This window comes from Adelges cooleyi, unplaced genomic scaffold (genome assembly GCF_023614345.1).
Source record: "Adelges cooleyi isolate 19-005CV unplaced genomic scaffold, UGA_ACOO_1.1 ACOO_flye_CR_arks_rails_tigmint_CR_PRNA_2, whole genome shotgun sequence".
In the NCBI taxonomy this organism is placed as follows: domain Eukaryota; kingdom Metazoa; phylum Arthropoda; class Insecta; order Hemiptera; family Adelgidae; genus Adelges; species Adelges cooleyi.
Window position 1 is genome coordinate 7,205,979 of NW_026095860.1, and position 72,089 is coordinate 7,278,067.

The window sequence follows — 72,089 nt, forward strand, 5'->3', positions numbered from 1 at the left end:
AGCTCAACCGCGTTACCATTAATTTAACAGACCAAACAAACATACATATCTACAAAATTTGGGTAAGACTTAAAGTTTTGATTCGGTGCTATTCATTAAAACCTTATTTAGCATGAATATGATAAGATACAAGGTGAGACTTAAGGACGTTAAAATGCTAAAGCCTAACCTATACAAACCGAACGTTACTTGGTTGTATCTATTCAGAAAATACGATTAATATAGTAATTAGTAAGTCAATTCGTTTTGGCCAACAGTGTGTCCACGATAGGCTATGTCATGTTATGTATGTAATTATTATAACTCGTAAGGATGGATTTCATAACAAATTAGCAAGCGACATTCACGCGCGATGGACCTGCGTCATCAACGGGAAAAAAGCAAGGAAGAACTATTAGACAAGTATACACGAGGATTGAGGTAATCAATACATCACTGGTCACGGTAAACAGAAATAATTGCCTATACAGCCGAATGTATAATGCTTCAAACGTGTTTTAAACGTACTTAATTTACTTTTATACAATAAAGACTCGACAGAAATAATGAAACCGTTACTGACTGAGGGTATATGAGCATAAATGTAGGGTACTTGAAAAATTCCAGAAAAATCACTTTTCTCAACATAAAGAAAAACATGTTTAAAAAATGTCTTAAAATGTTACAGGAAGGATCAAAAACGTGTTTTTAATTGCAGTACGTCAAAACTAATTTTACGACACAAAAATCGCCGTTTTGAGAAAAGTGACTTTTGGTTTTTTTACCTCTGGCACCGTTTAAATGATTTGGTGTATTTATATCAGTGAATTAGATTTCAAGCACAAACTTTAGGTTATCATGCCAATTCAAAAATTCGAAAATATATTTTTTGTATACCCTCCAATCTTTGAAATTAGAATACAATATTATTGAACTCTTTAAGCAAGACAGTGCAGTTGTCAAGAACATTAACTTTACTCATTCTGCATTAAATAACTCGTTCGTTATTGCATTGATATCGATTAACACTGCGTGTACACTATGCTTGCAGCGGATTAATATAAATAATAAGACCGTAATAATTAGACAAACAATATTTTCTCGTTGTTTTTTTGTAGGTTATTCTTTTTATTAAATCATGCCAGGTATCCGTTTACGATTCAACTAAAAAAGTAAAAAAATCAACAAACGTACCAAATAAACTATAAAAAAAAATAATAATATGTAAACAAATTTTTCTTTCAAGCGCGTTGATAATGTTACGGTCAAGGTGTATAATAGTATGTTATAAATGTAATAATAAACTGCGTACACGTTTTACTGCATTCATTAGTTTTTCAATAAAAATGATGAAAATTACATCACAATACTAGTGAGTACTATAATAGACATTACACAAAGAATAATAGAATGGTGTATAATATGTGTACCTTAACGAAGCTGCGTACTGGCCGAACATAAATTCTAGCGTTTTCGAGTATCCGGCCATATTTAAATTATACCCAAAAGGTCAACCATACACATAACACACACCTGTAGAACGGTATGTTTGTTAAAATTAATATAAAAAAAAAAATCAACTTGCCCGAGACCTACATGGGTGCAGAGGGATTATATATTGTTAAGACCGGCACCGGGCAGCACTTACTGTTATTACTAAAGTTGGCGCGAACGATAAATCCGAACGGAAGTTCTTTTTCATCTCTTGAACGACCGGTCTCTCTCTTTTTCTCGTTCTCTTCCAGTCTTGATAAGCCTTAAAGGCATACACACATCCACACACTGGACGACTAGTACCAATACAAGTATATGTATACACATACACAAACGCTTGGTGTGTGCATATTACATTGTTCGGACTACGATGCAATTATTAAACAATATGTATACAATGTGTGTTACAGGAAAATAAATTAAAAACCAGATGGTCGTCGCATTACGGCTTGTTATAAAGTATATTATATATTTTTTTTATCATATTTACATAAATAAAAAATGCAACATCCGCAGCTCGCACTTAATATTAAAAAAATTAACTATGCTAAGATTTTTTGTTATATAATAATAATAAGTTATAATGGAAAAATACATTAAAGCTGCCCTTGTTCATTTACATGATATAATTACTTCATCGAAATCAATAGAATTCAATATTAATAACCACTATAACTTGAAGGCTATAGAGCTAATATAATGATGGGATGCTAATTTTTATAATTCATAAAAGTCTTGTGAACTAACACTTTTTAGGGTTTTAAACATCTATTATGTAGTTTTGAAAACATGTTAAAATGTGACTTATTTCTTGTACTATAATATACTCTTCTTGGAAATTCTGAGTTTAGTCTAGGGCCATAAATCCAATATGGGCGAGAAAATTCCTGTCACGTTAACGCGTTTTGGTGTTTGTCATAAATCTGTTTTGTAATTATTACTTGGATGATCGATCTGTCTATAACATATGATTTGTACCGGCCATGCATCCGCTACTCCGATCCCGAATAGGCCGCCTCCGGGTGTTTAATAACGCCATATCAGTAAGTAATTTGAAGTGGTCTATTATATAGGTACATGCAAGTAGGGCGTTTAGTATATACTTGGATTCTACACATTTTCTTATAATTTTTAAACGCACTTATTGCTTACGCACCAACGCCGTATAATATGTACGTATAATATCATTGCACTATTCCATGCGGCTAAAACTCTACGGTCTTGCATGATAATGCATTTTGGGCATATTCTTCAGTAAACATACGGTTTGGACTTGGGTTTTGGATGTATAGATCATGGGGGGACTCTTATTGAACACGGGCTCTTTGGCCGCTGTGTATCTAATAATATACGTGTATGTCCACCTTAAGTACAGAAGAAGCTGGAAACTGTCGGACCCAAAGTTATTCGGAGAACAGCTCTAGTGTACCTGTAGAAACACCTGTACACATATATGTATATATAAACAAAAATATTATGTGTACATTATAATAACGTTGTCGTTTCCGGTGCGCAATAATGAGCAATAAGCGACTTTCTTGCGCGGGCAGCGGGCGCACGTCGTCGGTTTTCTAATGGTGTCCGGGGTCGTAGGTCACGGGCGGCGGCCTGGGCACACGTACCACTATATACACGCTATAATATAGGAGCTGCAGGTTGCAGTGCAGCCGCCGCCGTAAGAGATAGTCATGAATGAAACCGACTGGTCGCGCGCGCGCCACGTCCGGCGAGTGGGGATGGCGAGGAGGACAAGAAGAAGGAACGACCGGTGAAGGAGATATGAGTATTCATAGGCACATATTATATCTGGGTATAGACTGTAATATAGCGAGAGGCCCGACCGAGTAATATTTAACATATAAACGACGACCGAACGTAATGTAATATTATATTATTCCCGTTCACGTGAATGACTGTAGCGCGTGCGCCCGCTACAACGTCTATCTAACCCGGGTGATGTTATACCTGCCTGCGGTGTACATACCCGGTAAATACACATTTATATCATATTAATGGTAGTACGACGACGAGGACACCGTCGACGCTAATGACTATACCCCCCGTTACGGGAGAGACGCCGATTATCGTCGGTGGATGAGGCGCACACGAGTATTTGTCAAAACAATAGCAGCGCCGAGATGTATGAGAGCAGATAAAAAAGAGGTCGCTCAGGTCAATTGGGGAGGCGTGCAGGCACATCCGGAGCAATGGGACGGGACACATACCGGCGGCGGCGGCGTTTCGTGACCAGTCGATATCATATCATAGTAATAATAAATATGTGTTCTTTACTATAATTATTTAACAACTTTATGTAATACCCATCCTGTGGTGGGACAACGCGAGAAATCCCCGGAAACCACATAGCAGCGAATACCGATATTACCCCATCCACAATATTTAAAACCGAGTATCACAATACTAACAGGCAACAGTGTAAGACAGAAGACTCATAGATAATGATTAGACCTAAAAGTTATACACCAACGTTCTAGTCTAGTAACATTTTAAGGTTATAACAATTGTTGTACCTATTTACAATACTAGATAACTCATTAAATTACCTACAATTCCATGCAATCAACAAATAGTATGCACTTTGTTTGTTTTGGAAATGGAAGACAAAATTGTCCCTAATACCTCTTCCTCTGCTTATGAGACACACTGTTTTGTTAGGTATAAGCAGTTCTTAAAAAAGGTACGATACTAAGTCGAAGTCTGTACCTTAACGTGTGTACCTAAATGCTAAATCTTAGTGTGACAATCTCGCACGTGTCAATGTATTTATTTTTAGAACAATAAAATCATTAATCTTGCGGAGACTGATCTCATTGGATGATATCTGCTTTTCTGATACTCTGTTCGACTCTTACACTTTTGATATCCCGCAGTTTGATAGTACTGACCTAGCTCTCTTTGCTGATGATACCGCAATATACCGCGATGCCCGTCATACATGACAAATTAAAATTATCTTGACAGTGTGACACTGATGCAAACCTCGACAAGTAACGTTCAAGGACTACCTAATTCCACGGAGTTATAGAATATAACATTATAGAATAATTGAATTCAAAATATTGTCCTTCAAATTCCATAAATTACTTTGCAATTATAGATCATTGTAACCACAAGATCTCTTCCTAAAAAGCGTCCCTATGTTATCCCCATGTTACAGTTAAAAATATATATTTTAATACGTTTTGTTAAATTGTTTTGATGTACTTTTGGTGTATTAGAACTACACCTAATATGACAAAAACTAACCCGTTCGAAGATACAGTTTATGCGAAGGCGTGGTGACGGTATGATATAAACACTTATTTTATTATAATTAGCACCAAACGCTAAGCAAGTAAATCATTTTTATGGCTTTATTATAAACACATAAATTTGCTTTTTCCCCCTCTTACAAATTTTAAATAACATTCAGTTTGACTCCATTATCCGGTAGCATTGGTAACTGCCGTTTACATATTTTATACATAATTTTTTTTTTTTTTGTAGGTTCTAAAATCTTAACACGACATACTATAAACCATTTTATCTGTTAAACAAGATATTCAATAAATATTAACTTAAACAACAAAAAACTGTTTTTACCGCGTTTCAATATTATTAACGATGAATACAAAATTTCACATAAACATAAAAAAAATTGGAAGATTATATTGTAATATATCGTAGATTTAAATATTGATGTTTTTATTCGAGACATAAATTCTCATCATTCTTCTATTACATTAACTTACGAAAAATTATTAAATTGAATTATTTTTCATAAGTTGCCTTTCTTTCATTTTTTAATTAAGGAATAGACAATAATTTAGGTTTTGAGATTTATCGTAAGAAAACACATACTTTTAGGTACATTCCCAAAGAGTCAAATCACTGTTGACAACAAAAAATGATAAAAAAAAAATTATAACCTTATTTCTGGTGTCAAAATAATTTCTTCATCACCAAACTTTTACCAGATGTTCTACTCACTTATAAGTAAGTATTGTATGAATTTGGAAAATTTTCGTTCAGTCAAATTTTTGTTGTGGGTCATTAAAGTAGGTAGTGCAGTTCATTAACTGTGCAGGTTACATGTCTATACCACTATCGGCGGTTAAATTACAGAGTCGGGAACATAAGGTGTTTTTGGATAATTTTTTTGAAAAATTAAACTACTCAGGTCCAAAAAAATTTTTTAAATTATTATTAAATTATTGAGGACCTATAAAGAATGTATGATAAAAATTTCAAACATTTTTGAAGTATAGTCACCCACCCATTTGGTGTTTTCACGTGGAATGACCCACTCCCGAATACATGGGGTCGGTCACCCTACAAAATATTAAAATTTTTGTAGTCTTACACCTCCATAGAACTCGGTCTTCTACATCTCGTTCAATCACCCCAGCTATCCTCATATCACTCTCTATTCCGTCCATCCATCTTTTCTTCGGTCTTTCCCTTCCTTGTTTTGCTTCTACATTCATCTTCATGACACCTCTCACTGCCTCTACTTCATCTCTTCTCATAACATGATGAAACCATCTCAAAGTATTCTCTTTCATTTTCTCCACAGTTGATGCAACTCCTAGACTCCTCCTTATGTATTAATTTCTTATTATACCCTCCCATCCATCTTAATATTCTCATCACCGCTACACTCATTCTCTGTTTAGTTTTCTTATCTGCTGCCCAACATCCCAACCCATATAACATTGCTGGCTTCACTATACAATTTACATTTCAATCTTATAGGCATCATCCTGTCACACAAAACACCCGACGCTCCCCTCCACTTCAATATTATTTAATTTTTAATAATTTACACATATTTTGTTAAAATGGCACACTAATGTTAACGCTGTAGCATATTTCCATTCTCCTTAAAAAATAGTGTTAAGTGATTAAAAATAAAACGTTAAAATATATGTAGAAATTGGTGGGAATGTACATTTTGAATTTGAAAAGTTGCCAAAATCTTAAGAATTTCCACCGATTCAACAAATAATTATTTATTTTTATTTTTTGTAGTACACAAGTAATAATATAAAATTTAGAACTACTTAAAAAGTTTACGACCAAACAGTTTGTTTTTAGTGTTAAAAATAATTCGTACTTACGTATATAAAATTAGCATAGTATCCAATTATTTTATTATTAGAAAACTGGCATAGTTTTTTTTTATTATTCGAATGATAAAACTATTATTAAACGAAATGTGTCACTTATAAGAAAAACATTGACAAGTAAATTATATAGCTAAAAAAAACCTTTTTCAGTAGTCTTTTTTTCAATACATTTTTTATTAGAACGCTAGCATTTTCATTTTTCTCTTGTCGATAATAGTAAAGATGTTGGTGCGCCATATTCATCCTAAATGGCTAAATAATGCACGATTACGAAAAATCTTCCACCTCCTATGGGAAATGGGGGGAGGAGGGAAGAGAAAGTTTGGTGAAATTAAGGTTTGAGGCTATTATCGAATATCAATATGGCTTATAAAGTTCGATTCCACGTGTTAGTTTTTTCGAAGCTGTAGTTAGTCTAAGGTCGAAGTAAAAAAATGAGCAAATTGAAGTTTTAATGTAACAATGCTTTCCAAAATTCGCGTTAGAAATGTTCTTATTGAGGCAGCGGTTTGTAGAGAAAAAAAGAAAGCGCTTATGTTTTCTTTAATTCTTTGAATTATAGTTCCAAGGATTGTAGTAAAAAAACACTTTTTCAAATAAGTAAATCCCTTATTATGCATTCCATATTTCAAAATAGCCCTTAATGTAACTGTTATTGGGTTTCATACTTTTATCTTCTAATATACATAACTAGTAAATAATACCGAGTTTACATATTACAATATAGTTTACAACGTTATTGCCGCGTCGTCGGTGATTTCTTCGTGCTGGCACTTGTAACAGCTGTTGTCATCTTACTGGTTTGTTGCGGTCGACAATACATATCAGCGGGATGGGTGGGGAGGTGGGGGAGACGAGACGGGAACCGGAGGCGAAGAAGTAGTACAAATTGACCGAACGTATATCTGGATCGGGTTTGTAGTAAATTAATGCTAATGGAGTTGCATGTTTCTCCTCTATTCGCCAAGTTCTATTACTATACAATAATATAGCGCACTCGCTATTCTTGTTATCGCAGGGCGACAATAGTGTGTGTTGTGGTATATTGTGGTATCGTAATAATGTGAATGTGTACTTCAGCGATCATGGTGGTGCCATAAACACAGCTTGTTGTCCAGAAAGAGTGGACTATGCGTTATTCTTTTAATTATTATCACCACCGCGCCTCGACCGTTTGAACGAACATTACAATTCACAACATTTGTACCGGCAAAGCGACCGTTAAAATTCTCATTAATTCCTGTGTGAATTTACAACAAGACCGATACATAGCGTAGCAGACCTTAATCCGAATTCCTGAGAGCTCTATCGTCAATCGTCATAGCCCCTTGTAAACCCATAACAATTCATACCAGTTCGCAGGAGGACCGTCGAAAAACGAGCGTTTTATATCATAGACTATGGTGTCTGTAACATGTTACATACAGCTTATAGCATTATGGTTGAATGGCTTTATCCAAACAACGTGGCGAAAAAAGGTTTCCTAATTTTTGTTATAATATGAAAGTTAAATATCATAGGATTTCGTGTCCCGCTAAGGAGTATTGACCACTGGACTTCTGTCTTCTGAATTATAAATTAACCCGGATTTTGCCGGTAGCTCACGATTCAAATGTGTTATTTTTATTTTCAATGTTTTTAAAAGTATGGACTATCCATAATCGTGCAAGTAAAACGTTTGTTTTTACCTTATTCTGAGTCACTCGGTAGGGTGCCATTTAATATATTACAGCCTGATGTTGGTTATTTATAGGATTCTCATTTTCTATGTTGAACTATCCTTTCAATATTATAGGCTAGCTCATCATATACCTATAACTTCTCACAGAGATGCTATTTATAGCCGCTCTTTTATAAATTGCGGTCTTTATAGACGAAGAAGCCATTTAACAATCTGATAGAAAGCAACAACAAGTTTTATACTTTTTAATAATTAGGCAAACTAACTTAATCAAAAACAAGTACCTATTTAAAATTGCAATCTGTATTTTTTACTTCATATTTAGTGTACATACTACATACTATTATTATAGAACATTGGAAACGTTAAATAATTGTATTTTTTCTTGTATATTTAAAACTTTAAAGTATTTTGATCACTGAATTGTGTAATTTTATAATAAAATATATAAATATTTGTTCTATAATGAATCAACATTAAAAAATAGTTTTAATAAAATAAACTTCTAGTAATTTACTTTTTGTCATATTTACTTTATGATTAGTAATCATTATTTATGAATACAAATTAATATTATATGATTATACAATGTACATTTTTCTTTGCGTTTTTGATATGGGATTGAGATTTTATATACTTTGTTTATTATATTTTAGGGTAGAATAATATACATCTTAGTTGAATCTACGTATAGCTATAAGGTAAGTTTTTTTTTATAATTCTCTTAGAGAGCACTGAGCACTCATGTTATATTGTTTTACGATCAATTATTAATTACCTACCTAATTAATTTACATTCAATCCGTGTGTATGTTTTCATTTTTTTTTTCTTAGCGATTATAGGAGTAACCACAATAGTAAATCTGACTAAGATCAACAAGGAGCGGACGCCATTGACCGTTAGTGGCGGTTGACGGCCTTAATTATTAAATTATAGTGTTCTTTTTTTTATCATGTTTTAATTAACGTGATGTTATTTAGCTTATAGTTATGACAGTAAATTATCCTAGGCTTTTAATTGTAATATAATGTAAGCGTAAAGCGTAGAAATACCTGAATTAATATTTAATTTTCGAGTGCAGATAACATAAATAAATAAAATACATTTTGACAAATCGTATATTATGTATTTATAAGGTTGTATTTAATGCTTTGTGGCATCAATAACTTTTACGACTATACTTTTATTTTTTTCATGAGTTATTGCTAAAAGACCGAAGCTAATATTGTTTATGTTTTGTACACACATAGCATGTATGACTCAATATTAGAATTACAAAACTGAAAATAACGCGCAGTATACGACTGTATGAACATTTCAAGTAGTCCTTACTATTTTAAAAATTCATCTTTTAATTTGTATCCGAGTATTTAGTTTTTCAATTGTTGACAATTGCTTACATTTCAACATCTTTATAGTGTGTAACAAATAGCACTTCCAGGACAAAATATGAAAAGAGTTATGCAAAGTTTTGTTGGACAAAATTTAATACACAGTCTACGAGAAACATCAGCATTACATCTTATGCATTTGTAAAGAACTAAAAAAGGTGAAAATAATCCTTTTGACCTAAGCCACATTTATCACTTACTCATATTGTAATTTTGAAATCGGCTGTCTAGTGTCTGTTGTTTTGTACCGTTTTATCATTGTATTATTATTACCGTATAACGACAACTTGATTGATTTGAGGGAACGTCTTTCTCGATGACCGAACAGAATCGTATTTAGAATACTTATTATCTTTTATTTCTACATAATTTCTTAAATTTAACATACACAACGAATTTTATTGTTATTTCATTAGCATTCCTAATGGATACATCAAACACTTCCTAGAAATATATGTCAGTAAAATTTGTATTTAACTAGTATATGAGAGGTGAATAAAAACAATACTTTTTTTAAAATAGGGTATTATTGTATACACTTACTTTACAAAAGTTTTGAACGTAGCCCATTCGGCTCCCATTTTTTCTAAACGGCTCTCGTTTTACAAAAAGTTAAATTCCCAAACGGCTCCGGTTTTTTACAACACAATTTCCTTCTCGTCAACGAGTTTTTTATGGAAAGAAAACGAAAAATGTTCAATCATTTTTTCAAAAATTGTAATAGATTTAATAGGGGTTGCTACCACTTTTACCAAATTCGGAATTCGTATTGATAACTAATAAGGACTGCAAGTCTCCGAGTGTTTTGGCACTCGCTCGCTACAACCGCTCGGCGCCGTCGCTTCGCTCCGCTAACTAAAAATATCCTAGGTTTGTAGGCTACAGTCTAGGAGGAGGTTACAAGTTTAAATTGAAGTTTAAGTTAAAGAGACTTGATAATATATGCGTAGTACCGAATACCGGAGCCGGTTGGGAATTTACCTACTCGTGAAACCTTTTTCGACGGGAGCCGTTTGGGGAAAAACAAACAATGGATGGGAGCCGTTTGGATAGCACCGAAAGTTTTCACTGTACATGCTAATTATTTCCATGTAGATTTAAGTAAAACAAAAGGAAATAGCTAGTTATATTTTGGGAAATAAGTATTGTATAATATTTTCACCTTATTCCTGGAAACCTAATGAATGAGAAAGACAGACTTTTCGTTATCTACTATAATTATAGAGGACATTATAGTAGATATATAATACTCGTGTCCTATTTATATTTATCGAATTAATAATAAATATGTTAAATGACACAATGAGTTATTATAATATGATATAATTGAAATCTCCACCGTTAGAGCAATCCTGTATGTTTTATTTTGATAATGAAACCAGTTTTTTTCTCTACACACAGTTCATAGTTTAATAATTCTATAATATGTTAATTAATGACACACAATTGCGGTTTTTTCGTTGGCATTAATATTTTTTAATATTATTACATTATGTTTCTTCGTTGTATACTATTTCAAAGCGACAATCGTCCAGTGACCGTCGGCATTCGATGAGTAGTAATTAATTTCAAAATAACAACTATTAATTTTATTTTTCCGGAATTCGTGTCGGTCGTGATATCTCCAAACGAAATTCCGAGGTAGGTAAATGATAAAAAAAAATTATATACATGCATTAATAACAATATAACTAAACAACGCGCCAAGGATTCCGCGGTATTTCTCCAACACAATTCTTCATTAGCATATTCAGTAGCACTCGGCGGCGTGCACACGGGATGGGTGATAAACTGCTGTTTGTTCAACTATCATGTGTTGATCCAACACTTCTCCTGTTACGCCTTCTACTCATCGACGTGGCCCCCGTGCACTAGTGTATGTGTGTAGGTACCTGGAACATATTATTATTATTATACATATTGTAATCGTTGACCGGACACCTCTATTCACGGGTCGATGTCGATAATGAGCAAACATGTACTCGTACACCACTCACACTTACACACATATATATATTATGTATATAGGTATATATAATATACACACATAGACAGTCACACAAACAGAAAAGAAGTCGCAAGTTGGTATTTTTAAAAAAAATTTCTAATGGACGTTTATTTTTTTTGGAGATTATATTATTAAACACCGGAAACGAGACGTTTACACCGACCGCCGCGGTGGCCGAGAAGAGAGTATATAAAATTTACGATTATTATCTTGTGTATGACTCTTACCGATGTGCTATATATCGTTATTGTTATGCCTCTTCGGATGCAGACATAAAATCGAAACCGTGTAGTGTTCATTGTACTCACACTTATAATAATAATATCTTAGTACAGTATCAGTTCATATTATTATTAGTAACTAAACAAATGATACTTAAAATTAAGACAGACCAATATAAAGGTAAAAATTTGCATTTTTATTAACAAAAAATGTTAAAACTAATTTTTGGGTGAAAATGTAACATATATTATGTGTTTTATGAGTTATATAATAAATAATTTTTATAATATTATATGTAAACTATGTTTTTACACCTGAAGTTACTTTGCATGGTTTTACTATGGATTAAATAGGGACGAACATCTTTATTCTTGCCAATTCATTTCCTCTTTCCAATAAAACAATTTAAATTTTATTATTTTGTATCGCAAAACACACAAAAACGTGACAAGTACGGTTCGACGATTGGGAAGTAGTTCAAAAGTTACTCTAAGACCCAGGTTAAAATGGAATAAAACCCTGGTTTTAGTAAAAATATCAAGAAGCTACTAGTTTTATCTCATTGTAAATAATTCCTGCATACATAATTAAAACACATAAATACAATTAATGTGCAGATAACAAATAATTGTCCATGGACACGGGTATACACTATACATACTAAAAGTTTAAATGAAGTCGGCCCTGCATAGAGGTACCTAAGTCATACAACAGACAGTAGAATTGACAATGTTGCACATAATTGGAATATTATATTTTTTGTGCTCAATCGGGTTGTCAAAAAGGTCAGCCAATAACGACCGTGCTTAATTTAGAAGATACAATTTAGAACATAGAATTAATTATTTTGTAAGATTAATTTATATCAATCGAACAAAAGACTCGAATGAAACTACACATAAAAAATTGTATAGGTTGGATCAACACCATTTTTTCCAATTTGTTTTCGTTCTTCTTTTGGCAAAATTTGTTTTTGTCTTTCCTAATTTTTCAGCTTTTTAAAACGCTTAGTACGGCCTGCTTAGGTGAAACTGGGTGTCAGTGTTCAAATTTTAACTATTTAGAAACGGCGTCTCGGCTTGAAAAAGGTGAATGTTTTTGCGAAACGTTCAACTGGCAATACGATGAGGTAATAAAATAAACGCATGGCGATGGGGGCGCTAACCGATATTGATAGCATTTGCACCAATGACAATATATTATATGTACACACAACTGAGGGGTACCTTAAGTATTTATGAGAAAAAGTCTGCAACGATCGATCACCATCGACGATAAGGTCAGAAAAAAAACAATTGCAGTAAAAGTACGAAACTGGATTTTTGACCTGACAAAAACGAGTAGAGCGATGAACAAATAGCGACGGCAGTGCTAAAAATTGATATTTTTTTATCTTTGCCATTGAGATTTATCTGATTTGTATTGACTATTGTATTATGTCTGGGTACGCGTACAAAGGATTAATTATTTCCATTATTATTTGGATGGTACATACAAGTAACAAGTTTGAATTTTGGGGCTTTACAGAGATAGTCATCGGTTGGATGTACATTGTACCCAACAAAAGATTATTTCTATCGTTTCGTTTCAACGTCATACCGGCTAATGAAGAAATTAAATATTTTTTACCACACTTCCCTCTTAATATTGCTAAAAAGTAATGTATAGTGCACATTTTTTTTTAAATCATCATTTTTTATTATTAACTTGTGAAAACAATTTCAATGGTTGAAGAGAGGGGGAAATTTGCCTTTTATTTTAAATGTCAAGTTATTGTAAAATAAAGGAAAGTTAGTAAAACATATTGTTTAATTTGTTTTTAGTGTAATAACTATTTTTACTGTAAAGAGTAATAATAGTACATAATATATCATACTTAACTAAACAATTATCATCATTCATCATCATTATCATTTTATAAAGAATATTACTTTTATAGACTATAGCTGACCTATCCACTCTAAACATCTATTTCGACCTTTCCATTAGTACTTTTATATCTTTTATTTTATACCCAGTAATCATAATACGCAGACCCAGACTGGAAGGGTTCCAGCCCACCATTTTAGGGCAGTACATGTCCCAAAACTTGTACTTTAGCTAAAGTTTTTTTTTAGGATTTTAATGATCTAAATTCTTTAAAATAGGGTATTGATTATTTAAAACTATAGTTTAATTAAAATATTTTATTTTAAAATACTTGGGTTAAGAATTTCAGAGTTTAAAAAATCCAGATTTTGCACAACTCTGGAGAACTAAAATAGCTAAATTTGTCATTGGCGAATTTGGAAGAGGTGGCCCAAAGTCCAACTACGGCCCAATGTTACATAGGTATATATCAATATATTTATGTAAACAATTATAGAAATGTAGGTATATTACATTGTTTTAAATAGTTGCACATTAGCCCAGTTTATGTATGAAATTATATTGAGTCTGAAAATTATAGCCTATAGGCTTATTATTATTATTATTTTTTGTTTGTAAAAACTTTCTATTAATTATTGAGATGTTTTAATAATACAAAAAATATTTCGAGTTCACAACTTAAATAAAAACAAGAGGTACGCTAAAATTGTTGGAAAATATGTTGAGATTATTAGTCCCGTGTCAAGGATTAATGCGCGTCTAGCATCATATTGGCAGTTTACAATTAACAGAGAAGAAACGCAATTAAATGAATGTTCTTTAGAATCCGTGCACTAAGAAAATACACTGGTACTGCGTTATAGTTATAAGAGTTGGCTGAACGAAAAATATGTTAATTGCGCGGCTCAACCGTATTCTCTAGCTCGGTGCGCCCATTGTAATGTGTATGATAAATTTATAAGTCAGGGATCGAAGGTCTTCAACCGGGGTCTTCGCTATCGAGCAGGTCGTCCCGAGTTTTTATTATTAAACGACGTTGTTCGACTTCGACAGCGTATAAAACGACTCTACATGGTTTCAGACCTGTCGACAAACACAGACATGAACACATACCGCGAACACCTTTTTATTTTTTTGCACATTATACATCTACTGTAATTATTTTTGTATTTTTTTATGTCGCATCATCATCATCACCGAAGAAACTGAAAAGTAAAATGAATCAAAAATAAAACACCACTGATTTTTAAACGGGCTAAAATTAAGGTACCTACCCAGGAAAATGTACAAAGATTTAAAGTCGATAAAACTATATTTTTTATTGGGTTTAATCAAATGGTTATAGACTTTTACTGTATTTATTATTATTTATTGAGTGATATGTTTTCATTTTTAACAATTATTTGATTTTAATTAATCTCAAAATCATATAAACAACACACAGCTTCAAACCTGGACATCAGGCCAATATTATAGTTATTTTTTAGTGTTAAAGAGGTTGAAGATTTGGTTCTAACTTCTTGTTAAAACACATTTGTTCATGGCCAGCTGTTGTATATTGTATTAACGTACTCATGTAACGAAATAATATATGTATTTTTATTATTTAAAAATCATCCCCTTCGTTGACTGGTCTCGATGAAAACCCATGTATTATACCAATAAACGATAGTATGTTTTTGGTTTACAATGATTTTTTTTTTTTATCTATTACACTCATCGCGTAATTAAATAATAATTAACATACTTTGCAAGTATTCATACGGAGTTTTCCTCGTAGTGTATTGCTCTAAAGATGCATATAACACACAATGGCTCGAAGGTCGGTGACGTGACGTTCAATAGTGTACCTATTCATTGCTCTACTTGGCGTTACTGCGGAATAATATCGGTAATAGGTATGTATTTATATTGTAGAAATAGTGTCGCATCCGTATTATCATTTTTATTATTATTGTACACTCAAGTCCAAACGAAGACAAACTACGGCTATATAAATCATGTACGCTGCATGCTGCAGCCACACCGGCGGGACGGCGTGCAGCATATTTCAATCTTCAGTCCTCCGGTGTTTTAATTTAACTTTTTACATACAAATTAATTATGTCCTTGAGATAAATTTTTAATACTGTGATAAAAAAAACACAATTTTGTTTATTTAATTAACAACATTTTACTGGTTTTTATTTTTTTATTCCGTGTGCGTTTTTTAAACGTAAAGCAAGTATAAAAAAAAACATTAGGTATGTCAGTCAAAAAGACATGGACATATTATTGTAAACAATAATAAATATGGTAATTAGGTATACATGTATATCTTATATAGTTTAGTGTCAAATCGTAAATTATATATACATATATATATATATATATATATATATATACACACATTTATTACATTATATGTATTATATTATGTTTATTACAAGTTGGATGTATTATTTTATACAATTAAATCATACCATTATACACTAGTATTACAAACAAATATTAATTATAATATATACATAAATAATACAAACAAGATAAAAACATTTTATTATTTTTTTTATAAGTAAAATTATTACAGCGGTATTTAATAGTATTATATTGATATAAGTACACAGCAAACATACAAAATCACAATATTATCTTCACGAGGTAGTTTTTTTTTACAAGTAAAATTAATAATTATCTAAAACAAATGCTGGATTACATTGCAAAAAGTTTTTCATTTAATACGTTTATTCAATATAATAGCAATTTTTAAACTTTATAAACGTACAACAAATATAATTTATGTAAGTTTACTACTTTTCTTTTAAACAACAATTTTTTTCCTTTAACTTTAGTAACATAACCGTTAAATTATTAATTAAAACATTTAACTAGATATATCTAGTTCGACAAACACTGACATGGGCAACTATCATAAGATTACCTTCTCCTTCTCGCTCCTCTCCATTCCTCTCAGAAAATGTCCACTACACCAATAAATTAATAGGTTACTACTTTTTGCATGCAATTATCATTCAATTGCATAAATGACGTTAAAATAATCAATGGAAATACAAATTTATCGGTTGGGCGTAACATTACATGGACAAACATCGAATGAGAGCAAATAGCTGTTATTAGTAACATTCTTAATAGTGTATGCGGCCATATACGACCACTTTTAAAACATATAATATTAAGATCAAAAAAAAACCTTCAGTTCCTACAGTTTGGTTTTTTTAGCGGGTAGATTAATAAAAAGTATAAATACTTGACTAATAACCGGACATCACTTTGGACCAAATGTAAATAAATCATAATATTCGTTTTAATATTAAAATTTAAACAGAATACAATATATATATATATATACATAATGGTAACTCTGCACCCGCGGCTATCGTTTTATTAATAATGTATATAAAAATATATATAAACGTATTATAAATTTAAAAAATATTTTATTATAGGAAGTTCCCTTATCGGTTTATATATATATTTGTGTACCATTTGTCGACTTTTGAATTCATGCACTTTTAATATATAATGTTATTATGTTTTAATAACGGAAACGACCAACAACGTTTTTTTTTAATCATTAACAATAATATTTGTATAATACGTCATATACGTGTATTATATGAGCCGTCGATAAGGATAATGCATAAATCCTGTATATTATATAGTCTACCGAGTGATCCATTTAACGTAGGAGTCTTACGGTAGACACTTATTTTCCTTGAAAATAATTACAATTTTTAAGTATATTTTTGAAAAAATTTTACTTTATGTTATCATACAATATTAGACAATACTTTTTTTTGGTTTTCCATTGCTAAACAGTCGATAACCAGTTTTGAATAATTACTTTTAAAGTTATTAAACCTTAAAGTAAAGCACATTACTTAATCGCATTCCACCTCCCGTCCTACATTTTAAACTCTAATTGATTATCGGCCATTCTAAATGTTCAGCATATTATTCTAAATAAAGTTTATAGGGTTTATTACGATACCATTTAAGATTTAAAAGTTGATAGATCTCTAGAAAATACTAAAAAACATAAATATATAATAATGTTATAATATTGTAAAATAACGTGAACAAACATTTTTCTAAAAAAGAAACTACAAAATTGAAATTATTTTAAGAGATATTGAGTATCTTACATTAAATGGATCGCTCTGTAAAGAACAATACATTATACTTGAGTGAATACAGCGCACTGTCGCGTCGGTCAGTCGAAAACAGTACACATATAGTAAACAAAAAACTAATAATCCGTCATTCGAGAAATATTTCTTTTCTAATGAGAAACCATTTTGAGCAGCTCTACTTAAAAAAATAGTATAGCACCGACGACACTTGTCCAAAGATAAACACATCTGTTGCACTCAGATACATTTAGTAGACGAATAATAGAAAAACCAAAATAATAAAAATAATAAAAAACAACATTATTTTATTTTTCTAAATATATGTATATACTTACACAGTAAAACACCTTAACAGTATAGTAATTTTTGTTAAAAATTTGTTAATCATTTTCAGCAAACTTTAAAATAAAATTGTTTTAATTGCTTTAACCGAAGAAACAAAATAGATGGTTGTTAACAGAAAGACGATGATTTACAATAATATAATAAATAAATATATTTAAATAATTAATATATATTTATATTTGTAGGTACTTAGGCTAATTTCGAGTAAACTTTATACAGACAGACGAGGAAAATAATAAATAAATAAATTAACGAAATTATTTTTTTTACACAGATTTACAAATTAATGTCTTTTTGTTTTTAATACAGCGTTTTGTTAATTGTCGTTAAGTTAAAAAAAAACTCATACGGTTTGTATTAGTATTTTTTCTTTCTTTGTTTTTTTAATTTATATAATAATATAACCCTATTTTTTTTATTCTGCGCTACACACCTCACACTTAGTTTTTATCTCAAGAGGTTATGACAAAAACAATAAAAACGGAATGCAGAAATGTAGCATGTACCGCTTATTAGTTCGAAAAGGATAATAAGTAATGTAAATCAATTCAACGACTATTTTTTTCTTTTTTGGTAAAACAGCAAATAAATAATATTATTGTAAAACAAACATAGAATAATAGCGCTAAAGGAATGTGTTTGTGCGTTATTGAAATAATATTATTACTATTTTTTTTAAAATTATTATAAATATATTTTCACATTGATAGTAACGCAAAATTATATTTATTTGTAAAATATTATTTTTAATCAGGTACTCTTTTTTTTTTTTTATAAACAAACTCGATCCTTTATTATATGTCCACCAGGATATCCAGGGTAAACGCATTATAACACAGTATATTATTCTTATAATACGTTTTACATATTGTTAAATATGATTTTTAACGAACCACACGCAAAAACAACACACAACGTTGGAATAGTATTATACGCTTAGCTATACGTGTAGCTATATATCTATGTATAATAATATTACAATTATAATCTTTATTAGGTAATATATTGTGATGAAAAGTATTACGTTATTATTTATATTATTGTTATTAAATATGTACCCAGGATAGGAGGGTAATAAAAAAACACTGCAATTCCAAAAAGTGAAAATAGATTTATCATTGAGTCCAGCTCAATGATGGCAAATACCAAAATGTATATAAATATGAAAACAGATCACAGATTGGCGAAACTCGATTAGAAACGAAATCCTATTCTACACTAGTGTTTTTATACAGTTAAATAATTATTAACAACGTAGCTATATGGGCGTAAATGGGTGTAAATGGACGAGCTCATAAGTACAAAAGGCCATGTGCTTGTGTGTGTAAAAAAGTTGGAGTGGATGTGTGGTCTTTCTACTTTTAATGACGACCCTGATCTCTCTCCGCTGCGATATAGCGATCGGTGTGTAAAGAATAATATTTTACAGAAAATAGAAAAAAGCGCTTTTTAATCGTTATTAATAATTTTAAAAGTAAAAAAAATAACGTAACGTCCCTGTTTTTGTTGTTCTCGCAATGGCTCCACCGGCCGTCCCTGTAAATACTCTGTGATCCAAAATGTTCGAACAAGCGTGAGACAATACATACAAACACACATAGGTAAGTATATATTATAAAACAACAAAACTGCATACTAAATGGTAACGGTATACTTGCTCGCGTTCTCTCACTCTTTCATCATTTTTTCTCTTTCTTTCTGCATTTGCTCGAGATATTGATTGTTTTTTATGCAATATATAAAATATAAGTCCCGTGTAACAGGTATAATCGTAACAAGTCGTCGAATACGAACAATGTAAAAAATATATATAAAGTGAAAAATCAAACAAAAAGAAAGAGGAAAACTCTAACGTAAAAAAGACATAATACATGAGTATATAATAATATTAATTATACGTTTTTAAAAATTGTTTACATGTGTCCACCGTCACCAGGCTGAAATCCCATGTGATGCATGTGTTGAGCCGTGTTCTGGTGTTGTTGTTGCTGCTGCTGCTGCTGCTGTTGCTGTTGTTGTTGTTGTTGCTGCTGCTGCTGTTGTTGTTGTTGAGCGAGCAAAGCGGCCATTTTCGTTTCTTTCTTCGTCCGTTGCTTCAGGTGAACCTTGGCGTGCCGTTTTTTCTCGTCGCTACGGGCGAACTTGCGGCCGCACACGTCGCACGTGAACGGTTTTTCGCCAGTGTGCGTCCTAATGTGCGTGGTCAGGTGGTCGGACCGGGAAAATGATCGCATACATATCCGGCACTGGAACGGTTTTTGGCCGGTGTGTATGCGTATGTGCCTGGTGAGCTCGTCGGACCGAGAAAACCGGCGGTCGCAGTGCTCTACCGGGCAGGCGTACGGCCGTTCGTGCACGGGAGTCTTGCTGGGCCGGTTGGGGTACTTGCGCGGCTTGACCGGCACCAGCTTGAGCGGCAGTGACGACTGTTGGTACACTTGCGACAAGATCTCGTGGCCTTTGCTGGTCGACGGGTTGTACTCGGCTAATTGAACGCTGTAGGCGCCGCCACCTCCTTGCGACACGCTCGACGAACCCGGTGACTGCACGTCCACGTTGATGACACCGCCAAACTCTTGTTTGGGGATCATTTGTTGTTGCTGCTGTTGTTGCGGCTGTAACTGTTGTTGCGGTTGGCCGTACTCGACGGGCGAGTCTAGCCAGTGATACTTGCTCACCGGCGACGGTTGCTGCTGCTGTTGTTGTTGCTGCATTTGCATTTGTTGACCGCGGTTGTTGTGGTAAATGAGATCCTGGTCGTTTCCGCAACTCGTGTACGTGGGCGGTTGCTGTTGTTTGCCGCCGCATTCTATGCTCAGCCCGAGTAGTTCCACTTGACTTTGTTGAGATCTGTCGTCGTAATGCGGACTCGAGCCGTGGTAAGAGGTGGGCGTGCTCGACGACTGCGGCTGAAGCAGGCTGAACAGAGGTGGGAATATGTTCTTGTCCGGGCTGGGTAGGAGCCACGACGTGTTTAGGTGGTTGCTGTTGTTTGAGGAACTGTTTGAGGTCGTCGGCGGTACCACCGTCTGCATGGGACTGTTGGTCGAGAACCTGTAACTAATCCTGGACGACATACCGGCCGACGGGTTGTTGGTCGCGTACATGACGTCCTGTCCGCCGGCTGCATCGTCCTGATCTGGGTCGACGCCGATGGCTTCGGTTTTCAACTGTAGCGACACTTCGAGCTTGTGTTCAACGGCGTTCCGATTGACAACGCTGTCGTCCGTGTCCTGCAACGAACCTGCGAACACCCGAAATGGCAAACCGTTAACGAGACGTTAAAAACCTACAAAACTAAAATAATAGTAATCGCGTTGTGGCAATGGCAAATCACAAGGACAATGCTAAGTTTTTTCTTTTCTTTTATGGGTCAGCAGACCGCTTAACTTTCCGCCCGTAGGTTTAAAACCCAGTAGTGGCTGCGATTTAGCGGATATGCGGTGATTATACACGAGTTTTGTGCATGTAAGTATGCCGAATAACGAGGGGAGACGACGGTTAAAAAAAACCTATGTAAGAATATATGCAAAAAAAAAAATGAAATAAAAAATGTACAGCAAAAAGTAATATTATTTTTTGATGGTAATCGAGAGTCGACCGTGTTGTTTGTGTACACTCGGTCTTTACGAACAACGGCGGTCATGTCACATAATTTTTGGATTTTATCTAGAAGGCGGCGGCGGCCACAACTGGTTTAATTCGTATAGTTGATATGGGTTTTTTATATCTTTCTCCGTTCTGGACGACCCGCTTTAACATATGGACTGTCGTGCGTTATGAACCCCAGCACACTAACTAGACATTACAAGTGTTCTGTCAGTAATCGTCAACATAATATCATTGTCAATACAACAGCGAAACACTGCAACGGGTCACCTACTTTTGGTAAACTAGTAGAACGATCGTCAGGATTTACATGCATAGTGCGGGTTCAGCTTACGGTATACTATATTAGTCGAGGAAGGAGAGTGTTTTCTTTACTTAATAGCTATAAGAATCCCATGTCTGTTGTATTATTACACCCTATGTAGTTTGGTGGCGCGGTATATTAAAAACGAAACGAATCAGGCGGCACCTTCTCGCTTAAGACTTGATTAGTTTATCATTTTATTTTAAAAAACTCTGGTAAGTCATTAATTATTGCCAAAACGGTAATCAACTCTCACAATATAACTCATTATGACACGGTTTATGACTTTTTTTTGTCATTTTAATATTATAAAAAGTACTTGTTAATCACGCGGTTAAGTTATTCACGCTTACTTAAAAAAAAAACACAACGGACAATAACAATAAAAACGTCTGCTCCGTCTGGCTCATGCTGAGTCGAACGCACGTGGGGATTTCCGAGAATGCGCGGATTGCCGCCATTTTTCAAACTAACAAAATCAATCCACAGATTTGTAAACCGCCGGGACGACTTTTTCAGGAATAAAAATAAAAAGGACCGGTTGAAATATCAGACGGGGTCGGATTAATATCGTTACACTGGTCGCAATCAATTTTGCGTATACATGATGTTATTGTATAATTTAAGGCACGTCGAGGCAATATGGCGATATTATGGTGGCGTTTCGCCAAATTTCTCCGGTCGAGATGAATTTTTATTTGTAAAAGCAAACAGCACTCGGCCGACGAACGAACACTTATGGAAACATTTAATATCTATTAAATTTTGCTGTAAACGATCGAACGTTAAAAATAAGTCAATTTAAAAAACTATCCTATTTATTTCATAAATAGAACATGATTTTTGTATGTATATTTTTAAAGCCCATATAAAGTATCTAATATCTAATATTATCAACAAGCCGGTGATAAAACAAATTGCTAACAAGGTTATACACTTAAGAGATCCGCGGTTGAGCACCACCGGAGGCTGTTCAAACGTCCTGTATCGATCGGTCCGGTGAGCGTTTACTACCCCGCGGTTTTTTACCGGTAGGCTCCCTGGGCGGGAGAAGGAGGACACCGACAAGGCCACGACTTTCTTCCCATTCATGTTCTCGCAGACGGCGCGAGGGGGGCCCCTGGTCGCACCACCCTTTTGGACGCGGCGGTTATTGATCAGCGGCCGGGCCGCACGCACCGTCGTGGCGTCCACAATGCCACGGCCACTCCGCCTCCGCAACGGCGTCCCTCTGAGGCCGTTCAACCCCGGTCGCATGAATGAACGGCCTTCACCGGTCGCCACCCTCTCGGCCCGCAAACTGTGGATTAGATTATTGCCTCCCAGGGTTCTGTGCGCCCGTGTGTACGCGCGTACCAAACGAAATTATAACAACACGGAGACGAAAATGCCGAGCAAAGGAAAACCGAAGAAGATAAAATAGAAAATAAATTGCGGGATTTCGCTTTCAACGGTAAAAGGCAGTCGTGTGCCAACGAACTACAAAAATCGATCTTCCGAGAAAACCGCACCCCAGATGCCGAAGTACTAACCCTGTCGACCCTCTTCCATTTATTATTATCTGTGCTTAACTAGATTGAAACCTATTCCAAAAAAATTGGCCGCGGCCGGATGCTAATTTACAAAGAATATTATATATGTATAAATATAAAAACTTATAATTTGACCATATATATATAAAAATGACTATACAAAATTTAACCATCAAATATTTTCGATTTACCTCTACTATAAATTAACATTTTTTAACCAGTAACACGACAGGAGAAAAACAAATATTATCAACATTAATAATAATTAAAAAAAGTTATATAACTTAAAAGACTTGAGAAAATATTACGTTTACCAATCATCTATTTTTTTTTCAAGTTGTTTGGCGCCAAGACCGTTATTATATGATTATCAAAATTTTCATAGTATAGGTAAAAAACGAAAATATTTGTTTTAAACTAGCGTTTTAAAATGGTCGTTTTTTTTTTGGTTTAAAAGCGGTAAAGCTAAAAGAATATGCACCTGTGATTAGTGGTGGTTCGACGACCGTGGACGGTCCGAAGAACGAGGGTACTTCGGCGCTGGTCGTCACCGGCGTGTTGAGATCCGTGCCCGCGTTTCCCTGTGCCGGACTATGGCACGCAGAATTGCCGGCACCGCTGCCGCCTCCGGTGGCGGCGCCGCCTTTGTACGGTTCGAAGCTGAGCACGTTAAAGTGTCCGGCAGCCGCGGCCGCGGCAGCCACTGTGGTCACTGCCGCCGCGGACTCGGCTAGCAGATATGGATGGTGGTGGTGATGATGATGATGGTGGTTACCGTGATGGTGAGACCCGACTACGCCGGGCTCCAGGGCGGTGCACTCCATGATCATGGTGGCGTCCTGCTGTTGCTGGTGGTGCTGATGGGCTACTGCTGCTGCTGCACCTGCGGCACACGCGTCACGCCGGTCACTACTGTTATTATTGTTATTAGCTGCGACGGTGGTGCAGTCGTTGCGGTGGTCTGCGGCGTAATCGGCGGGCGGCGCGCGGTCTTTCGGATCAATTATTGGGCCCCGGGGCGGCGATTCCGGCGATTCGACCAGCTCGATGTCGTGGAACGGATACCAGTCGTCCGGGGGAGGCGACCACGAGCTGGGGGCCAGGGGCACGCGGATCACGCACCTGGACAGTGCCAGGCCTACGTTTGGGGTCGCGGCGTTCGAGCGGAAAATACGGTGCGGCGCAACACTAATAGCGGGCGGCGACGTTCAAGCGGACTCGCGAACCGATGTAATGAATGTTTTTTTTCGCCAAATTTATTATTCGTCTTCGCGGATTCGCATTTTTTTTTTTTTTTGATAAAAAAAAAATATATTCAAATATGCGTTGAATTTAATATTATATAATAAAAATAACAACAATCGAGGACGCGTTTGATACAGTTTAACAATAATATAATTTATCGCGCACCGTTCGTATGCACAGTATAAATCGACGAGATGAACACACAACCACACGCTTACGCTCACGCTCACGCACACGCACGTGATACTGGCGCCGGTGGACTTGTTGAACTGAAGGCGCGCGCGGCGCGTGTAGTGGCGGATACGACGGCGGCGTATACTGAAAAATAAGCGCACTGCCCACACGGCGCGCGGGTCGACGTATAGCGTCGTTTTATGAATGAAGCCCGTCTCTGTCCCATATATGGATGGACGCAGGACGCCGCCGGGCGGTGGTGGCTGCGGAGGCGGCGGCGGGCAGGAGCCCTGGCCAATGGCAGCCCGCCCGTACCCGTGACGTCAGCGTGACATCACTCGCCGCCGCCGTCGCCAAAGCGCGGACGACCTGCCGCACACGGGCCGCCACACCGCCGGCCGCCCCACCCGGTGGCTCCCACTCCCACCTCCTGTCAACCGGCCAACACGGCGCTACTACCTAAGTGTACTGCGGTTACGGTAGGGATTATGGCTTATTTCCCCATAGCCCCCCTTCTCCCCATTGCGTTGCGGTCGTACACGCCTAAAGGAATAATTGTTTTTCGCCAATCCCCCCTCAGCACCCAATCAAACATTATCGCCGCATCCCCAACCACGCTAATGGTTTTTGACATGATTTCTTTTTTATTCATAATAAACATTTCCAAACGTCGTTAAGTATACCTATAGCAAATAATATACTAACATACTACACCAATGAATACATTATATATTATATTCGACACCATAATACTTTGATCTGACTGAACAGTCGCAATAGAAAATGTGTTTTTACATTAGTTTTTGTTGCAGCTTCTATGGTCGCTGTTAATATTTTCATTTGATTCGATAATTATAATATTATAGTTGGGAACCTAGGTATTATGCTTATATAAAAAATATGTCATCAAATGAGGTCGTAAGGGAAACTCGTCTGATTATATTATATTAATTCGAAAGTATTCAAACCTACGTACGACATCGTTTTTATTCAAACAACTACTTTTGTGTATGATCTTTAGGTAACGTATATTGCCTAACACTTTTTTTCTGTCGTACTCTTACTGTTTGTTGTATGTTTTTTTTAATTTGTATTAAAGGAGATTTATAAAATAGTCCCAAGATAGATATTTTTAAGTGGCGCAATTGGAGATTATGCGTACTCTGCGAAAGCGACTTCAAACGGCGAATTTTTAAATGTATTATATTTTTTGCAGACCTTGTGTTGTTTATATAGCAATGTCGGTTAAATTTTGAACAGACTCGGTCAATGGAGAGTTACAAAAAACACTGCAACAGTCGTTTTGTGACATAAACACATCGATCGTTTCGCATTTTTGAATTAAAGGGACTTACGAATTGGGATGATTTACTTTTTCCCTTTTCGTTTGCAAAACATTATGCGGGTTAACAACCCCCGTGGGTCGTTTTGACCACCCTCGCTACCATACTTGCTTTACGGCCCTGGTAAATCGATCGGGGGCCGAATTGTTTTGAAGGTCAAAAGACAAAACGTGTACCGCTGCTACTCGAGCCCCGAGATGGTGTTTAAATTCCTGGCGGTCTAAGAAATACGCCTAATGAGTGTCAATATCTTTGCGGTTTTTGGTCGAACAAAAATAAGGTTTAACGCATGCATAGGTATGAAGCCAACGGTTATATAATTAGGTATCATGTCGCCACCTGGTGTCGTGACAACAATTTTTTTTATTTCTGCGAAATAATTTCTTATTATACCTATAGTGAATAATTCATCGTGCCGGGCGGCTGGTAGGCGGGCCCGAAGGGGTTGTTGACTATGTGGCATTTACATTTTTTAACAGGGACGTTTTTGGCGAATAATTTAAGAGTGTAGCCGCTATATGACCGCCGTCGTCGTCAAAACATTATATCCCGCCGAAGTATTATTTTCCAAATTTAGACAATAGTATTAAAAAAAAAAAATAATATCCAATATTCGGTAACTGAGCCGGAAACATGTTACAAAATAAATCTAAATATCTTATACCTGTGTACACAAGTATGTCAACCTAAATATGCTGAAGAGATTTATTGGTGATTGAGTTTTTTAATCGCCAAATACGGGCCAAAATCGCAATTACCCACGACTTCCTCCTCAAATCAATTGGTGTGCAATAACGGTATTGCTTAATAGGGTGTTGTGTTGTTTTTCAAATATTTTACTAAGTAAATTTTTTTATGTCCGCATTTAAAATAAGACCCGTCACCGACGCATTCGAGTTTAACTGTTTGGCTTAATTATGTTAAATATATTTTTAGCAGTTAGGCATGAACGCGTTTTAATTTCGGCGGCGAATCAAAAACAAACGTGATTTGTCTGCGGTTTTTTTTTAGCCTAGAAAAGGCTTGTCATTGTACGAATTGTGTGCGGTGTGTACCACATAGTAGCAGTAACGCCACACCAAGGGTCAAGCTTTTAATATGTATATGCTTAAGTATGAGTATATTTAAAAATAGACCTGACATCCGCATTAAGTTATTTCCAGTGCTGTTATTCACGTCAGGAAATAACAATTACAAAATTGTATAAAACTCCAAACTTTAATTCATAAAAACAAAATATACACAACAGCCAAAAGCAAAGGAATTATTAAAAGTTGTAACAAGTTCATAACAACGATTACAAAAGTTTTATCACATTCATAGTACGAAATATTATATATTTTCAATACAACTTTGTGACGTATGGCCGGTTTGTTTTTTTGAGTGGAGAAAAAAAACCACATTAATTTCAAAAGGTAACAAGTTCGATCGGTAACCGTATGCAGCTGTTAAAATAAAATTAATACCTACATTATAGTTTTTTATTGTTTGGAAAAAATATTATCCGTTACGTATGAAATTATTTTGAACACTGAATGACGTTTGGGTCGATTTAAGCTGTCGCTGTTGATGATGTGTTTTTTGTTTAACTCCTAGTGGCATGTAATTGTTTATTGATAAGTTATATTTTTGTTGGTCGTCTTCAGATCCGAGTAAAACACTGAACAACCGCTTTTACGTATACAACAAATACAATTGAAAAATTATGAAAATACAATTATCCGCGATAACCTTCACTGATCGCTTCATTCAATATTGATCATTGAACACTGAACAAATACGGTATTGAAACAGAGTTAAGTTTAACTACATCACAATCAATAATAATTGCCATTTGCTAACGAAAACGCACATGGTGTAATCGAAAGTAGACAATTATTATTTCCACCAAGTTCAATGTATATGTTGATTTTGTTTTAAATATTAGTTTTTCATACATGTAGTTATTAAATAAATAAGTTCTTAAATCACATGTTACCTTCAAATATAAAATGTAGTGAATTTGAAAACATTGGCTTGAGTGTTCTGCTTGGACGTATTTCACAAAACTGTTTAAACTCGTGCACGGTTGTAGCTTAAGATGGACATTTAAATATAGTTATATCTTAAACAACGTCCAACAGAATAGTTACTAGAAATGGTTACTTGTTTGTAGAATAACCCATCATGATTGGTCATTACATTTTTTTGTTTACCAATTGTTCGTTTTTTATGGTACAAAATAAATTCAACTTTTATTTGATCAAAATTAAATTTTGCAAATAATATTAGTATCAAAAAAGTTGTTATTGCCATTTTTCATGTACATTTAATTTTTTTTTTAATTTTGAAATAAGAATAAGTATATAGGAAGATTTAAATGCGCCGGTCCTTTGGTCCTTCATGTTTGGCCTGTTCCTCAATAATTTGTCCTAACGTTTTCCAGTGACTTTTTATAAATAAATATATAATTAAGAGCGAAATTTTGAGAATTCTCGTATAAGATAATACCTAAATATATTTAGGTGTTATATAACCTATATATTCTACGGACTTGAAGTTTTACACATAAATTTAACGCTGTGACCCAATTGGCTTCTAATTTCAGTCCGATTGAAAATAATAACTTACTAAAAATCGGCGAATCCATTTTCATATGAACACTGAAAAACGGTATAGTTAATTTTTTAACGTACCTACTTAACGTTCAACCTTGACTTTATTTTGTTGCTAATTTTTGTTCTCGATTACATGATGTAGCCTCAGTTAGATATTTTATACTGTGTATACACACGGTTCATAATATAATGTGTACATTATTCATTATTTATAGATTATTATTGAACACGTTTATATAAAAAAGATAAATTTTTATTGTATGTATAAAAATACAATATCTTGTGTTTTTTACAGAGCCACGTGTAACCAAAACGATGGTTTTCAACAATACAATGCGCATTTTACTTTCGTGTTGTACATGCAGCTTTGGTGACAGATTATTATGCATAAATAAATGTAAAGCTGTAGTGTTTATGTTGAACGAAAAATATGTTTGTTGTTTTTATTTTCTACAGTCTTATCAGTTACACGAGGTATCGATTTTTTTAGCCGGTACGTGCTGACGCTCTCTCTGGATGCAAGTATAAAAAATATATGTGTGTTCTACACGAGTTAGGCTCCTCGCAAAAAGGACAACGGCACTTTTCCTCTTTCGGAAACGTGAGACCGGAATGATCTCGATCGGGCCTGCACGTGTTGCGAAAAATTTGATTATAGCTGACTTACGGGATATACGGTCCAATGTATGCCCTTTATATTACAAGTAAATATATATTTACCACCATAGTATGTTGCATGACGCACATGAACACAGTGTAGTTCCACTGCGCTGGATGTTGAACTGTTTTATCTTTGATATTTTTTACACAATTGTCAACCCGTTTGTGGTGGATTTGAGTTTTAAAATAATCACACAACTAAATTCAGCAACAGCATCGGTGTGGTGACAAAAGTAAAAAATAAAAATCCAACGGGTATGCAATATGCTTATCTCACTATCTTTATCTATCCAGATGTCCCACATATAGATAATATGTTTTCCCCGTTCCGAGATTATTGTGTGACTAACTGTTGGGAACATCTAAGATACAAAAGCTACATGATAACCATAAAGCTACAAAAGTGATCTCGTATAGTTAATACGGCTTTATTCAATATTGAAATAAGCTTTAAAAATAACCATTTTCAACACTTAAACCTGGTATTTGGGTATTATTCTTATAATTGTTAATGAGATAAAAACTTTAGAAACTTTGTTCATATCGATGGATTTTGGTAAGATAGACTTGATAAATAAACGGACTTTAAAGTCATTGTGTTATTATAATGTTTTAGTATATCTGTTTAATTAATTATAATTATTATTATGTTTTGTATATGTTACAGTCATAATAGACCATGTATTATTTTGCTAGTGTACCTATCGCATATTATTTTGTTATGACTGCGGTGAATTGTTCGTTTGTTTCATGTTCGCCCTCTGATTCTTTTTTTGTGTCTGTATATTATATTGTATATAATATAATATTATGTGGAATTTGGACGGCCCACGAAATCACGGTTCTAATTTTAAACTGGCCGGTAGCCCGGATTCAACTATTTCTGGTACATGACGACTAAAAATCTTTTTCGGTTGGAAAAAACAAATTTTATATTCGGTTAGTCTTCTATATTTTTTTCTTCTTCGCTTTATGCTAGCGCCACACCGCCGTTGCCAACTTTTCTACTGTTGTTTTAGTATTAATATATATTAAGTACTCTTTTGTTTGTGTGTCGCTCTTAAACAAATTAAATACATCTATCTATAGCTACCCTATAGCATACATTCCGTTTTGACGCTTCAGACATAATATTTTACCGTGTGTCGCATACGGTCAAGTCCAGTCGAATAGTTTATTTCTTTTAAGAAGTTAATTATAGTGTTGTGTATAAAAGAAAAGTTAAATCAGTTAGTACATCGCCAATCGACGTGAATAAATAGGATAGCAAACAACAAAAATTCCCATCGTATAACATACATATTGTATAGTGTATATATAATATTATGACTATCAATTTAAATAAATCTATTATACTATCAATTCAAAAACTTCATGGCAAATAATTACTATTAAGCAATTATTTTTTTCAATCATCGACGCCTACGCTTCCGCAGCTATTGGCCGATAGTTACAATAAATATTATTTTATTTATTATTAAAAAAAAAAATACTTTATCAATATTAATATTATGTAGCCGTTTTTCTGTAGCCTCTAATTATGTTGATGGTTTTTTTTTTAATTATTAAATTATTATATCAACTACACATGAGAAGATTACAAACATAACTTGTTAAGCAGATAACGCCTAGAAGAAGAAGAAGAAGAGTCTCATCTAATTATTCTCAAGGAAAAAATAAGAAAAAAGGCGTAATAACATTAAATATCCTAGTTATTAATAAAATTCCTAGAATAATAAATATTATTATTATATTATAACATACTTGTAAATTAAACTAGAAGTTCGCAAATCAGTATACATTTTTTCCATTTTAATTTAGAAGACTTTTTCGAGCATTTGTCAATTCTCGTGTATTAGATTAAGAAAATCCTTCTTATGCTAACGCCGACATGTATATATTATTACATTAATAACGCCACAATGAGCGCATATACATGACGTGGGACTTCTAAAAATATACATTATACTTATATACACTGGATTTCGACTATTAACGCTGACGTCTTAGTATTTGAATTTTGGCAGCACTTTTGTGTTAGGATTTTTCCTTTATGTGAATTCTACAGTTGTTGTCACAGCGTAAATTTTACAAAAATCAAATACATGTATAGTTTATCTATGACGAACTTGTTAAAAACAAGATTGTTGTCTGGAAAAACTGCTAGGGCGAGTAAAAAGCGAGAAAGCCATTTGCCACAGCCTAGGGCTGCAAAACCAACTATACCCCTCATATTATGCGTCACTTGACTATATAGCACAGTATTCTATAAACAACACTGTGTGTAGATTTTACAATGTCAGTCATAATAATTTGTTAAAATACAACTCTTTTCTGTTTCACATATTATGGTTTGAATAAAAGCCAGAATGCATTTATGTACTAGTTTATTTTCAAATTGTAAAAAAAATCGTGTGTCATGCAACTAATTTCGAGCCAAAACGGTGCCGGGACAATTTTTTTTTTTAAATGAAATTAACCTTTTTGCTTTGATGTCAGCACAGTGCACAGACACGATACGCGGCGGTTTGTTTGTTTTTCACAGCGTTCTGGCGTAGGTACTTTGCCAACCAGTACACTAATATTTTCATGGTTATTTTATGTTCTCTATGTACTCTATACGGTCCAGAGAGCACTCAGCGTTTACAGGGTGATTCATTAAGGCTAAGACACTGTTTTTTTTTTTAATTATTAATAATTTTGTAGTTTTCCTTTTTGAAGACACTTAAGTATATGTTATTTAACAAATATATAAAAAAAATTTGTTTTTTAACAAATATATTAGACAATAATCAAGTTTTTATTTTTTCCAGAGCTTTATAAACTTAGTTCATCGTAATCATCCAAAAGTGGTTATCGACCAGTCAAAATGTTCAGCAAATTATTCTTAATTTGAAAGGTTATTAATTACCTATGTAAGTCACCATTAAAGTTTCAAAAGTTGATAAAGCTCTGGAATATACTAAAAAGTTAAATATTTATCTAGTAATTTTCAAGTATTGTAAAGTAACATAAACAAATTTTTTTCCAAAAAGTAAAGCAATTATTTAAAAAAAAAAACGAATGTAAAAAGTAAACATTTTTGTTTTTCTGAATCACGTGTTTGATTGGTTTACTACAGTTGTCCACGATTACCAATTTGGGTGACTTTGTCCTTACACGGAAAACATATATTGTTAGATCTACTATAATTATGGTAAATATAGACATATAATACATTTATAGATTATTATAGTCAGAAATAGCTAAACAAATAGTCAGGCCAACTAAATTTTTAGTTGTTTAAACTAAACATTTAGTAATTTGTTGGCCCAACTATTTATTTAGTTATTTCAACTATAAATGTATTGCGACCCCTATATTAACCATAATTATAGTTGATCGAACTATGCTTGTTTCAGTAAATTTTAACTATTTAAATATCTTTAAAGTTTTATTTTTGAACTTTTATTATAAATAGTTTATTGAATTTCTTAATATTTTTTCCCTCGACTACAAAATATAATGATGTTACTAATATCTATTAATTTGAAAAACGTTTTTGAACAAATACAGATTTATAACAATTGAGCTGGTTATTTTTTTAATGATTTAGGAATTTAATAGTATTGCATTTGTCATCAAGCATATATCATTCGGCTCTTAAATTCCAAAGGTAAATCCTATGAAAGGTATGGTTTACACTCCTCGAAATCCTGACATCGTTATCCTATTATCATAACGTCAACGTCTTGTGTCGAGCATATCTTAGCCTTCGACACATCTTTTTTTTTTAATTTTTAGGTTTTTTTATAGTATCTACTGGCCCTTGTTGTCCAAGTTTTACAATCCATTTCCATAAAATCCACATTATTATCATTAAGTTTTACCATTGTGTTTTTGATTGGCACTTAAAAAAAACACACACAGTAATAGGTGTAAACCCGCACACGTTAACCGCTGCGACTTGTCGCACTTTGCGTGCAACCATTTGTTCGCGGGGCCTTCGTGCATTTGCATTATACTTCTGAGAAGCAGTTTCTCGTGTAATTACAAACAATAAAAGATGTATCCAGCCATAGCAACCCATCGCCCCGGACGCGAATTACACCTTGTCTTCTCTCGCACACACATACAGATACAAACTGCACGCGCTTACAATAATATAACATATAAAAATAATATAAACGACATTGGTTTCGTACGGCGGCAAGCCACCTCGATGTGACTTTTTATACTTTTTTTTTTTTAAGTTGTTGTTTTCTTCTCCCGCACACGTTGCACGTGCTCGTATATAAGTATCGAGAGGCAATAAAATATCGGATTTTATCGGACCCGCAAAATGTGTGTGTATAAAATATAGAATTTCTCTCTAGCCGGGTATGTAGATATATGTTTTTTTTTTTTTTTTTATCATTCTCCACCTCACATAGTCATATACTACTGCAACAGTACACAGATACACAGTATCTTCACGAGTATACATATATGTATAATAATAAAATATATATAATATAGGCACGCATACGTGTGATAATAACTCTTATGCGGAGCCGCTGCCGTACACGCCGGCGACTTATCGGTCCAGACAATCGACGAACCTCTCCAAGATAGTTGCGCAATAATATTATTGCTTTAATACCGTCCAAACGCGATTGTTCGTGTCGACGAGTTCGCCTGTACGACTACCAGAACTCGGTCAGTTACCGCGTTTAATTTTTGATTTTTAAATATCACAAACCGTATACATATGTTTAAGTGTTAAGTATTTTTGAAAATATACATATTAAAAACTAAAAATACTTGTACACTACATCTTTGGTAACTTTTACGATTTCTTAAATTCTAAAAACTACAATGTTATATTATTTATAGACCCTGGAAGTACCCTTTTACCGTATTTCAAGTCACCTATAAAAATTGAGTAAAATATGACTAATGGGTGGTTGGTTAACGTATTTCGTCCAACCCAAATACACTTCATACATACAGTACGTTTTTCTTCATCGCTACTTGGTACACTTAAAATTATTGTTTAGCTTTTTTCAGTAAATAAACTGCAAAATCCCCAAAAAAATGTAAGCCAATCAAACTATCGAATGATTTAAAAAGTAATCCAAATTTTATCGAAGCTTGGGGAGGATGGAGTTAGACTGAACGTCTTAAGCCACCGCTATCTATAAAGCTACGCCTATAATATTACTATGGGTCTACTCGTCTAGTTACGTTAACGTGTATAGGTAAGCGACACATTTTTAACAACAGCTATACCTATACTACGAGTGTGTGTATATTTATAATATTGACACAATATTATAATCAGCCACACATGTAATGCCGTTATGCAGGCGAAACTAAAATTTAAACTATTGCGTCGCGAGCAAATAAAACGAGTAAACATATTTTGTTTGGCTGTATTGACAAACAGCGTCGCACTGGGGTTCAATAGAAAACCGTCCCAAGTTCAAAATCCCAATAACTATAAATATTGTACGGATATTCATTATATGGAAATACAAAATATTATACTAGTTATTATGTACAGAGTGATGCATTTAACATGAGACTCATTTAATCGAAAAATATAAATATTTTAAACGTTACTTTATTCAAAATACTGTTAGGTACATATTGTACTAAATTTTTCAATATATTTTCATCTTCATCCCTTTAACGTAAAAAATTGTATTGACCGAATGTAGTTCTCTCTGTTGGCAATCCAACAGAGAGAACTAAAAAAGGTAATTCGAACTGAAAAAAGACAGTGGGAAATGAATCGTATACAAGATATAGAGACGAACTACAAGACAAATGCAAAAGTGTCTTTTGGCAGATGCAATGAAATAAAAACAGGCTATAAACCCAGAATGACCATTCTGCAACAAACAGATGGAACACTGATTACGGATGGATCAGATGTGGTGGAAAAGTTCAGAGAGATGTTCGAGGAACTTCTAAATAAGCCAATGCCAGAAGAACTAAGGAATACTCGGGTAGTATCAGTCGAACAACAGCTGAATGAACCTACAAAAGAGGAAATACAAATGGCTATCAAAATGCTTAAAAATGGAAAGGCCCCAGGAGAAGATAGCATAACTGCGGAGCTCCTTAAACATGGGGGGAACATGATTACGAAACAAATGGAACAATTAATAAATAAGATAAGGAAAGAAGAAAAAATACCTGAAACTTGGACTTTGTCAATTATATGCCCTATTCACAAGAAAGGGGATATCATGGATTGTAGGAACTATAGAGGGATATCACTACTCGACTCTTCATACAAGATTCTGTCAAACATACTTCTCACCAGACTAAAGCCATATGGTGAGGAAATAGTCGGTGAGTATCAAGCAGGTTTTAGAGCAGGGAGGTCAACAGTGGACCCAATTCACACCATCAAACAAATAATGGAAAAGAGCTACGAGTACAATCAGGATCTCTTCTTATTATTCATCGACTACAAGCAAGCGTATGACTCCATAGTAAGAGAGGAGCTATGGATAGCAATGGAAGACTTAGGAGTTCCTACCAAGTTAATTAGACTGATAAGATCATGTTTACAGAACTCCAAATGCAAAATTAAGGTCAATGATTATATGTCTAAGGAATTCGAAGTTAAAACAGGATTATGACAGAGAGATGCACTGTCTCCCATGCTTTTTAATATTGCATTGGAATCGGTGGTTAGAGGACTGTATGACACTGACGTAGGGATTAGATTACTAAATAAAAATATTAACCTATTAGCATACGCGGACGATATAGTGCTAATTGGCAAGACAGAGGGCGAAATTAAGACTTTAGCAGAATTACTTATAGAGAGAAGCAAATCCATGGGACTAATGGTAAATGAAGGAAAGACAAAATATATGATATTATCGCGTAAAAACAACAACCAACAAAGCTTAGCGGTAAACGGAATGCTTTTTGAAAGAGTTAATACATTCAAATACCTCGGGGTGGAATTAAGAGCAGATGGAGATAACCATAGAGAAATCCAACAAAGAATTAATACAGCTAACAGATGTCCCTTCGCCCTAAAACCTGTTTTCAATTCTAAGTTTGTCTCATTTAAAACAAAAACTATATTGTACAAAGTAATTATACGTCCAATTGTTTTATACGTGAGTGAAACATGGACTACTACAAAAACAGATGAGCAAAAAGTAGCTGTTTTCGAGAGGAAGGTGCTAAGAAAGATATTTGGCCCAAAAAAAGATCGCTCAACCGGCCTGTGGGAACGACGGACCAATTTAGAACTTAGGGAATTATTTAGTGAGGCAGACATAGTAGCAACGCTGAAAAGCAAGCGTATTAGCTGGGCAGGGCACATATGGAGAGCACAAGACCAGATAACTCGAGAGGCAACAAAATGGATCCCCAATGGAAATAGGCCACTAGGAAGGCCAAGACAAAGATAGGTAGATAGAGTTAAGAGTGACCTGCAAATGCTAGGAGTAATAAACGGCGAAGAGCTAGCTAATGACAGAGAAGCATGGAGGGATGTGGTGGTTGCGGCGAAGGGCCTAAATGGCCTATACTAAGCCAAGGAAAGAAAGAAGACCGAATGTATTGAAAAATATTGTACAAAAGCAGAAAAGTATTATGTTCAAAGTATAAATATTTTCCGAACAAATTAATTAGATATGTTAAATAGATCAATTGCATAGCATTATAAACCGTCACGCGACGGAATACCGTAGTGACGATTAATAGCTGTCATTAAGTATATAATAATAATATTGTATTTTAATTAAATATTGTTTTGCATTATCAAGGCGAAATAAATTTTTATCGATCACCGGCGGACGTGCTCGACATTTGCGTATGCGATTCATACACTTGTAAAACGCACACCGATATCCATTTGTTATTTTTTACATACCTATTTACATATTAATATATTATACATAGATATTGTGTTATTATTATTATTATTATTATAATATATTTCATAGTTTATACTACGCGGAATCGTTTTGTGTGTAATAAAAACAAAACGATTTTATTGTATATAAAATTATATTTTTTACACGCGCCGCGACTTGGATATTTACTAACACAAATCTACTCTTTTTGTTTTCTAGCTTTTGCGTTTGTGATTCTGTTAACTGTAAACTACTATGTGTACAAAGTATATTTATAATTTATAATAGTTTGTGCGCACTAACAGTACATCAAGATACGGTTTAATTTTCATTTTATTAAATAATATCACACCCCGGGGTTTGTTTGCCCTCAGCGAGGCTACGCACGCGGGCACTTAAGCACGGTCGATTCTACCGAATTACGTCATAGGTGGTCGAACTCCGTTTTCGCGAGGTCTAAGCGTTTGCGCGGTAAACGTGCTCGTGTTTATTCATAAAAAAGGAAAAGCGAGAACAGGGTAAAAAGAAACAGCTCAATCATCCGTGACCACCAAAATGAGTAGGCGTAGGTATGTCGATTCGGGGCTCAATGTTTTTTTTTATCATCGTCTTTGCCACCACACTTATATCCGGCAAAGGGTTTTGGACAGACTCATCGTGCGATATAAACACTAACGGAATGTCTGTAAATATTCTAGCAACTGGAAGGGAGGCTGGGCGGTTTAGACAGGGTTTTTTTAAAAAAATGTTTTATTAGCTTTCACCGAGAAGGTAGGTATTGCATACAGCGTTTAGACATGTTACAATCTCTTAAAAGTTAAAACTTCCCTAATATTTCGATAATACATACTACGTCTAAAGATTATTTAAATTTTTAACTAATTTTAATAATTAAGAAATGTTATAGTGCGCTGTTGTTTGAGCTATAAAAATATGTACATTGGAAAAGGTTTTTTTTTAATTTTAAATGGGTAGGGTGAACTTTTAAAATTTATGACCGATTAAATTACTTTACTGTTTTATAAGCTTGCTACAATATGAAGAAATCGGTTCAGCGGCTTATAAGATATCGCGGGTCCGGACTTAAAAGTAAAAATAAATAATGTCAGTAAAAATAGGGCTGCCAGTGCACATACAAAAAAAAACATAATATAATAATTGTAAAAACAATATCTTCTCAGTTCTCAAACAACCCTTTCGTAGTTCTTAGCTAGTTATGGCTGTGTGGCTACTGTAATTTTGTAGTTTTAAAAAGTATAAATTCACTTGTTTAGGCTTTAATAAGAAAAATAATGATGAAATAAAATATAAATGGTTACATTTTTACCCGACTGCGGAAGGAGGACCGGCCGGTATAATGTGTTTTGCTCACTCGAGTATTGAGTGTAATAAAATACACATGTGACTTGAAGGAGCGTGTTAAATTGCTTGAATCTTTTCAGCACTAAACTAACGACCGCGCCGATGATACAAAATTTAAGCGAATTGTCATATGTGTGGCAACAGCTTCCATACATTCACTATATTATTAATATTATGTCCACGAGCCTTTACTGAAAGATTCGCAGTTAAAATAACGATCAATTATGTACAGTTTAAACTATAGACGAGCGTAGGGTGTTTGTTAAGTTTTTATTGGGTGCTCGACAGCAACAGACGTTTAGTGTTCGTTGTCCCGTAAGTATTTTTGTATAATTGTACAAAAAACGTAATCGATTAGCAAGTTCAATAACAAAACCGACGACGTCATAGAGTAAAGTTTCCTTTTTTTGTATCCATAATAAAACTATATAATATTGCATGTACGTCATCGCGGACGGGGTGGTAATTTGTTCTCCTGCCGTAGACACACCACAACCCCTTTGCTCATTGAATAATGAGTGTAATACAATATATAACTCATTAGTATAAGTATTTTTTATTCACATTACCAGTACACGCGCCATACATCGATTGGCGGCGGCCACCACAAATATACGTGAATGGACTATGACGTCACGGGCGTGTGCCGACTGCAGACCCGGAAGAGGTGGAGGGGTGGGTGGTGTTCTTAGGACGGGTAAGGGGTGGTTGGTAAGTACGCGCGTTATACCCTACCGCCAGTAACTCTCTCACTCTGGTTCCGCCCTTTCCTCCTCTGCGCCCGGCATTTTGGTCGACGTTTCGTGGTCAAGGTCGGCAAAGGTCGGGCGCGTGTGCACGCGTGGATCGCGCCATTGAAGATTTCCAAGTGGGAAATTATTCATCATAATGAATAATATAATAATATATTAAATAACAATAGTATGTATATTATATTGTAGCGGTAATAAATAACAAGGCCCGGGTAAAGTTTCGGGTAATTGACATTCTTCTCTCTCAAAACTAACTGAAATCTAAATGATTAAAATCAAATATGTTTTCTAGAATTGGTCGATTCCGTCTGAATTTAAAAATAAAAAATAAAAACGTTTTTTTTATATTCGGTATTCTTCCCCGGAATAAATAGATTTGATTTATTCGGATTATTTTTAAATGATATTACACCATAATTTTGTATTTACATGCGTGGACACGATCCGTGATATTTGTATTTGAAATTTAGTTTAGAGATACATAACATTGTCAAATAGCTGCTATTTTACTAAAGTATCTGTTAATAAAAAAAAAACGGATCCGCATACTTTTTTTCCCATGGCATCTATTCTCTTAGTGTTTATAACATTGATTGACCAGCTACTTTTAAATTGATAGCAGTTTCACGAAATAGGGACTATTTTAATATAACCCTTCTCTAAACACTTGCATTTAACACTTAAAAACAATGAAACTAATTTCAAAATTTGGTGCCCCTTAATTATTGTCACACATCCACCCCACCCTAAACGAAATTCGGGAAGGAAAAGAGTTTAATTAATATTGTTTCTGTTGTCATAGTAAATTTATATTGTTCTCGGCGGTGCACACGTGTTGATGCAAAAAAAAACCTACACGTGGGACAAATTGTTATTACTGGGAGTCCTTTGTACATAAAAACGGGCTCGTAGATACTCGATATTTAGCCTGTGTGCACTATTAAATTCCATCAAGTCAGCTGTTGCTCTGCATCTACTTTTCAACTTGACTTTAAATTAAAAACAAATGTAATTATAATATTATATTCAACCACAAACCATTTCAAACAGCTGCTTACGATTAACTGGAGTTTATTTATTAAAATATGTTTAACATTTAACTTAAGAATAAGTTAAATTAAAGAACCATCTACATACGATTTCGGATCTATAGAGGTGCTATAAAAGTAGTTCGGTTCACAGGAAAGAAAGTTATTATGTCTTCAGACAGAAAAAAAACATCTTGACAAAACCAATACCTTCTCGCTATCGCATAGAAGCTAAAACATAAGAATGGTCTTTGAATTACAATATTAATAAGTATTATGCAGCGCAAGCAAAATTTTAAGTATGTTTAAGTTATAGTTCAATTAGAATATTTTTATTTAGATTACATTTTGTGTACAATTAAATTAATATTGATTAGAAAAATCACCAACTTGAAGTTTGAAGCTAAAAGTAGAAAAATTCACCCTACCTCTTCAAAATCGAAATAATACTAAAAATTAACATACTTCAAAATACAGCAGTAATTTTACAAAAAATATTCAAATATGTTCCAAACTGGTTTGAGGTATCTATTTCTTAAATATAGCGCTACCAATTTGCCGTAAAGTAACTAATAATATATCTTTATCTTTTTCCCTCATTCTTTGAGCATAGTTTTTAGTTTGGATAACATCGAATTGAGTCCATCCTACTTTTAGTTATTTGAATTGAGTCCCGTTTCTTATCTTAATATGTTTAAATTGATTACGTAGATAAGATCGTAAGCATAGTCTCCTTTGCTATTATTAGGAGGGAATTTGCACGGATTTTATTGAATTGAGTCCCAAATAAACAATGAAGTTGGACAGTTTCCCCTCAAAATTTGGTGTGATTTTTCAGCAAGTACTAATCGGACAACTAACAGTTGTGAAAGTTTTCATGCAAAATTAAATGCATTGTTTCACTCAGGACATCCGAATATTTTTATTCTTGTTGTCACTCTTCTAGGCATACAGTCAGATACCTATATTAAATTACGAAGCAATGCAAAAACAAAAACATGTAAAAAAATATTGGAAAAAGAACAATTTTTACGGGAACAGATTATCAAATATCAAAATAAAAAAATTAGCAGATTTGACTACTTAAAATCTGTTTCATTAAAATTATTCTGTTTCATTTTGAAAAATTATTAAAATAGAAAGTTTTTTTTGACCATTTATAAACAAGCAAAGCATTTTTAAGCAAGCACACACATTTTTGGGAGACTAATCAGCCAACCTCCACGTGGTGTCTCCTGGATAACGCTAATAAGCTGAAGGGACTCAACTCAAACAACCAAAAAAATATTTGTTGGACTCAATTCCGACAACCCACAAATATTCGTGGGACTCATTTCAATATTTAGGACTCAATTCAATATCACCGTTTAGTTTGAAGGTCTAAACATTTTTTTATAGAAGTAAAACATTTTGTCATTTATAAATAAGTAGTCCACACTTCAAAGTCATAAAAACATAAAAGTGATCATTTTATCTTGCCCTAGTTTTCTTTACTTACTATGAAATGCGAAGTATCAAATTGAAATGTGCACTATTTCGGTTTTTTAATTATACTTTTTATCACACTAACTCTCATCTATTTTCAAATAAAAGTTTCAAGCAATACACTAATTTGATGTATAAATGTTATACCTACAGCTTTATGCCTTTGACGCATTGAAATCGCCTTATAAAAATTGCGTATCGTCTCTAGATCTCAGTCCACTCTCAGAGATACAAAAATCTGATTAGGCTATTGAGATTAAATTTAAAATATTAAACGCAGTACTGCAGTTCTATTAAAATATAACAGTTAAAAAATTATTTTATTTTTTTCAATAAACACGTGGAGGAATTTGAAATGTAATCATTGGAACTATTTTTACGAGTACATGACTATTTTTTAAATTAAAAGAAAAAAAATCTTTACCGACAAAGTTATCTACTCTTGAAAGCGCTGCGTATGATCATATTATATTTTATTCGTGATTATTTTTCCAGGGCGAAGACAGTATATTTTTATTTAAATAAATCATTTAAAGAGTGTGAAATATTATTATAATATGTAAAAAAAATATATATACTTATTATCAAATTGTTTTTTGAGTGATGAAATGTGCATATTATATAACAGTATTTAAACATTTTAGATGTCTTTTAATCATTAATAATAGTTATTGTAACGATGAAATTAAAGAATATAATAAATTTTTTTTTCTTCAAATAATTGTCGGGTAAGAAAAAAATGTTTGCTGAATTATAGGTTCACTTGTCATGACAGAATGTTGTCTAAAAAATAAAATGTATGAATAGAATATCAAATTTTGCAATTATTTTTACATTATTTATATTAAAAGAGAAAAAAAATTGGTTGCATTTTAAATAATCGACTGTTATACTGAAACCAAACATTTAGTTAAAGTTAACTTTACTTTTAAAAGTACTATTTACTTAGTTAACATTTTTTTTCAGTGTGAGTATTTAGTATTAACTAATTTTGTAATAAAATAATTAAACATAATATTACTTATATTATTGTGAAATTAAGGCGAACCACGAGAAATAACAGTATAGGGTTACCAAACATATGCAGTTAGCTGTTAGGTTATATTATATAGTTATTAGTTAGGTTTGAATTATAGAGTAAGGTATATAATATAAAGTTGTCATTGTATTATGTTTGAATGTATAGTAAATTTAACAAAAAAATAAAGAGCAACGCCGCAAGTGTTATTAGTTTGACGAAAATAAAAATTGTTTCTGATTTGGTTGATACTTTATTAAAGGTGTATATTTAAAATAAGTCAACCATAGTTTTTAATTGATTAGAATAAGTAAAAAAAGGAAAATTATTTAAAAATATTTAAGTATATTTATAATTTATTGTAATTTTAACCGTGAGCTGGAGCGTTTTGGCATGCAAACATGACTTTATATAACGTGAAACCGGATCGAGGTGTATCATAAACGATTTTAATTAACTGCTTTCGTACACACACACAATCAGATTCTAAATTGAGTTTATAAAACGATTATTATTACAGTGTGTACCTCTAGTTACTACAGTGTCGCCCACTCGGGACACCTTGGGTTTACTGGCCCTCCGATCAGGCGCGCACACTGCCATATAAAGTTATACACGGCCATACCTGTTTTTCTTTCTTTCTTTTGTGCACGTAAAACGTTTTGAGAAAACGACGTTGTATACTATATATTAATAATATTATTATTACTATTATATATGTATAAATGTTTAAAATAAAAAACCTAACTCAAGGCCTCCGATAAAACAAACTGTAGGGTGTATACCTACCTCTTTCAATAAAAATAATAACATACGTCTGACAATATATACACATATAGATAGTAATAATTATAGACTACCAATATTATGATGCTTTAAGTTTTCATAATTATACTTAACGCCAATTTTACTTTAATATTTCACTTGGACTACTTGTGTTGAGGGACAACGCTTCGCAAGAGACTCCTATTAGAAGGTCACAGATAAATAATAAATATACATATATAATATATTTTATGGATTAGTGTAGCGCACGTGTGGGCCGGACGCATGGTTTTGTATGTCCATATCTGATCAAACTTTTTTTTTACACACAATCTCATTTTTTGAAGTTAAATATAATTTAGAACTTAATCTTAACGACGTGTAACGCCTACCAACTGCTTTGTAATTTATAAATTTTAATTTGGAGTGAAATAAGTTAACTTGTTAAGGGTGATTTATATTCATAAATTTCTATGGCAGTTTTTATAAAGAACCGATTTGATTCATGGCAATCTATTAATAAATGCAAACCGTTTTTAAGTTTTCGGGGAGAACTGACTTGAAATTGTTCTGGACGAAAACCTCTAAAATGAACTAGTGTACAACGAAAGCATTAATTGGAAATCTTAACTGCGGATAATCTGATAACAAAGGCATCACTTAATTATGAAGTATAGGTAATAAGTATAATTATTATTCGGAAGCTACATAGCATAATGTTGACAATTAAGACAATGTTTATAAACAAATCCATAGTGCGGTGTTCTATACTTGTATAATTAACCTCGATTAAAAATATGGACTATGAACTTGTCGAAAATAAGCACAATAGGTATATTATATTATGTACAACGACCACGTGTAATAAGATATTAATGCACTCTTGGTTTTTCGGTATTTGAGACGAATGCATTAATTGTTAAACCCTAAACTATGGGAATCGTTTCCTATGTATTTTCATGTAATTTACATTGTTTTTGAACAGACGACGTGTGTCCGGATGAAGTGTACGGGAAGAAAAAGTAATGTGAGTATACCCGCCAGCGGATTTAGAGCTATTTACAAATTAAAGTACACACACACATACACATACCGATGCCATAATCAATTATAAATACTAGTAATAATAATTATGTTTGGCTCGCACACACGGTGCACGTTTGTTCATACGGAGAGAAGCCTCGAGGGCCATAGAAGAACATCTTGTGTATGTGTCTATATTAGAAAGAACAAAAAGGTATCGTAACCGGGATCCGATGTTATCACGTTGTTTTAATATGTTTTAAAGTATATTACTATCAACCAGAGGTATAAAAACACACGGCCTCCTATGTTCAATATCCATTGTCCTATGATAATGTATAAACGTATTCTTATTGCCCATACAGTTTGAATTACAAACTCTTAAGATTATTATGTATGCTGTAATACTAAACGTTCATGTACAAACGGTTTTGATGAGTAAATTGATTTAATCAAACCCAACGCAGTCAGTAGTTATATTATATTGTGTTGTCATTTAACACAAGAATGCATGTATTTGAAATCGCACTTCGAATGCAAGTAGTAGAAAGACATAAGGTAGGGCAAAGAAAGAACCGTATCGTATGCATATCGTTTTACCATGTTAACATGTTGCAAGTGAAGTCAACTTTTGAACGATACTTCGAGCCGGGGTAGTTGTACCTTCCCTATTTAAATAGCGGTCGGTTAACGGGCGCAAAAAGGCGGACTCAGCCGATTCTCAATTGGTGCGTTATCGCGTCGTAGTTGATTTTATCGCCGGAACGCGAGTACATATTTAGAGAAATGAGGTGCGAGCGCAATGTTTTCGATGGGATTCGGTACGGGGGTGGAAGGGATATCGGCCACGCGGCGGTCGGGGAAGGGGGAGACGTACCTGTTGATGCACCGCCGCCGTCCAGCCAATCGACAAACAGCCAATCGTCGGCGGCCGCCGGCGGCAGGTCCCTGGTGGTGGTCGTTTGCTGTTGTAGTCTCTGCAGGGCTCCGCTAGTGATGGTGGACGTGGACGGCAGCCGGCCACCGTCCGTCCGACGTGTGTCCGGTTCCGCGTGCAGACGCCCCTCCTCTCGGTCCGCCTGCGCCGCCGGACCGACCCGTTGGCGTCGCCTCAGCCGCAGGGACTTGCCGCCGCCGTCACCGTCGTCGTCGTCGCCACCGGCCGCCGCACCGGTCTTTCTCATGTCCCGCGCACACCAGCAGCCGTCGGTGCGGTGCGACGACGGCCGCCGCCGTCCGTGCCATGGTCAGCGCAGCGCATCGGCCGGCATCCGGCGCACCACCGGGCGTAAACGACGGCGGCACAACGGAAGCGATGAAAATAAAAAATTAAACAGAGAAACAATAATAAACGCAAACTACAGCAGAGAAAAAAAAACACCGAAAGCGACGAAAAATCGGCACGACGAACGTACAAGCGGCGGCTGCAGTCGCGGTGTCGGTGTCGTTAGCGCACGCGGTCCGCACCTGTACGTACGCGTTCTGATCGGCGTTTGAAGGGTGCCGGCGACTTTACTACACACAAACAAAATCCAAACACACACACACACGCCGGCGTAAAAATGATGACGAGATCCAAACATACACACACGCGGCGAGTCGCTGCCGCCCGTGCGGTGGCGTCGTCGTATCCGTAGGCGGCAGACCCAAGGCGACTCCGTATACGACGAAGCGCCGGACGCCGCCGTCGCGGTAAATTCGACGGGCCGATACCGGCCGCCAGCCTGTTGGCCATATACATAGTAATATTATAATACGTATTCGTTCAGATGACACGGCGGCGGCGGCGGTCGGTGCGTGCGTTGAGTCGTCAACTGACGTCACCGAGTGACGTGACGTCACCGCGGCGTCCACGTTGCTACCGCGTAATATTTACACAGCCTGTCGGTGTTTTATTTTCATTATTATTATTATTGTATAGGTATATATTTATAAATATAGTTTATACGCGGTAGACCTAATACGAATACAATATAATATATATACGAGTAATAAGTGTCAAACGTAGGCATCCGAGTATTAGCCGTAGTCAGGTGTCTAGTGTCTAAAACCAGAAAGTTTGACTACCGACGAGGGGGACCGCTCAACAGTAGATAAATATTTACCCGAGAATCTCGAGAAAAACAAAACTGATATTGAAAAAGTATTTACGAAAATTGAGTGAAACATGATTACAGACCATTAATAAAGATACAAGGCAGGGTCACTTGTATCATGATGCTGGGTCGTGACGAGGAATTTACAGTTTGAATGCACGAGTACGGTTATTTATATTTAGTGGCAAAATATAAGCAATTTTTGACAAAAATTGTTTTAGGTATGACAAATTTTTATTATGCCAATTTGTTAAAATATTTTTGCATGTTTATATTGACATTGAAAGTTTTTTTTTATGAACAAAAACATACTACGGAAAAACTCTCATGTTTACTATTTTTCATTTCTGTTTTTTCCAATAAAAATCTAAAAGGGCGTAAAAATGTACGGTGTTATGATCGTAAATTTTAATTTATTTTTAATTGTTCAACTTATGAAATATAGTTCAGCGAAATGGCCGAGATATCATGTTTAATAAAAATTGCACGGATGAACAGTTAAATGTTAATAAAATAAAATTGTTGAGCATCGTAATGCCTTTTTGACTTTCCGTGCAAATCTTTTTTAGTATTATTTTACGACTTACCCATGCCCCTTAAAAATAAATCACAGAGTTTTAAAGTTCCTAACCTTAGATAACATTCATTACCGTATTTGCCAACATTGCTGTTAGATGAGTATATTGAGATTTACCGGCACCATTGATTTTAGAATATACTATTGATTTTAGTATATTCTAAAATCAATGCCTGCATTGAACGCAAACAGACAATGATGACGTCAATAAAAGAATTTGGGTACGACTTGCAGTTATAAGATATTCTACGAGTCGTTCTAAATGTAATTAGTTCTTAAATAAGCTTATATAAATAGCTAGTATTATAAGAAAGGGATTTTGCACTCCATTTGGTACTCAGGTAAATCCATTAAATTATTGTTTTAAATGTAAAGTAAGTACGACCTACAATATACGATTGTATGCCTTCTTAGCTTCGCATACCAGAAAAGTGTATTTCTATTGCTTTTTAGGTATCTAAATATCTAATTCCTAACGGTGTCGATAGCTTGCGTGCTTCTTGTTAGTCACTGCCTACGTGGTTTGGAATTCTAGTTACAATTTCCACAATATCGGACTTACCAATAAGTATAAAAATAAATGTTATACTTGTTGAAAAAGTTATATATATATATCTCATAAGCGTAGGTAGACTTTCTAGGCAGGTAGAGCTATTCCAAAAAAATATTAGTTCCACAAGAGGGACTTATAACTGAGAAGCAGTTGTATGGTCATGTTGTACAGTGTATAGGCTTTCCCAGTTACTTATTAAAAAAATAATTAATACATCAGCTATTCAAGAAAACAAAAAATTTAAAAAAAAATTGTATTAAATAGTGAAAAAATAATCAAAGAGTTATTAGTCAAATTGTCATAAAAAAAAATTTTTCAGCCGAGTCTGCAACCACGAAAGAGCATTTTCATGTCTCGTTGAAGTACCGAATATATTTATAGTAGTGGTGGAATTATAGATAATGATATAGTATATTAAGAAGCAGTAATAAGCTATTATAATAAAACATCAAGTTTCTGGCTAATATTGTAGTCATTAATATCTGGCTTAAAACAATTCATAGAGAATTTGGGCCCTTAAATAATTTGAATTTATCATTTAGTTCTAATTTGAACGTTGAACGTACAACATATCTCTTATCTCTTACCCTTATCTCCTACCCCCTGTAACGTTTTTGTAACGCTTTTTTAACATAACGCTTTTTTCGATTATGTGCCAGAGCTAAGACATGAAAATGTTAAAAAAAGAACTTCTGATTATTATTAGTACATGAATATTATTAGTCCATTTAATCAAAATCTGGAAGCATTTAATCGGTACATTTATGACTTTAATGAATTAAACGTACGCCATCTAAACAGGTTGAACAAATGTATATAATTAGTAATTATTTTCTAAGAAATAATTATTTTTTCTGAAAAAATGTTAAATAAAATCTTTATTATACTAAGCCAAAATTATTATTTTAAATGGTAGTTTCTCTTGACGTTAAATGGACATTTTTTAAGATTACATATACGAGATTGTGAACACCGATTGTGTAGGATAAGGCAAAGAATAAATGTACCTAAAGGCTAAATATAATTTAATGACAAAAAAAAACAAAATAATTTAAACTATAAATTATTAATATTAAAAATTACAAAAATTAGTACTAATAAACGAGATGCGTGCAATAATGTAGAGTGGCTGGCTCATTATTTTTATTTTTATAAATTAAAACCTAGTAATTTAACTCAATGTAAATAGTTCAATATTATTTAATGAAATAAAAAAAACTCATTAGTTAAAAATAACTTAGTTTAATGGAGTTCTAAAATAACACAATGTCTGGAAAAGTTCCCAAACTACTATTACTACAATGTATCTTGTTTTTAGGTATATGTCTATTTGTTTAACGTTTTTTTTATACTTTATTATATTATATCTGAAAAATACCTACTGTTCTAAGATTCTTACTGGTATATATTAAATAGCGAACAATTTGGAGTTGATTAAGAGATTAAGATTTGGAGTTGGGGTGCTTAGATTTATGTGTGTTAAAGAGAACTTACATTCAAGAAGTCAAATTTTGCGGATACCACCCAATTTTTAATTGAAAAACTTCAGATTCGAAACAACTTGCAAGTATATTGCAAACGTCCATTGTGTTTGTTATTACCACGATCTGTGTGTATCTATCATTGTGTCGACCAATAACCACATTTGTTTTGTGTGTACATACATTTGCCAAAACAACAGTCAACAGGGCTGCTTGGCAGAGCTCAGACATTTCGAGGCCAAAATTTGATGCATAGAAATAAGTTAAAAAATTCGGAGGCCACTTCACCTGTCACTCTTAATGGGAAACAATGCCGCTGGGGTAGGTACTTATTGAGTAAAATTTGTAACCAATTTGTTTGACCGCGACCGTTTTCTGATCTCGCGCTTAGGCCGCACGACAAGTCCTTGCAATATGTCTAGGCCTGACGGTGAAGTCACGGTATTATATTATCATTATTACAATATTAATTTTATGTGACCGACGAGTACACTGTGAATGTTAATAATTATTATTATCCGTGTCAACCGGCGTTCAGCTTTTTATTTCCCCGAAGGCTATTAGTGTTTTTTTTAATGTAATTTACTCGACGACCGCACATCCGCGATTATCACACTATTATTATATAATAATATTTAACGTTGTTACAACGATACGCGTCATGATGTATTTTTTCTCCAATACATTTTTATTACCACGGTCCATATATGATCAGGATTTCTGCGCGAAATAAATCAAAACCGCTGCCGGTAAACGGTCGTCCATGCCAAGATGACATTGTAGACTGCAGAACAGTTTACTGCGGTAGTTTTTTTTTTATTACAACTGGCCACCTTCAATCACAGTTCTCAGGTCTTGTCATAATATCATGCGATTGACTAGACGAATTTGGTGGTTTTTCCTAGACCCCAACTCCGGTATACAGTGGTATATATATTATTATCAAACCAAAATGTGGCATTATAGCCAAATATATGAATAATTAATGGACGCAGTGCCGATCGTAATAGGTAAAATACATTTTGATTTAGCACTGTACTGTTAGGTTCTGTAAAAGACAGAGCCGCGTTTAACAATGTGAATTTCTCTGGGGCGGCAAATTTCATAGTGCTTGGGGCCAGCAATTTTTTGGAAACCAACATAAGAACAAAAAATTAAGTAAAAGTATAAAAAATAGATTTATATTATTAAAACAATATATTTTTTTATAAATGTTTTCTTTTCAAATTTTGATTTTTATAATAATAATTAATTTTTGGGGGTGACCCAATTTCTTTTACCAAAGGGTGGCAATATAACTTAATGTGGTGCTGGTATGCTGAATGTTATAGCTATTCATGAATCGCTTTCTGTATAAATGTGTTTTGGCGACAATTTTATGATATCACTAGTATTTTTTAAACGATATTAAAATCACACTTACATGGCGACCGTGTTTTATGAACTGATGACGGGACTATTTTCGTCACCGCCACTTGTTGACTTGTCTTTTTCCCGTTTTACACATTTTCGTACTATATGTAAAATTAGAACATGTAATAAGACGACCGGTGACGTCATAGATGCTGGCGTAAACAGCTAGTCTCTAAGCTTGGACTGCTGATCCTTAGCGACGTTGGAGACACGCGCAGACACAAATGTGTCGCTTGTATGTATTATTTTTAAATAAAATTGTCCGGAATCTATTTTTTGGGTATTATTGGCATCACTATGCCACAGCATTTAGTCCTAGAGCGCGACAAATAGGCTACAGATCATAATTTCTACGGCAGTATCTTAGTATACCTACGAGACTTAGATGAACCGACGAATCTTGTAAAATTCCATAAAATAAACGGCAGTCAATAAGAAAGAAGCATAATGGGATCTATAGGTTATATATAATTCGTGGTATTTTAAAGTGGCTAGAATAAATTGATATTTTAAGAGTATTTTTCTTGATTTTAACGGAGAAGAGATAAACTTTTTATACTTTTAGTCAGTACATTTAGACGAATGATTTATAATTCATAGATTATAAATGAAGAAATTATTCCGGTGATCTGAAAGTTGGCGTAGGTCATGGGGTCGAGTTTCAACTAGTAAGGTAACATAAATCCAGGTTTTATTTTATTACCCAAACTTTGGGTTTTATAACTATATTACTAATATTTTTTTGGATTGTAAATTGTTATACTTATGTAAAAATATGAGTTCAGGGTGATAGTAATGTATACACATATATATATATATATATAAATATTTTATCGTTAGTAAAAATTGTTTTATTAAAAATTAAAAAATCAAGTCTGAAATTTTCAAAACATATAATATCCGAAAATAAATTATCTTGTTTTTTTTAATAGCTTTTAAAATGTTTTACTAGGCAATTAACCTTATAGGGTTATATTTTTATTTAATGCATTATAATTACATATAATTAGTCCTATAGCCTACAATCAAACAGCATAAGTAAACTGGGAATATATTTAAAGTTCACAATAAATTTAAAGAAGCTAAATGATTAAACGCTAATTAAATGCATCTAATCTAGTGACCGTTAAACGCAGTAAATAAACACTAATGACGCAACCGTTAAAAAAATAAGACTGATACGACTTTGATTTTACAATTCTGAACATTATTTCGATTTTTTCTGTTTAAATTATAATTATTTATAACGGAACGGTTTTTTGTATTATCAAAATATGTAAGAATTCGTAAACGAAATCAAAGGTGGCTTGAATTACAACCGATTGACTTGATGAGATTATCAAGTATAAACCAATGAGTCGTCAAATAATTAAACTGATAAAATTATTTTTTTACAGTTTAAGAGCAAAATATGAATTTTGGCCAAAACTCGTTCAAGGCCTCTGATTTTAAAAATTAATTATAAAAAATCAGCACTATACACTGCCGCTGGATTTATTAAAAAAAAACAATTTTTATATCAGGTTTTTTATTTTGTGATAAAAAGCTGATTGATGTTTTTTTAATGTGTGTATTTATTTATTTATTTATGTTGTACAATGTACACAATTTGTAAATATACTTTTAAAATAAGCGTATTTTCTGGTAATATAAAATAATATAATCATGAAATACAGATAAAGAGTCACTCAACATCCTTAAAAGTTTAAATATACTAATCTTTAATACCTATGAAAAATGATAGCATAAACATACTGAGGACTTAAGTTTACATTGCTCAAAATAAAATATTAAAATAAAAAACTAGTAGCCGCTATCATGTATAAGATTAATAAATAATAAATAATATCTTTATTCAGTTTTGTTTAATACAAACAATAAGCGTTTTCCATTTAATCAATTTGGAGCGTGTGCTTAGAATAGAATTAAGTGTTTAAATAGTATAAAATATTTGTTTATAGTTGCTTATTTTGTACATTTAATTAAAACTGAATTATTTTAAGTGGAGTTTAATTAAATTATTTACAATAAGACCGAAATGCACAAGATCACCCACGTGGCAATTGACAAAGAGTCATGGGTTATGTTGAAACTTAAAAGCCATTTGAAACGCAGATTGATGAAGTATATATTTTAGTTTTTAAGGACCATTACCGAAACGCACCATTACATAAACTCTTTATTCATTTAATCATGTATACTACAAAATATTCATACGTCATGTTAAAATTCGTGCTTAGTATTTTTCTGTGATTAACCCTTTCAGATCTATAAATCTTAATATTTATATTTACTATACATATTGTCGTATGTATAAATCCTATTTTCAGCTATTGTTTTAAAGGTTCACTTTTGTATGAATTATTAAAAGGACATTCGAAAGTGAGGGTATTTACATCGTAGCCTCCCACACCTTATATCCAAACAGCTCGTAACCGTCCTATTTTTAAATACATTTTATTTCACGTTATTATTATTGGCTGTGGCTGCAAGAAGTACTAGTCTCGATATTTATTAACTATTTGTATCATAATGTTGCAACGTACAATTCATAAGTATCATTTATGATAATAGTATACCCGTCGTGAGATAACTATCGAGAGCAAGGCAGGAAGTAGTGACCGGAAAACGTCATATTATCATTTACTTATCAGCCACACTCGCACTCCGCAGCTAGTTGCAGTTGTTTCGATTAATGTGTAAAAAGCAGTCGAAACAACACTGATTTAGTTTTTCAGAGTCTTTGTGCAGATAAAAATGCATATGTCGTACATTCGGCTTAACTATAGTAGGAAGATTTCAACTGAAAAATACTTACAGGCTGGGCTTTCCATATTATTCCGTAAACGGTTTCTGTATACTAGCATATTTTAAACCTTAGTAAAATTATATACAGGATAAGCTAAATTTTACATACAATATTTTTTTCATGGAATCATTTTATTAGATATAGTACCAAAGTCTTAAACATATTCTTCGCCGTTATATTCAATATCAAAATATAATTTCAAAGTTTAGAATATTATTAACCTTCATGCGCTCGCGCCTCCTAAAGTTACACTGCCGCTCGCGTGGACGGCAATTTGGCCGTCCTTATTTTTTTATCATTTTCGTGAGTTATTTTTTATTAAGGTGGATGTTTCAAAATATTTAAAGTCAATTACCTCTAACACAACATTGGAACATAAAAAATGTTGACCAAAAATGTTTATTTAAAAAATAATAGAAATATCCTTCATTCGCTCGCATGGACGGCAAATTGGCCGTCCTTTTAAATTTTCGAGAAAAATTGTCTTTAGAGCACCGAGAGAGTGGTAAAAGGTTCTTGTAATTTCTATTGACACTTGCCTTTCCTATATGCCTCCTTTTTCATAATATAAATCCAGATCGTAAGTATAAAAAATACAGGCAAAAATTCTCGTTTTCGCTCGCGTGGACGGCAAGTTGGCCGTCATACTGACACTACTGAGTTTGTGGCTATACTGAACTGCTGGGGTTGACTAGTTTGACCAAATTCGATCATATTCTATCTGAGAGATGTATAACTGGAGAATACATACCCTTCTCACCACTTCCTTGGCACTTTGGACAATAATATTTGAGAAAATTTATAAGGACGGCCAATTTGCCGTCCGCGCGAGCGCATGAAGGTTAAAAGCAATTTTTGATCATTTAAAATATGAAAGATTTTGTTCAAAAGTTTTTTTTTTAGCTAAAACAAGTATTTCACAGAAAACAATATTTTGTACAACTTTGGTCTTTGTTCATCACATTTTTAGTGTGTTCTACTTGTGTAATTAAAAAATGTGTGCCCAGAGAAAAATGACTAATTAAATATCTGTTATTAATTCTTCTGTCGGGTTTGAACTCAATAGTCTTTGTGTGTACGCCACAGTCAAGTATTGGATAAGTAACACATATATTTCATTATCGCTTCGCTGGGCAATTTATCAGATCATGTTAAAACGTAGATACGTTGTTGTGATATATTATTATGAATAAAAAAGAAAAATCCGTTGAGAACGGAAACGTTGGTTTTTTATTTTATTATTTTTTTTTATTTTATGAGATACTTTTTTCAGCATTAGTGAAATGGAGTACTAAAACAATCACTGGTTTTTGGGCTAATGCCATTCAGAAGAAGTCACTTGTGTTCAAAACAATTTTTTTTCATTTTTCTATTTTACTGTACAAAAATTTCAAATAATATTAGTTGAGAAATGTTGGTCAAAAATTAATTTCTAATCGTCTAATTAGTAGCAAGTAACCATCTATTGAGTAGCTTTGTATGTTTCCAGTTTAAAGTTATAATTCGATATTATCGATTTCTATTAAAGTACTATAGAATTCTGGGTCGGTCCGGAGTATTGACACCGGCGCGACGACGGCCCAACAGCAGGGGCCAGCTCACTACACAATAGTTGTGTTAAAAGCGGCTATACCTTGGTATCTGACCACTAAAAAATACATGGGTACATTTTATTGAACGAATTGATCCGTAGCGATTTGTTATCCTTGGTAGGTCCCTGAATGGAACATTACTATACATCACGACACACGACATAGTGCTTCCGGATTAAAAAAGCGCATTTACAATATATTTTATATTATTATATTATAACATGGTCATTATCCACCTTAATATTAGGTATGTAGTAACGTCGAAAAAAAACAACACCGACCAAATGATGAAATATAGTGGCGCGGTGTCGAATTTTCGTCTGAGTCATCGCGCGCGTCCTACTCGATATGACTTCGAACATCTGCGCTTTATTTCCTTGGCCTAATGGCCGCTGCCACGATGCAGTTGTCGACTTATTGTTAACATCGTACCAGGTATACACAGCCGGTTTCCATAAATCTGCGACTAATTTTCCGTAGGAGTAGATTTTGGTCTCTCCTATAATCTCTGCCCACACCGTGACCGCTAGGACGGTGTATGATGATAATAATTGAAATCGATTCTTTTTTATTATAATATTTGCATAAATAATTTTTTTCCGTGAACAACCACCGGGTTGGATCATAATCTACTGCAGTATTTTTGTTAAAAAAAAAAAAAACTCGTGTCACATTTTTTGTTAAATATTGTTATTTTTTTAGGAAACATAGATCTCCGTCTCTTTTCGAGTATTTTTGTCGAAAAACGCAACAGTATTAAAAAAAAATGTGACAATCGATACTCCGCTTCCTATACAACTGAATCTTTTATTTTCCATATACATTTGATAATAATAATATATTTCATATCGTTTAAAATTATCAGTCACTGTACGACAGCTATTTATCCTACAGACGAATAATACAATATTATTAATAAATGGATAACGACTGCCGATATGGTGCACACACAACGGCTAAAATAATATGTATACACATATCACGCATTATAGTAGGTTATTCTGCCTATGCGAGGGAAAGCAAATTCAAACTTAAACTGGGTTTGCAATACAGAAATCGCATGCATATATTTTCTAACCAGAGACCAGAGACGCCAATAAAATGAAATCACTATGCATGACAATTAATACACGAGAAACAAAGGAGGCGGTAAGTAACAAGTTTTCCTAACATAGTATTACAAAAAAAGAAGTGGACTATAAGCATGTAATACTATTTTACTTCAGTTTGTTATCTAACAAACAAAAACATATGCAATGCCAGACAAAAATGAAACTTGTTCAGAACGAATTCATTGTTATTATTCAAATTAAATAGCATCTATGCACCAATAGTTGTAGGCCAAAAGTGTACTTAGTACTTGATATCTTGTGCGTTTAATTCATTGGCCAACATAATATTGTAGCATAAGCGTCGGTAAAACCGTCAGCGGCGGTCAGGCACACGCCAACGATACCATAAACTCAATTAGAGCTCAGCGAGGATCGTTAATGTCATTGCTGCCGGGTGATGTCGGGTGCGATTGGAAATATGCGTGTGCGACCCGAACAGCAGAATAATATGTCCTCTGACCTTATCGTTATGTCAGATAACCGTTCACGTTTGCATAAATACCGTACCTCGTGCCATCGTTCGAGATGTAAAAGATTCCAACCCTTTTTTTTTGCGATAATATTATGTAGATAAGTGACGCGTTATCTGAACGCATGTGTATAATGTATACATTATTATGTGCGTTGTGCATGGTATGGCATGTGTGTTTGAACTGCACGTGGACTCAGGCGCGTTAATCGATCTGCAACCAAAATAAATTAAGGCAAATCAGCATGGATTAATAAATTCGAGTGTTTAATATAAACAAATGGTTTTCAATAATATTACTATACTACCATTTAGAAAATAAAATACAGCGGCAACACGATTCAAAACGATACAGCTGAACATTGAACAGAGTATAGAAATGTTTTAGACTGTATACTCAACGGTGAGTCCGGAGTAACTGAATAATGAAAAAATAATGATTCAACCACGTGTTCATCAATATTGAATGATGCAGTACGACGGTAATTATCACTTGGCATTAAAAATAAATCACTACAGCTGTACTACTTCACTATGAACTGTAAAAATTCGGCAGTTCAACATATTTAATCGACTGATTGACGTTTGAATGTTGACTGACCGAATTGGCTGGTCTAAATAGAATCGGATAAAAAACAACAAATTGTATAATACATTATACCGATTTGATGCATTGGTTACACGACATAACTATTTCATATGTTAACATGTGTTAGTGCCTAGTGGCCATACATTTATTGTAACCCCTTAATTTAGGGGTTCAAGCTTTACTAAACAAAAGATATCGATAAATCCGTTCGACAAAAAATAAATTTTCATCGTTGATAGTTCACAGACAACTTTGAGATTAAAAAAAACCCTAAAAAATTAATGAAAATTAAAAAATAAACCAATTATTTACAATACATTATGTATTGCATTATTTAATTATTTGCCACGTCTATTGGATGTATCGGATTAGGGATTATAAAACACAAGGCTGAATATAACATCATTAAGGCTCCACATTCTAGTACAGCATAAGAGCTTAGTACCCGCTTTCAGTACCACTACTGCACTTGCTTAAGACGAAACTCTTTGACGCCACGACTAATCTAGAAAATAAGCATCTAGAGTCAGTTAAAACTCATTTACAAATGTATATAGTGTAAATCTAAAAAGAGCCCTCCCCCCCAAAAAAAACATTTGTATGGTACTAAAGCTGCAGTGTATACGTGATTGATAATTCTGACAGCTTTTGGGTAAAAAAGCCCTAAAATCGGAATACGACTACATCATTAAATTTGTTTTTTCGTTTTCCTAAAGGGCCTCCAAACTCTGTGTGCCCAAGGGCCTCTACATAGTCTAAGACGGCTCTGGTTTTGAGGTAGATACTTGCTAGTCATTATTTGCATCAGTTGCAAGTTGTAGTTAGCGAAGACAACAGCCAGGTTCAACAACCGATAAACTCTAAGCTCGTGGGAAATTAACACATCGGCTGTAAGCACAAGCAGACGGCATTCTATCAATTATTATTGTTATTTTTTACTATCGGTGGCGCACTTCTGTCGAATATCATAATATTATGTAGGTTGATACAATTTGTAACTAAAACAACAACAATGCGAAAAAATGTATGTAAAATTGCTTTCGTTTTCGTTCGCCCACCGATATTTACACACATAATATTATTATAAATATAAAATAATATATTATTTACGTTTGCGTTTTCGAATCGGTCGTCGACCGTACGTCTCCTACATTAAACCCGCTTGTCCAAGCAGAATAATAATTATTATATAACACACACTGTTCGGTATATACAGATAATATGTAAATATTTATATTATTTTATTATTTATTACTGTAACGACCGACGCGTATCGACATATTATTATATTATTATCATCTTGGCATCCATAACGTTATGGGTTAAGACCGATTTTGTTGACCGACGTCAAAAACCGTCTCGTCTAAACATCCGTCGGTATAGCCGTCGACGAAGGAGTGAGTGAGGTCCTTACCCCCATCCCCTCGGGTACATCGAAGGACAGGGTAAGTAGAGGGAGAACGATAGTGTGTAGTGTTGCGGTAGAACAACCCCGGACATTTGTATTATCGTCTGTGTCGTGTGTGTGTGCCCTAACGGCGTGTCGATTGTCCGAGGTTGGCCTGCGAACCGCTTATCTCGGTACACTGCGGCCGAATGAATGTTATCTGAGCGCAATGAAAGGGTCAACGTTGTATGCAGACCGACAGGGCGGTGTGCGAGCGTCACGACGCCCAGTCAGCTATAATAATAACATAAAATATGTATTATATAATAATAATTGTGTAAACCGCACAATATAGTATAAAATAAAACGGCCTCCTGTGAGGATTTGTTTGCCCGACAGATTAGACACATTTTTTCCCCAACTCGTGCGCATAATTAATACTGCTCGAATCGGTTGTTGGCCGTGTAGTAAACTTTTTTTCACCGTCGCATCAGCTGTATTATACGAATAATAATATTTGATTTGTTGTTTTTTTATGTCTTTACACCGACAAAATATAACGTCATATCACGAACATATTTTTTTCGATATAGATTCGTAAAGTTCATTTTTCATTATAGCACTTAGGTACAGGTATTATAGCCTTTATAGTTAGTAAACATATCATCGTTTATAATAGAAAATAAATATTTTATAAATATAATAAAGTTCAATGGGTAGTAAAAACTTAAAACGCTTACAATAATATCACTATTTATTAAAGTTATTCATTTTATATTTTACTAAGGTCTCTAAAGGTAGTCTGTACTAACTGTTTCAAGTAGTTGCTTTTGAAAAATTATTTTTAGTTTAATTTAACTCTTTCATAAAAGTTTCAATTACCTCTATCCTAAATTTATTTAAAACTTGTTAATACAAGCGTTTATAAAATAAAAGTTATAATAACTTTTTTTCATTGAAGTTATGTACCATAAATGTTATATTTTTGTATAAATTAACAAACGACCTAATCGGCTTCTTGAAAAATTGAACTCGAATTACGTTTCTTAATTTCGTAATCTATAGTTGTCAAGGAGTCGTTGGTGAAAAAAGATTGATTAAAACAAACTTCAGTGGCGGTTGTTACAATTTGATTTTATTCAGAGCGCAACGCCTACTAACATGTAAATAATAATAACGATTATTAATAATAAATTACCTTTTTCTTCTCTGTTATAAGTGCCTTACTAGTCTGTCTTTCATTCTCAAACCCGTCACCTAGATACGCGACTGACGCACATATTGTGCCAAACACCGGAGACACGTATAAACGCCTAAATGTCATTGGAGAGTAAAACAAATAGCTTGTATAGCTAATATGTAATAAAAAACGTATTTAACCTTTACAAATTGTTAATATTTATATACATATAACATTATATTACACACACATATATATATATATTTTTATTTTCAAAATTTATATGTAATATATTTGATTAAATTATAATGTTGGTACTTGTTATAACTTATACCTAACGATTTCTGATTACTAAATGAAGACGTCTTCGTGGAGTTGTTTTTCATACCGGTCCAATCTAATTTGTTTAATACATCAACGTCCGATTGCAGTATAGCTACAGCGGTGGCTATAGCGCGCTGTAGGATAATACAAAATTAGCAAACGCAAGATGGTCTCGAGATGGTGCTATACAATATAATCGCATGAATATGTATGTTGCGCGACTATGGCGATCGTTTTTAAATGATTTTCCGATCACTAGACGCAAAGTAATCTTGATTGTAACCACATATATATTATAGTATAGGTTAGTTATACATTTATGTATAGGTTCGAGCTTAAACTAGTTTTCGAACGTTGTATGAACTAGAGTGCTAATAGAGATGAACGAGTGTCTAATATTATAGTCTACAGATTAAACGCGCTCGTGTGAACCCTGTAGTATATATTACCTATTTTTAATTGGCCAGATTGTATTACGAGTGTTAAAAAATATTTATCATTTTGTTGACAACCTGAAACATATTATTATTAGTTATATTCCAGACCAGTTATCAGTTCTAAATCTGAGAGTGCCACGTTGGGTGCCGGATTATTATGTTCACCACTATCTTTTAACCAAAGAAGTTATATTAATGCCGGGATTTAAACGCTTAAACCCGAGACGGTGAAGTAAGTAAACAAAATATGAATATTGTTATTTCTCTAGCTTGGTCGATTTTTATATAAATACTTCACAATATATTGAGTATACTGACGTTGTAAAATTGATTTAAATGGTTATTTTAAACTTTAAAGGTAAAATAAATAAACATATATTAACTTTAAGGTACACATTTAAAAAAGGACAATAAATTATTGTTTATTGTAGACAACTAGTGTCAAAAATTATCTTATGTATTTGTTTATATTCGACACATATTTAGGTGTAAAAATATTGTATATGTTAAGGCGGAGAGGGGTGAAAAAGTTACCTACTATTGCGCACCAGTCAAAGTTTAGAGGATTAAAGGGTTCTTGCACTCTGGAGATAACGACGTTGTAGACGTTTAATACTAAATCAAAGTTTGGTTTGATCCAACCGATAAAGGGTTGTAATCGTTCCCGACCAAAGCTGGCGCAAGGCATAGGCAACATAGGTAAGTTGCCTAAGGCGGCATTTTACAGAGGCGGCTATTTTTTTTACAAATTAAAACTATTGTTTATAACATAAGTAATTGAAAAGGCGACAAAATTGAAATTTTCTTAGGTTGAAATATTGTCTAACGCCGGTTCTGTACCCAACACATTATAATAATTTTATCAAAACGGATAAACAAGACATAATGATGAGGTATTTTATTGTTACGTTAGTACTGTAGGTACCAATAGCGGTTCGGCACACGTGTCTTGAAAACTTGAACATCTATTTTGTGCTTGTATATCACGTTGTGTGCGGGAGTGGCCAACACTATTGCTGTTTTGGTTCATAAAAACGGATAAAACTCGAATTTGCTCGTTAATTATATTTCCTTATTAGAAACGTCACAATCATTGCATAACGTCCGTTAAAAGCACTTGACGCATACGCCAAAATTGTTTACCGTTTGATTTAGGTTGTTATAATAAGTATAATAATATATTATGTTATTATAACACATTTCTGAAACACAATAATAATATAATATATGTATACAATAAGATGTCTGTAATATGTTATAAACGTACAGAATAATTAATTAATAACGTGCCGGTATACCCTCTTTTGAAGTTTACGGTTTCAATCGTGTTGTACATGTATAATACATAGTTTAATCTTTAAAGTATTATAACAAAGTGACACTGCCGTGTTGTATAGATGTATATTATATTAGACTTATGTATGTTTACTTCTTAGATACCCTGGTTTACTGGTTTACTGGATACTGGTTTTCTCAGAAAATAAAATAATAGTAATATATTATTTCACAATTAAATTAGGTTAGCAATTTAAACATTCTAAGCGTTTTAGGTAATGTTTATCTATTAAATGACAAACATCTTCAATTGTTTTGTTTTGATCTATAAAATAATAATTGTCTGAATTAATGTTCTCGTTCATGCGAGAACCATCATTATATTCCTTTTCTTTAATCAATGCATCTAACATAATATTTGTACTTTAGATCTAATAAACGGACGTAAGACCAAAAACTGAGATTTTCAGGTTATTACAGTTTTGCATACAGAATCTGTTTTGCATTAATCGAGTTATAATACCTTATAAGAGCACTAAGCATAATATGTTAGACAATATGTATGAAAGTATAATAGACATTGTTAGTTGTACTCTCCTGAAAAATTGCAATAACGTGACTTACGTTATTTTGGTTCTGAGGTGCAGATAGAATATTATAGCATAACAACTTAATACAGACCAATAATTTTAACAGCCATTATACTGTATACATAAAATAAGAATGATATTAATATAGAAAATACATTTTATTTTGTTAATGGTGTTTTTTTATCAGACTTATAGTTACACTGTAAATCATAAAAATGATAACACAGTTTATATAATTATATCAAAACCTATTCATTTAAATAATTTATGTTGCTTCTCCTGAAAATATTTGGAATTGAGATACGCCCTGTTGCAGTATCAGCGACGATATGTACCGGTCAAGAACTTCATAATGTGTTTAACATAACTATAAACACAGGATACTATGTATAATACAATATTATGTTTCAGTAAATGATTATAAAATGTATTATATTTTTTTTGTTAAAAATAAATAAATAAATGTCAAAAGTCAAACTCTTTCGTCACGCAACGCCATACATATTAAAGCACCCTTAGTTTTATCCAGCAATATGTCACGCAAATCGTTCAAATATTACAAAAAGTGTTATACACAATAAAACATTTTTTTTTTATAAACATAATAGAATAAGAAATAGTTTCAGTTTATGGATGAATTGGCATTCAAAAAAAATATATGTACATTTCCCTACTCTTTTTCATCATTTATTTACTTGCGGAGTTATTTTTGCTGCCACAACTAAATCATCCAAACTATGACACTGCACCTCATTATACTAAAATTGTACTTGAATTATACTATTTGTAGGAACTTTTATTATAATGAAATCAATACACTTTTAAAATATTTAAATCAAAATAATATAAAAACATTACCTACTTACTATAACAATTGTAAGTTTATTTGTATATCTTGTAGATCACTATTAATCACTACTATCCTACCCGGAATCCAAGTAATAGGTACAATAGCTTTCTTCGAAGTTATGTCGTACACAAAACCTAGTTTATGGAAAAGATGTTGAATGACATTGTTTTTAAGTTGATTCATTAGAGTTTCAAAGTACGGCAGTATTTCGGTTGTCGAATTTTCAGGATTTGTATTAACGAAAGTGGTCTGAAAGTATTCGTAAGACTGAATGTTGTCATCAAGTAGATCGCATTTTATGTCTGTTAATGATACCATTATCAATATGGTCGTAGTAAAAAAGCTGGATATGGATTTTAAGTCGTTTTTAATTGCATTAACATCAACATTTCCATTTTGATCAGTGAATTTTTTTACCAAGTATTTATTGACTTGAACTTGGGAAAAACCACTTACCAGAACTAATTTGTCAATAAAATGTTTAACGTCTTCCTTGTAGGTAAGACACAATTCCTCAAAACATCGTAACGCACTGTACAAAAAATCAAACATAGATAATGAGGTTTTTGCTTGATTTAACAAAAACATAAAGCATTCTAAATAACGTTTATTAATGGTACTCGTGTCAATTGATTTTTCGTTGCCTATCTTTTGACAATACCATACATTTTGCCGTAATATATTTATATACTTAAATAGCACGTCCATATACGCACAACCTAGCAATGTGGCGACCCTCAAGTATAGATCCTCAGCGTTCTCTTCATTTATGGGTGTTCCGTTTTGATAAAGCAATCTGAACAGATATTGTGAGTTGTATGCGATAGTATGGCCTACATTTGGTTCGATTACACCACGAACGTTAGTGATGTCATACCATCCGCCATAACCGTTGAGAAGTGCATTCATGCGAGCTACAAGAAGTTGTTTAGGATTATACAAATCAAAAAAAGCAGCTTTGTCAGAAATTGTTTTTGTTGATGCGTTGTATGTGAAACCTTGTCTATCATAGTAATTTGTTATTACATCGTTTCGCAGTTCCACTATCTGAGATAGGATGTGCTGTAGAATTCTTTTTGGGTCTTTGCTAGGACATATGCAATCGTTGGGTCCCTGCAGTACGCATTTACTTGTTGCAAAATCGTTCAACATTTCTTTATTTTTGAACACGAAATCCAAAATGGTTTTCTGATCACTGATAACAGTATCAATATGAATTTTGTCGTCTTTCTCAAAAAACATCTGCCATGATTTATGAATAATTTTATCTTGTGAGAAATTTATAAACCTACTTATGTGTTCGTCAAATATATTCGTGTAGGGCTCAACGGCTGGATTTAACTCTTTGATATAGTTTAACGCACTATGCATTTTTTCAAACATTGGAAACGAGTCTATTATGTGTGTTAACATATCAGTGTGGTATTTTAAATATATTTTTTCTGTGCTATTTTTCTGCTGGCAAAGTTCATGTTGACAAAACAAAAAATAATTTTCAATTTGAATCAAGTACTTTAAGAGGATCTCTGTAAACTCACAACGTAGCAAACTGACAATCATAATGTATTTAACCTTAATATTTTGTCCGTTTTTAAGTGGTTCAAACAATTCTGTTGTGGTGAATATAAAATTGGTTTTGGAATCTTTCTCAATTATACCACTTACGTTTGTATTCTCTTGCCATCCATTATATTGATTGAGGAGTAGGTTGAGTCGGGCTTTAAGCATTATTTCATTGCAACAAACGAACGGTCGATGAACGTTCACTAGCCAGAATATAATCAAACTTATTAATTGGTAGTGATTCATTTTGTTTATAATGTAGAGTAATTCAACTTAGAGATTAGATACTTGATATACCAAAATTCCAAATAACTCAGTTACGAAAAACACTTGATACTGATTTAAAGCATAGGTGTACACGAAAATGAATGTACGTACGAATGGTAATAGAGCTTGTTGTCTATAAAATATAACATGAATAAGCTCAACAAAAACGCTAAGTAAATTTTTAAGTAGGTACGATAAGTAAAAAACACTTGTATAAAATATGCTACTGAAAAAACTAAAGCTGTTGTTTGTTGACAATGTAAATGACGCAGGTCTAAAATTGTGTACTTGGTTTTTCTGTAATATGGCAGTTCTCCAATCCTAAACTTTTAACTTTAAAAACTTTAAAAAAAATATCCAAAACTGGTTATTGGCAAATAAAAAAGTTTCAGCAAATCATTCTACTTTTAAAAAAGTTATATTAATTATAATATACGTTCCTATATAAGTTTCAAAAGTTGATAGCACCCTGGAAATAATTAAAGATATAAATTTGTTAATTTTTCATTATTATACAATAACATAAACTTGAGTATCTCAAAAAAAGAAAAACTATAAAATTGCAATTATTTTAATAGAAAATGAGTGTTTTATCGTTAATGAATCACTCTGTATGTTGTAGTTCTATTAAAGTTAGATCTAGAGTGGCTGGATCCACCTTCAGTCTAATTTTCTGTCTTATAGCCCCATAACTACAACTAAAAAAACTAAATGATAAAAAAGTTTACACTACTTAGGGGGAAATGGTTTTTAAGTTTTGTTTGATTTATATACGTTTATTGATAATACTATGTCTAAAGAATATAACATACAATTCAGAGAAATGTTTTAATAAACTATTTTACAAATTATATTTTCTTTAGTGGATATTCAATAAACTTTAACAGCGCAAATCAATCAAGCTCAATATGACAATAAAAGATTAACGATGTTGACGTTCACTAATGTACAAGTTGTACATTAACCATTTGAATGTTTATATAGTAACAGTGATGTATCAGTAGCTAAGATATGTATAGGATTTAAATTATTAAATACCAGAAGTGCACTTTATTTAGACTTTTTGTATTTCCATAAACCCGTATAAAACACAAAATCATTTAAATTTTAATGGTTAGCAGCACCACCGACTTATGCGACGTTACATTTTGGAAAGTAAAACTTGTCTCTTTAGTGGACTTTAATGCAAATTTGACAAACGACGAAATTAAGAACCAAAGTTACATTATTATAGACATCAAATTAAAACCATTTCCAAACACAACACGGTAGGTAACAAGACTAGTGTAATAAAAATAAAATAATTTGAAATACTGCACAATTGATATTAGATTTATGTTATACTATTGCTAAGAGTTGATCATGGATTAGCGAGCAATATACCCATACTTGCTTTTTTAAGTAATGAATAAAAAGTAACGCACAAGGGCCTAGTATCCTGCAATGTCTATTGTTTGTGGATTATGTAGATTTAGTCGAAACAAAAACAGAATACTATTAGAAATTTAATTAGACCAATGGAAGTAAATGTTAGAGAGAAATAGTTTGAGCAAATAATATTATTTATGTTTGAAACAAATAGCTTCTATCTTCAGTTTAGCGATGACAACCTTTAAATAGGTACATAACATATGCAATATTTAGCACATATCATATGTAAAACGAAAATCCCCGAGTAAAAAATAAAAAGTCATCAATAGATGTATTCAAATTTATGAAATAAACATTGCATAGTTTTCTGGTAAGTCCGATAGGTGACACATCTGACACTTCTGTTAAAAGGAATTGATGAAAATAAAGTCATGCTCATATATTTTGTTTTAATGTAGAATTATAACCGTGTTTTACTCGTATAACTGTTGTACTAATGGTGGTTTATGTTACAAAAATAATACAATATAGAAGTTAAGCCACTTCGCTCTTTCTGGACCCGCGCCTGATTGCCAATAGTTCATGACTAATTTCATAAGCAAACAGAATGATGCACAAGTATTCAATTTACATACATAGGTAATAATGAATAACCGTTATTACCTATATAGCATTCACACTTCACTGCATTATAGTATTATAACGACATTAGATTAACCTACAAAACAATACAAGTTTATAGAATTAATATTGCAGAACCCAGAGGACAATATTGTTTTTGTTTATATTTCAAGGGATTATCGCGTTTCTACAGCTATGATGAGTATTATAACACATCACGTGAGAAAATGTATAATTCAGTGTTTGATTATAGTTGGTGGTTTATTTATGTTGTCATTCAGATAGTCTCGGCACATTGTTTCATCTGTATAATGTTATAATGTCTATACAGCCTTGCACCGATATAATGTATTGTCTTGTTCGGTCCCCATAAACGACGTGTAAAGACCATATGCTGATCACAATCCCGGTGAGGTGATATAATTGTTAATAGTAGTCTTATTAGGACTAGACAAGACAAATGATAATAATATACACTTGGACTAATAAAACGCGTGACCACAGCTAGTAGACTGACTTCTGGGCACGGGTTTTTCTATGATCAAATGCATTTACCTACTTAATCCAATCAATTAATAGTAATTAAATGTTCATGATTAAATTATATTTTTACATTGTGTTTCAGTCATCGAGTTTCCAATTTGTATAACCGAATTTTTCATTTTGTCACTATCAACAGCTAGTCAACAAACGAATTCGAAAGGAAATAAAGTAGACATCAAAAACAATTGATCCCTATTAACCCGTCATATTAGCACCGCTCGAACATCGATAACGACAATACAATAATTATTGTAATCAACAACGTTGAACGACGTATACATTATTTTCAAAAAATTATTTCATTTTTTTCAAGACAACTATAGTTCTCTTAACAAAAAAAAAAGCATTTTTAAAAAAAATAATTTTCATAAGCTAAGTCTATTCGAGTAGTTACATATAATTATTTTATAATTCCAGTATTGTGAATTAAATACTCTTAAGTTTTTAAAGACACGGCCTTAAGCCATTAGAGCTATATATTATACATATATATATACAAAATAAATAGTAAGTTATTGTGTTTGAGTTTGAAATTTGTACTTTTAAAATTGTTCAAATCCCCCGAGCATATTATTTGGTTTGCACCAAACCATTGTGTCGGTTCAAGTAGTAGACATCGGCACCGGTTGCTGTAAAGACATCACACTTACTGAGTGTAAAACAAAAGGGTCATTGTGCGCCGCGTACCACATTAAGGCGTACACATCGGATTAATTGGGTCCATTACGGTTGATCTAGTCGTTTCCTGTGAAATTGTCTTCGGAGTGTTGACGGTAGTCAACAACGGTAATAACAAAAATGACCGTATGGGTAACGCCTGACGGTCGTCGCCGGATGGGTTAATTGTGAGATGCTTAATGATTGAAAAATAGGATGTGGTGGAAAAAAAGAAAAAAAGAACTAATAATAATAATAATAATAATAAATAAACAAAAGCTTACAAGCAACGAAACGCGTTTTATTACTTGCCATTCGACTTGTAAACTATTTCCATCGTTTTAAATGTCTGAAAGACAATATGATGTGGGCTCGTTTATGTTATATTACATAATTAACGTGAATAATATAGTTAATATTACGTTTGTTTGTGAATATTAAATGTGATTTATGATGTTTAACCGTAATACCAAACGTAATAACGGTATTTTTGATACAACATATTGTTATACTAATATTTTCGCTATAAGGACTAAAGGGTCCTATGGACGCAGTGGTGTAAACTATTAAAATTCTATTCCATTGTAATGTGACGTTATTATTATTTTTAAAAAAATACGATTCTCTATGATTACACATACTATGTCAAAGTTGTCAAAGTATTAGATGACATAAAATTTGAGGTACTATCAGTACATTATCCAGCGAAAGAAAACATTATACATATTACTTTTTTTTTTTTGCGCTTTCAATGTAAACTGATTATCAGCTTAAGCGATCAAATGAAATTTGTCAGAGGACTGCGGCCCAGGGCCAAAACCCTATAGTTAAACTGTACAATATTTTTAAGGAATGTAGATGCAAGTGGTATATTGGTAGCGATTAGGTATTAAGATGACAATTTATAATTAAGTTGTGTATGTAGGTGTAGGCGGGGTGTAAGTGCAGAGTTATATATATCAACTGTAACAGTGTTATTATTGACTAATTACATTAATCTTTTATGCCACACTTTTGATTGCTTGTAGTTTGGTAAATGTAACCACTCAAATCTATAGTTAGTTTTTGGTCAGTTATTTTTGTTTGTATACTAAAAATGGTTATTAATTCACTCTTACGTAGAAACCTAGAAATTTTCTTCAGCCTAAGTGTAATTTCCCTCTTTTTTGTGGGTTTTCTTAATTAAAAATAAAAAGTTTAAATACTGAAATATTGTAAACAGGGTTATAAAACACTCATCTCCTCCTATAATAATTGCACTTTTTTTATAGCAGATAATATATAAGAATATATAATTCTAAACACAGATATTCTACATTGAATAACTATACCACACTCTACACACTTTGTATTCTATACCCAATACGTACATTTAAACAGGTCATTAAAAGTATACTTTACAGAAATGTGTTCTATGATAAAAACTGTATTAGTCATAAAAGTTTTAAATAAGTTCTTTATTACATTGAAATAATAGTTTTTGATATTAAAGCAAAAAACTATACTAAGTTTTTTAAAAGTGTAGCTTTGGGTAGTAACTTTTAAAAAATAAACATTAACATATATATATTTAATTTACTATTGAGAAGCCAAATGATATAGTGCAAACTATGACTAGCTTATAATAAGTTTTGAATAACTATTTCTTGAGTTATGGCGTTTAAAGCCTATGACGAGGATAAATGGGTGAACTGTAATGTGTTTTTTTATCCACTCACATTAATCGCCCACACTTGTTTTCATTAAGTATTAATTGAAATATGATACTATTTACTTAAAAGTTATGTACTAATTTTGGCTATTTAGTATAATAAAGATCTTACTTAAACATATTTTAAAAACAATTATTCATAGAACAGATTACTGTAAATTATAGTTTTTATCACTCTGTATATAAATGTAAAATAGGCTGTTTGTGATCCACAAATAAGTACTATAAAGTCAGCCTAAATATTCAGCTGTAGCCTGTAGGTATTAATATTTATTTAAACATTGTGAACACGTTCAGAAATGTGTTTTTGGAAAATATTTTAGTTGCTACAACATTGTATTTAATTGTTTTGAATATTGGATATTGGTGTTCAAAAAGGGTTTTGGCCAGAAATTAAATATTTCTGCAATATTATTAACTAATATTTTTACAATGAATATACCATATTGTTGTAAGAATATTATTCAATAACTAAAACTTATATTAACAATACTGCTTACAAGAAGTATATGGGATTCAGTGTCATAGCTGGGAATGAGGAAGTGTACCACAGTATTAATGGGTTAGGGAAATAAGATCAATTAAATGATTAAATAATGAACAAAAACAAACAAATATTTGAATGCATAAAATTATTAACTGTAAATATAACATTCTATCACTCTATATTAGTTTAAAAATAAAATAAGAACAAACAATAGGAAAGAAAGGTACATATTTCATCTAGTCGTTACACATATCTCCTCCTTCTTTCCAAATCGGGGGAAAATATATAGCTTAGGCGACTTTTATTTGCTGCGCTTCGTCTCGCCACAACTAAATCATCACAACTATGACACTTGCCCTATATAAGCACTGCATATTTTTTTTATACTCAAATTGTGTTTATAAATTGTACTCGAATTATATTATACGTAGGTACTTTTATTATAATAAAGTCAGCACATTTTTAAAATATTTAAATAAAAATAATATTAAAAACATTATTTACAATAACATTTCTATGTTTTCTTTTGTATCTTCTGGTATACTTCTTTTCATTGTTGGAATCATAGAAATAGGTACAATAGCTTTCTTCGAAGTGTTATCGTACAAAAAACCTAGTTTATGGAAGAGATGTTGAATGACTTTTTTTTTGAGTAGATTCAAAAGAGTTCCGATGTACGGTAGTATTACGGCTGTCGAATTTTCAGGATTTGTATTTACGATAGTGGCCTGAAAGTTTTCGTAAGACTGAATGTTGTCATCAAGTAGATCGCATCTTGTGTCTGAAATTCCTTTGATTATGAGCATGGTAGTAGTATAAATGTTGGCTATGGATTTTAAGTCATTTTTTATTTCATTAACATCAATATTTCCTTGCGAATCAATGAATTCTTTTTTCAAGTGTGTATTGACTTGATATTGGGATAAACCCTTTACCCGAACTACTAGGTCACTAAAATCTTTAAAGTAATACTCGTAGGTAAGACACATTTCCTCAAAAGATCTTAATGCACTGTACAAATAATCAAACATAGATACTGAGACTTTTACTTGATTTAACAAAAACATAAAGCATTCTAAATAACGTTCATTAAAAATAAGCGTGTCGATTGATTCTCCAATGCTCATCTTTTGACA

General features: G+C 33.2%; 1 protein-coding gene across 1 annotated transcript; it reads right to left on the reverse strand.

Moving 5' to 3' along the window:
• Positions 1-19,012: 19,012 nt before the first annotated feature.
• On the reverse strand, positions 19,013-46,048 carry LOC126833391 (early growth response protein 1-B). Its single transcript, XM_050564693.1, has 3 exons — positions 45,877-46,048; positions 24,179-24,580; positions 19,013-21,496 (listed from the first exon to the last, which is right to left on the reverse strand). Exons 2-3 carry the CDS (start codon positions 24,525-24,527, stop codon positions 20,166-20,168), a joined length of 1,680 nt encoding a protein of 559 aa, XP_050420650.1. The 5' UTR covers positions 24,528-24,580; positions 45,877-46,048; the 3' UTR covers positions 19,013-20,165.
• Between the last annotated feature and the right edge of the window lie 26,041 nt (positions 46,049-72,089).

Bases quoted from the DNA above. Each gene is read 5' to 3' on its own strand.
- LOC126833391 (XM_050564693.1), bottom strand. From the start codon at position 24,527: ATGATCATGGAGTGCACCGCCCTGGAGCCCGGCGTAGTCGGGTCTCAC. The intron at 21,497-24,178 runs GTGCATATTCTT...GGGTGTTCGCAG, and splicing joins CGAACCACCACTAATCACAG to GTTCGTTGCAGGACACGGAC.